Genomic DNA, 72,089 nt, shown 5'->3' on the forward strand with positions numbered 1-72,089 from the left:
TTATGTTAACCAATTGTTGTTTGACATTAGACTAACTCAAGGTAAGAGATATAGCTTAAGATAAGCCATTGTCCCAAGGTTAAGACAAATTGTGTAATTAACTAAAACCAATGGGCTAGTTCTTATTTAATTATTGACAAGTTACAGACTTGCTGGCACTTTCTAATAATTCACTAAGGTAGGCTTACAACATCTTTAAATTTTAAAATAAATGTCTCAAGAAGCTATCTTTATTAACAAGTTATCCATGTTTTTGGAAACAGCACTGTGCGTCTTGGTCGGATCAGCTGAGGAGGGGGCTGAACAGAATGTTCATTTGTTAAGTGTTAAGCTTTCTTCTCCTACTATTACTGTTATTTTGAAACACTGTTTTTTATCTTTCTGACTTCTCGGGTGTGATTTTACTGTACCCGGTAATCAGAGCGGTGAGCTGGCAAACTAGTGTGTGAAGCTAAAAGTCCAATTTGCATCCAACACAAAGTGGTTTGCAATCTTCCTAGCCCATTCCTAGTGATGTGAACCATTTCACGCCCAGAAGGGGTGTGGCAGGACCAAAGCAGGATGACGTCTGAAGAACCTGAATTGTGTGCAAGACTGGGTCAGACTGTCAGGTCTAGCTGTGTTTTTAAGATTTCATTTTACACTTAAAATCGCTTGTAACAGTAAGAATTCTGCTTATCTGTAGCTTTATTTCCTCTTTCTTACTTTCCAATGATATTAAATTGACAGTCTTTCACTATTACTGTAATAATACTAGTTCACAATATTATAATATTGAACAAGAACAATGGTGGAGTAGTGAGACTCCTTTGCTGGCAATACAATTTCTATCCGTGTATTCTTAATTACAGTATGCGATAGCAGTATCATGATCAAGTACCTTCCTGGCCAGCCTGTATCCTGATAAGTTTTGATCTCTGTCTTGTTAAAACAAAGATCTTAGACTAATCCTTTTAAATCCAGTGTCATATGCGCATGTAACTATTTCAAAGACCAACAAATGCAAAGTGGGTCAAAAGTCCTCCTTGAGCGCTGTAAGATTCTGTGGGTTTTAAATTGGATAGCCACCAAAAACAGGGGTGGGATGTGCTGTATGATTTACCCACTCCTGTCCAATATAATGCAGGCAGCATACCAGCTTCCTGCTAGCTGCTCATTATAATGGCCCAGACTTTTTGGCCTGCAGAGTGTTATAGAAGATGTGCTGGGAGGACCCCTCAGGAGTCCTCATGCAACGACTACGTGGGAATTGCCCACAAGTTTTCAACCCTCTGAAACTCTGCATTAGAGTTGGAGACTTCTGATTGTTCTGACACTCTTAGTAGATTAGTTACACAAGAAAAGTTAGATGGATTATAACCAGTTCTGACTCCTATGTAGCTATGCTACTGACTCCCCACTGGACACCCTGGATTGCCCTCTGAGCTTCCAACTATCCCTTAAACCCCCTCACCCAATTACCTCACCTATCCAACTACCTCCACCCCCAATACCCCCAACTATACATCCTGACAATCCAATTGTCTCCCTGCCACCCCAATCCCATAGTCCCAATAACCCCCCATTCCTGACTGCACCTCTGTCCCACCCTAACATCCGCCACTACCAACCCACCCAAATTCCCACACTTGACTACTCCCTGACCCACTCTACCTCCTGACCCACTTATCTGTCATCCTCACCCCCATCCATTCACTTTGCACACTCATCTTCTCTGTGTTGCTTGTCCAAGTGGCTTTGGGATATTTACAATTACTGGTATGTAGCAGTTAGTGCTATACAAAAGGGATGTAGTTTGGTTTCCAAGACACTTCTACATGACTGGGAAGGGTTCCAGGAGCAGGTATGTTTCAGAAGTGAGTATGGAAAATGTGGAGTTCCCGTGCAAGGGAAGTAAATAGGACCAGTGTGGCAATCTGATGCTGAAAGCTACAGATGGTATAAGCTTGCTCTTTTTACTTTCTCTATTCTACTTCATTACATCCTAGCTCTTTTCTCTTTCAGACATTCAAGAACTGTGAGCTGCACAGGGAATGGGGAAGTGCAAAAGTCAATAAAGATGAAGTTAGATTATTATTCAGTTTTAAACATAAAGACACCAGTTCAGATTCTGACACTGAGCATAATTTATCATAGGGATGGGATCAGCATGTGGTGAGAATCTGAGCATGGATGAAGAGACACTGGGCACAATGTGCGATATTGAACAAGGACATAGACACAGTGGACACAAGTGTGCTGCAGCCAGAGCAGGGCCAAGGATTTTAAAATATCAGCTCACCAGAGGATGAGATTGCACATGTTCTACTGTAGAGGACTCAGCTGTGTCCACGTGTCTATCATGGTGTGCAGGCTATCCACATACGAATCATGAGCTATGTCATCAGTGACTTTTTCACCCAGCAGTCAATTTTCGGCTTCCTGTAGTTGTTGAAATGCAGTTGGACAGAAGACTGTTGGAGAATTAATGAATTGTGACGATATTAGGATATTAACTATTGATCAACATAATTTGCTACCTGTTGTCACAACTAGATACAGGATGAGGCAGTGGAATCACTTTTGGTTCCAGTACATGGCAGAGTTGACATGCAGTGTTTGCAAAACAATGTGCACAGAATCAATGGCACCATTCATTATGAGGGAGACTGCAATTCTTTCAAGCTCAGCCTTCCTGCTTCTCACTGGCAAATATGAGAATGAAATAAAATGATCTCTTTTTGAATAGAGAGCATCAGTGACATCCATAATCAACAGTGGATTGAGAACTGTGAGATGTTGCTAATATCTCCAACAACAACCTAGAAAAATTCAGACAGAGAAAAGTTCATGGCTATGGTCACCTTTCTAGCCACTGATAAATAAAATCCTTGCCTGGTTCTGAGGATAGAGTTGTGCTTGCAGTAATTGGCAGATTTCAGTAGTAAGCTCCAGACTCCAACATCCTCTGGGTGAAAATAAATCTCCTCAAATCCCTTCTGACCTTTTTGCCAAAGTCTTTAACTCTGATTATTGACTATGCTGTTAATGGAAATGGGCACTTTCCTATCCACTTTAACCAGGCCCTCATAATTATATTCCCCTCAATTAAATCTCCTTTGTTCCAGAGAAAAACAATCTCAGCCTATCAATCTTTCTTCAAGTTAAAACCCTTTAGTATTTGCATCATCCTCATAAATCTCATCTCTCATGTGATTATATCCTTCCTATAATGCAGTGACCAGAACTGTACACATTACTCTACCTTTGTCTTATCTTGTGTTTCAAGTAGTTAAGTAATATAACCTTCCTGTTTTTATATTCTATATTTTGGCTAATGCTTTGCAGAATCTGTTATAAGTATGCTGGAAATTGACAGAGTCTAAAACAAACACCGAGGGAATTTGAAACAGCGATGTCACAGTAAATACGAAGGAGCAGAACATCGCTTGGAGGGGTTGTTACGAGTAAATATTTAATTTAATCTGACCATAATTTAAATCAGGACATTAATTAGATCAAAAAATAAGCTAGAAATACTCAGCAGGTCAGGCAGCATTTGGGGCGAGAGAAACAGAACAAACATTTCTGTCAATTATCTTTCATCAGAAAGGCAGAGGATTTAACATCATTAGTTTTTATTTTATTTATTAGTCACAAGTAGACTTATATTAACACAGCAATTAAGTTGCGGTGAAAGTCCCCTTGTCGCCACACTCCAGCACCTGTTCAGGTACACTGATGGAGAATTTAGCATTGCCAATCCACCTAACATGCACATCTTTGGACTGCGGGAGGAAACCAGAGCACCTGGAGGAAACCCACACAGACATGGGGAGATCATGCAGACTCCGCACAGTGACCCAAGCCAGGAATTGAACCTGGGTCCCCGGTGCTGTGAGGCAGCAGTGCTAACCACTGTGTCACTGTGCCACCCTTGTTGCAAAGTCTGCATTTTTAAAAAAATAATTTGGATAGCCAGTTTGATATTGTCAAGAAGTCCTATCTTGCTGTGAATGGCAATTTCTTTTTTACAATCAGATTATGTCTGTGCAATTAACTCAAAACCATCACTCTAAACCAACAATTATGTCTCACAAATTTAGTTGAGTTTTTTGAAGGGGTAACCAAGAAGATAGATGTGGGCAGTGCAGTTGATGTTGTCTACATGGACTTCAGCAAGGCCTTTGACAAGGTACTGCATTGTAGGTTGTTGCATGAAGTTAAATCTCACGGGATCCAGGGTGAGGTATCTAAATGGATACAAAATTGGCTTCTTAACAGAAGCCAGAATGTGGTTGTAGGGGATTGTTTTTCAAACTGGAGGCCTGTGACCAGCAGTGTGCCTCAGGGATCAGTGCACAGCCCACTGTTATTTGTCATTTATATTAATGATTTGGATGAGAATATAGGGGCATGGTTAGTAAGTTTGCAGATGACACCAAGATTGGTGGCATAATGGACAGTGAAGAAAACTATCTCCAATTGCAACGGGATCTTGATCAATTGAGCCAGTGGGCTGATGAATGGCAGATGGAATTTAATTTAGACAAATGCGAGGTGATGCATTTTAATAGATTGAACCAGGGCAGGACTTACTCAGTTAATGGTAGGGTGTTGGGGAGAGCTACAGAACAAAGAGATCTAGGGATACATGTTCAAAGCTCCTTGAAAGTGGAGTCATAAGTGGACAGAGCGGTGAAGAAGGCATTCGGAATGCTTGATTACACTGGTCAGAACACCGAATACAGGAATTGGGACATCTTGTTAAAGTTGTACAAGATATTGGTAAGGCCACGCTTGGAATAGTGTGTGCAATTCTGGTCACCCTATAATAGAAAGGATATTATTAAACTAGAAAGAGTGCAGAGCGTAGGAGGCCGAGGGGTGACCTCATAGAAGTCTATAAAATAATAAGGGGCATAAAGAAGGTATAGTCAATATCTTTCCCAAAGATGGGGGAGTCTAAAACTAGAGGGCATAGGTTTAAGGTGAGAGGAGAGAGATACAAAAGTGTCCAGAGGGGCAATTTTTTTACATAGAGGTTGTGAGTATCTGGAACAAACTGCCAGAGGTAGTAGTAGAGGTGGGTACAATTTTATCTTTTAAAAGCATTTAGATAGTTACATGGGTGTGATGGGTATAGAGAGGTATTGATCAAACGTTGGCAATTGGGATTAGCTTAGGGGTTTTAAAAAAAACGGTGGCATGGACAAATTGGACCAAAGGGCCTGTTTCCATGCTGTAAACCCCTGTGACTCTATGACTCCATTTCCTTGTCACAGACAAATCTGTGTACAAATTTTCAATGACAAAACTGATATTTATGCATGTCAGACTCAAGTCTATAAATTCTTTGAGAAGCACTATGAAGTCCTTTCAGTCTTGATAAATTCAATAATAAATAAAAGTTAAAAGGATACTATTTTATTGCAGTTTATTTTATTGGATCATTTAAAATAGTTTCATCAATAAACTGCAATATAGCTGAGACATTAATACCACAGAATATGTCTAAATAAATCAACCTGTTTTCTGCATAACACAGTTGGGTAGTGAATCCTTGGTGCTCTCTGAAACTAAATCACATCTCTTGCTTTTTTTTTATTTTTAAATTGCATCAACAATTTATGAAGAAAAGTTTTGTTTAATTCAGGAGTTTTGCAAAATGGAGAATTCAAGGGCGATCTGACAGTGTGTAGGAAGGCTAACGTCGTCAGAAAGAAAATAAATAATGGAAGAGTCTATTTGGGTAAATATATGTATGTCATAGCAATATTAGGCAACCAACAATACAGGAAAAACCTCCAGATCAAAGTGAGAAAGGCAAAATATGTATGTTTGAATCCTTTATGTCAAAAGAAGAGTGGTGATCTCAGAGGATTATTCATCTTAAATTACAAGAGTCTTAAAACTGAATACTTTGGGCAGCATAGAGGCACAGTGGTTCGCATTGGTGCCTCATAGCACCAGGTACCCGGGTTTGATTCCAGCCTCAGATGACTGTCTGTGTGGATTTGCACATTCTCCCTGTGTCTACGTGAGTTTCCTCCGCATGCTCCCACAATCCAAAATATACAGGTTAGGTTGATTGACCATGCTAAATTGCCCCTTAGTGTCAGGTGGATTAGCAGGGTAAAACTGAGTGGAATGGTTGCGATAGTGGCTCAATGGGCCAAATGGTCTCTTTCTGCACTGTAGAGATTCTATGTAAGAATGGCTCCAGAGATGTAGGACTACATTGTTATGGGTGGATTAGAGAGGTTTAAGTTGTTCTCCTTGGAAACACAAAGGTTAATAGAAGATTTGATTGAAGTGTTCAAGATCATGGGGGGTCTGGACAAAGTAGATAGGTGTAAAGTTATTGGCAGGAAGATTGAGGACTTATAGTCATCGGCAAAAGAAACAATCGTTCGGCAGTGGTCTTTATCTGTAATTCACTGACTAAGAGTGTGATGGAGGAAGACTCAGTCAAAACTTCCAAAAGAGAGCTGGATAATTATCTGGGGAGAAAGGATTTACTGCTGGGGCTGTGGAGGAAATGTGAGTGAATGGAGCCAGATGAGTACTAGAGAGCCAGCACAGATATGGCAGGCCAAATGGCTTCCTCTGCTGCTGGGGCCATGAAGAAAAAGTGGGTGAGTGGGGCTAGGTGAGTTACTGTAAAGAGCACACATAGGTATGATGGGCCAAATGGCCGACTCTGTGCTGTAAGCATTCTGTGATTCACTGCATCATCTTTCTTGATTTGGTGTATTGAATGGGCTGAAGCCACAGAATAAATTTTAAAAAGATTGAACAACATTTTAAGTTATATAAACAGCAGCTCCCAAGATGGCCAAGCATTTATATTAAACTACAACATTTACAGAACTATCAGACCAGCGAGGGGCTATCTAGAAGTAGCCCAACAGAGGCAACCAACTTGACATGAATGAAAGACCCATCTCCTGCCAAAACGTCGAGACTTAACATATGCAAGCAGCTGGACACTCAACCTCTTGGACAATGAAGCGAAGTTGAGGAGGAGTCTCCCCTAGTCATGTCATCGAATCACGACAAACCATTGAACTATTGCAAAATACTTTCAAATTTGATTTTGCATCATTTAACTACTTGGTCTAAAAAATAAAGTATCACTCCTAAAAGCTTATGGTTTGTGAATGGAATTTATATAATTTTATTAATAAGCCACGTTGCTTTTTATGCCAAAACAATGACACAAATTACTTTCTGCAAGTATATTTTTCAAGAAAACTGGCCATTTTGTGCATGGAGTCCATGTGCTAAACAAACTGATCATTTGTGTTTTAAGAAACAGCTTTTCCATCTCAGTGCAGAGAGATGAAGGGGAGAAGGGGGGGTTTCTCTGGACTTCCTGTGGTGTGTTTCTCATGGCTATTCACTGACAGGATGGCGTGGGATTTTCTTGTCCCACTGCTGTCATTGGGATTTCCCATGGACTGCACCCCTCACCACCAGGGGATGATGGGGATGTGCCATTCGTAAGGCTAGAAGATCCAGCTGGCGTGACCAAATGATGCAGGTATTGGCAAGAAGAAAACACATTGGTCCTTTTTCTCTCCTCAGCTATTCTGCAAGTGTGACCTGCCTGTGTTCTGACCAAACTTCACTGGCAGTATCTTTAACATAAACCAAGCAGCTGCTGACTCCAAGAGAAGAGACAGATTATTATCGGTCAATATTTTAAATTGTTTTGATGCAGAATCCAGAAAGATCACCAAATCCACTCTCAAACATAAGTCTCCAATCTGCAAGAATTGCATATGATTGACTTTGCTGGAGGAATCTTAAACCTTCCCTCTTTGTTACTTACTTCTTTGTGTGTGTTGAACCTCTTGAATGCATGCATGTGAGAGTTGGAACAGTTTTAAAAAATTAGATTTTTAATCTCTGTTATTAAGTACAGTAAATACCATTTCCTTTGCTTTTAAGACTTACAAGAAAGTCTGTCTGTGCATGGATTTCACAGTCACAGCATCTAAACAATTAAACACTCACTAAATTGGCAAGCAAATTCTTTAAAAAAAAACACCTGAGAGGTTGAAAGCGAAGGGAATCATTCTGCCATTACTCACCTGGCTATAATGCAGTGGTACAAACTGTAATAAGGAACTGCAATAGTACATTAGAGCAGTAAACTATAATGGTCCAGATTTTACTGTAGCATTGTACTTAGGCTTGTGTGTGCACCTTTAAGCTTTCTGAAAAAAATTGCATCACAAGTTGCTGAAAGTACAAGCTGACGATGTCGCAGTGAAGGAAACATGGTGCCTGAAATCTGTGAATGAACAGTACGTGCAACTTAATGAGATTGAAATGTTGAGAAATAAACAGCAGAAGGATTGACAAGATTAGTGAATCATGATGGATGAATTCAATGTAAAATCAGGTACAAAATTTACATGCAATAAGGAGAGCACTGACCAATTTGTGTGGGTGCTTCTTACAACCAGCAGAAGGTCTGAAAAACTGGGAGTGATCAGAATTGTAGCAGGAACAGGTGGTAAGTACATCAGAGCTATTTTTATGACATTTACAGGTCCTGGGTGCGATGCACTCGCAATGATTCCTGATTACTGCTAACTCAAACACAAATACTCAATATACACCTGAGTTCAATGTTTGGTTCGTGGTAGTGATATAATGCTAGTCCTTCCTGTTTTCATTTTCAAAATAACTTATTCAAAGGTTGTTATCAATCCAGTAACGTCTGGCCTCAGTGAATGAACAAACGATGAATCAAAAATAGTTATATTTTTAGGAGCCTTTCAATTTTTGCTTGTAGATTTACAATTAATTTTTCAAAGAGCATTCGGAGATGCATTTTTATTTCAAGATCCTTTCCCCTAAGATGCTACTAGCACCACTGAGAAAACTGAACATCTTGTATTTTTCACGTAAATTAGAACCTGTCAGAATAAATTATTCAAATTCCAGTTGAAACTGCCACTACCAGTTATAAAGAGAAGGTAGAAAGTCTGTATGGAAAGATAAATAAAGGCTGCTTATGCCAGTGAAACTTTTTGAGCCAATGCAAAAAATTGACCGTGATCATAGTATCCCCACAGTGCGGAAGGAGGCCATTTAGCTTATTGAGTCTGCGCTGCCCACAATCCCACCCAGGCCCTATCCCCATAACCCTATTTATTTACCCAGTTAATGTCCCTGACACTAAGAGCCATTAAGAGCACTGCCAATCTACCTAACTCGCACAGTTTTGGAGCAAGGGGGGAAACCAGAGCACTCAGAGGAAACACACGCAGACACGGGGAGAACGTGCAAACTCCACCAGCCAGTCGTCTAAGGCCAGTCATCAAACCCCAGTCCCTGGCGCTGTGAGGCAGCAATGCTAACCACTGTGCCTTTGGGCCGCCCTGATGGAAGCAGACTTTGGGGAGACACGATGGGCCCGATTTTATCATTTTGATTCTAAGTGCTGAATCTGGGAGTGTTTCAGATTTGACCTTTAGACCCGTTCTCAGGCATCCTCATACGCGCTCTGCTTGAAAAAAAAAGCAGTGATTCTGAATCACGCTACAGAAAACTGTGGGTGGGGCTTATTGCAGCCAAAACGCTGCAGCTCTGAACGAATCTTTCAACTGCATATGCGCAGTAAAACAAAACAGAAAAACACCCCTCTGCCACATTGTGCCCGGCTCGGATAATGTCTCCCCCTTGGGCCCCACAATCATTGCCCCACCCCCACAACATAACTGTGCACCTTATCCCCCACTCCCCTGCTACCCAGATCTCACTACTGTGGCTCCTGCCCCCCTTCCTCCTCACCAATCACATGCAAAGTGGCAGCAGACTCCCCTCCCCCCTCGACCAGAGAGCCATCTGACCCACCTCACTCTCTCCCACCAAAGAACAATCTGAACTGCCTCCCTCCCTCCACCAGAGAGCGATCTGACCTGCCTCCCTCCCCCCACCACCAGAGAGCGATCTGACCTGCCTCACTCCCTCCCACCAGAGAGCGATCTGACCTGCCTCACTCCCTCCCACCAGAGAACGATCTGATCTGCCTCCCTCCCTGCCACCAGAGAGCCATCTGACCCACTTCCATATGCGCCCCCCATCCCAACAGGGAGCCATCTGACCCAGCTCACTACCTCCCCGACCAGAGAAGCATCTGAACCGCCTCCTTCCCCCAACCAGAGAGACATCTGACCCGTCTCCCTCCCCCCCGACCAGAGAAGTATCTAACCCGCCTCCCTCCCCCTACCAGAGAGCCATCTGATCTGCCTTCCCCCACTCTCCTCACCCTCCCTACCACCTATCTGAGTCAGAGAGCCACCAGAAGCTCTGAACTTACCTCCTCAGAAGCTGGAGCGCCCAAATCGCACCTTTGCAGACCATGTCTGTTTTCTGCCAAATCTGAATGGGTGAATAAGGTGGTAAAGGGGGAAGTGCCTGTAAGTTTGTGCGTCCAGCCCATTAAGTCAATTAAAATACATGCAATTTCAATTAAATTGCTGTTGCACCCATTTTGGGCACGGTCCTGATCGCGGCCATCTTAGACGTATGGTAAAGGGGGAAAGGGCTGTGGAGGCGGTCACTGATAAGCGCTACTCGCCTCATGTCCGACTTTACCAAATTTTCACACCCCAGAACAGGCAACTTGATGGTAAAATTGGGCCCGATGCACATGAAAATATTTGATAAACCTTTTCCAATTCATTACAAACTGACAAAATGACATACTTCACACTGAAACAGACTACTGCATCATGATGGAAGAAGAATTATTCTGGTTGATGTCTGCTTGCTCGTATGACTTTAAAATAATTCCAGATGCTGAGTAATGAATTGGGCCTCTTTCTTTCAATTTTTTTGTACAAAATGAAGTAAACGTAATATCAATTCCCTATACACCAACCTTGCATCCCACTATCACTGACCAACACAGCAACTGTTTGGTCAAAAAGGCAAAAATAAAAGCTCTAAGTGAATATTTCAAGCTAAATTAATGTGAAGTCATGCCATATTGCATGGCAAACCATATTTCTGCCTGTTGTGCCTTTGCCTGCCTCACTGCTCCAACAGTGCTACCACAGTGGCTGCTGCATGACTGGTGGAAGGCTACTGACTTTTACTGGAGGAGACTGCAGATAGCCAGGCCACTCGAAACTTAGCACGCTTGGCCGTGGATTGCACCACCTTGGCATGGGTAGCAGAAATCTGGTCTGACTGGTTGACAGGTAACAGAAAGAATGCTGGATGAGTAGTGGTGATGAGAGACAGAATGTTGTCTTCCTGAGAGAGGGCAGCAGGTTTGTGTTCTATGGAGTGATCAGCCTTGCGCTGGGGCAGTGCCTCAGCAATCCTAGTAATAGATCAATGACAGGTTGTTGGACTGCTGTGACACCTTGTATACCCTTTTGAACACTCTACTCCATAACCACACATCTGCAGTCTGAGCAGACTTTGGGTATCTGCATTTGTGCTGCAATGAAAGCTGCAACCACTTCCACAAGTATGCTGATAGGAAGTTTGCCACTTCAGTGCTGAAAAGAGTGTGCTCCAAGTTCTGCATAAACCCTGAGCCACACTAATGATATAATTCATGCTCCTTAACATTGACTACATGCTTTTCTAGGAGACTGCCCATTGCATCGAGCATCGCATCATGCGTGTCCATCAGCCTTCTTCTATAGGCTGTTATATTGAAGTCCTCAGTCTTCAGTAGCAGGACACATATGCAAGCTTTCTCTCTGCAACTTGTCCCCTGCCTTGGCTACAGGCTACCCATACCCAATGTCTCACCATCTGTGGATCAGGCCTCATGTTATTCCCTGAATTACACTGTCAGCATTCAAGCTGATAGCTACAAATATGAAATAATGTTATGTTCTTTATCAGTGCCTTGTTTGTCTTCCACCTCATGTTTCTCTACCACCACCTGGTGAAGCAACAACTCTTACCTATCTAGTTTTGGCGAGGTGGGGGAGGGTGGACAGGGACAAGAAAAGTAAGAGATGCATGTTTCGACGATCCGCAGTTTGTGAAACACAAGAGAAAATGAGATGACAGAAAGGTTGGATGTGAAAAGGAGGACTAAATATATCAACATTTTTGTCAGTTTCAATTCTGCTGGTGGCCACAGCTTCTACAATAGGTGCTCCAATAACACGTTCCTCTCAATGAGGGGGTTAGGATGTACAGGCACATTTTTCCATTTCCGGTTAGCGTCTGTTCGCTCTGCTAGTGCGCCACCTAGTCGTACCAGAGAGATGTGGAAATGTGTCAGTGAGTGTGCTGCAATATGGCTGACATGGTTGAATAACTGCCAGGCCATACATGCTGTAAAATGTTGGTGTGAGATTTGCAAAAGTGACAAGTTTAAGAGGGTGAGGTAAAGCCATGAAGATATAATAGAGATCAATAGAGAATGTTGATAGGGATGCAGTGCATTGAGTAATATGTGAAGTTAGTAATGCATATGGCAGGATATGTCATTTGAAGATACATTCACTGATGAATTTAAGGTCATTGAATTTTTTTGTGGATTGCATCCTCAGGGCTATAGGCATTAACCTCCATGACAATCTGTTCACACTGACTTCTGAGCCTGTGTCTGGGGGGCTTCCTCAGTCCTTGTGGATACAAGACATCTCTCCTCCTTTTCACCATCTAGAATCCCAATTTCCTCTGATTTTATTCCTCAGTTTGATCCAAATTTATAACATCCACACAGCTGTGCTCTTGCAACATGCCATTTAAACCTAGGACCAGCAATAGTGCATTTAAGGATAATGGAGGCAATTAGCTAAAATGCTATTAAAACAGAATATAACAAATTTATCTGATCATAAGTTTGCTGTTCTTTTTAAATCTGCTATTTTGAGATCAGGATTTTTTTTATATAATCTGTGTTTTGCCCCAAAGGCTTTAATGTTTAGAGATTACTGTGCATCTTATTACTGTAATGTTAGACAAATGATAAAACAAAGTTGTAAATTGTTAGATATTGCTTGCCTTTCCTAATTCCTTACACAGCCCCTTAAGCCTAACATTGTCAGTTTACTTGACCGTGTCTTCCATCTCTTAAGGTTTCAAAATGTTGTGCCATTATTGTGCAACTCTTGCAGCATTTTACAAATCCCCATTTCTCTTGCAACTAGGGTGTTAAAGTCTTGACAAAGATCTGAACTGACAGGCTGCAATCTCAAATGCCCATTCATTCTTATGATGATACAGCTTTATGGCTTCTGAGTTGATCATTTTCCACCAGCTTCTGGCTTTTCTGCAAAATTAATGATTTTATGCCCAGGAATAGTCAAATCTTCCACTCGGCAGCTACATTCAAAGTGACCTCATCCTCAGCTGTCATCTGAGGACAATGCTCCAAGTGAAAAGTACTCTGGTGCATCATCGTCCCAAAGTGAATTTCTAATCCTTTTCTTCCCCATTTATTCCAAATGTACATTTACAGTTCAGAGCAATGTGACATTACAGGATCAGTGATCACTAATTAAAATGTATCCTGTCAATTATATGACTATGCTATCAAAACCAAAAGTATTATTTAAAATATAAAAATCAACCCAAACCAACATGAAATAGAAGGTGCGCCTGTTTGAAGATAACTGTTCAGAACGCCTATGCATTAGCCACCTACCTTTTGAAATAATCAACTTTAAATTTCTTGGTGAATGAGTGGTAATGAAATTTTAAAAAAATCAAATACTTCATTTTATACCCATTTATTTCTATTTCTTGGTGAAAATCTGGTAAAGAACAAATTTTTAGCATCTCCGATGTTAATTCTTATGTTGTTTGCATTTGAATCGCTGCTGACATTAACTGATTGCAATATCTCAAAATAAACCAAGCAACTAATTGAATATTATTCATATGAACACTTGGAATATCTGTGTGAAACAGGATTCACAAAGTACCACCATTGATAAAGTATTCTAAGGGCATCCTCAAAGTAGATTAAACCTGCTAAGAAGGTTTTCACAATGATGTTCCAACACTGGTCCACCAACATACAGGTGGTGCCCTGGGAAAATGACATTGTTCTAAAATAATTTGTGCTGGATTTTATGGGATGTCATACTCCTCACATCCCTTGGTAAAGAGTTGGGGGGAACCCATCCACAACCCAGCTACCCCACAGCAAATTAACACTGGGAGTGATGTTAATTACTTTAAGGCGGGACTGATCCTGCTTTGGAGAGCCACTGGAAAACTGAAGGGATGGTAGCTCTGGAGCCACCATGATAGCAGTGTGTGATCTAGCCACTGCTGGGGCTATGACAGTTCCACCCTTCTGTGAAGCCCAGGTAAATCTAGGGTTGGAGTCCATGGTGGGTGGCAGGGGGAGCAAGATTCAAGCAAGATTCAAAGGGCCAGGACTTTTGATTTGATTTATTATTGTCACATGTATCAATATACAGTGAAAAGTATTGTTTCTTCTGCACTATACAGATAAAGCACACTGTACATAGAGAAGTAAAGGAGAGAGTGCAGAATGTAGTGTTACAGTTATAGCTAGAGTGTAGAGAAAGATCATCTAAATACAAGGTCCATTCAAAACTCAGATGGCAGCAGGGAAGAAGCTGTTCTTGAGTCGATTAAGTCACTTTTTAAACTGCAGTGGATAGAAACCTAACCTCTCCAGTCATTCATAAGACAAACAGTCCATTTCTGGTTATTAGGCTAATAAACCTTCTCTGAATTCGTCTAACACATTTCCACGTTTCCTTAAATAAGAAGACTGACTAATGCTCCAGATGTGATCTCTTCAGTGCCCTATACAATCGAAGCATAGACTCCCTATTTTCTTAAATCAATTCCCCTCACAATAAACAATAAACATTCTATGAGCTTTCCTAATTACTTGGCCATTTAAGTGTTTCAGTAGGCCCCAAAGGGGAAGTGACCACCCAATGCCTCCCCTGTTGTTGGTGCAGTTTAAGGGCAGGAGGGCAGGCAGTAGGGAGGTCACCTGCTGGATTTTATGCACCATCGCTTTCAAACCCACCAATGGGGGAGTCTTATGTGGGTTATATCTGGCAGGATATGGCTATATTTCAAGTGAACACAGCTCCACTAATTGGTTCTAGGGTGTTATAACCCTATTCTCATACTGGCTTTGATTGCAGTCCCCAGCTTGGGGTGCAGAAGATGTAATGCATATTTGTACAAAATATGATACAGATTGTTTACCAATGTAAGTAAAAGTTACTGGCTGGAGTGTTTATGTTCATCAGTAAGAGGAATTAACATTTTATGTGATGGAATGGGAAATGGGACGACGTTCAGAAATCATAAAATCATAAAAACAATAAGTTAATCGTCAGAACGATGACAGGTGAACTTTATTGCAAACAAAAGTAAATGCTGCATAGAGTCATAGAGGTTTACAGCATGGAAACAGGCCCTTCAGCCCAGTTTTTACCATTAAACTAGTCCTAATTGCCCTAATTTGGCCCATATCCTTCTATACCCATCTTACCCATGGAAGTGTCTAAAGGTTTTCTAAAAAACAAAATTGTACCTGCTTCTATGACTGCCTCTGGCAGTGCACCACGCTCTGTATGTAGGAAAAAAATAAATAATACATGTATTTCATACATGATGTGGAAATAGCTCAGGATAAAACTAGAAGAGGCCTGGGGACACAATGCTGATCACATCCAAGCAATACAGAGAAGCAAGCAACAAAATAGTAGCATGTTGAACCAGAGGCAGGGTTTTCCAGCCACGCTCACACAAGGCCAAAAATTCCTGCCTGAGGTCAATGGACATTTGGATGGTCTGTGCTTGCCCACTACGATTCCCATGGCAGGCAGGATGGGAAAATTCCATCCTGAATGTTTTAACAACAAGTCAGTGGAAGCCAAGGCAAAACATCAGTGTTCTGGTCAGACCACTCCCTTAGAATTGTCACCAAGACACAAAGAAGGCATTTATAGGGATAGAAGCATGTGTCTGTTTGGAACTTTACAGGGTTACTGAAATAACAGTTCAGCCACTAACTTGGTGTCTGTGATATACCACATATTCCCAGCTCCAGTTGCCTCTCCATAGGCTGCAATGCCCTTTTTGTTATTCTATGGAGGTTTAAAAGTGGAAGTACCCCTCCAACGGCATGCCTATAATGGGCATGGTGAATCAATTTTCCCTGAAAATCATATTAATTGAGGGGAAGCTAATGATTGAGAAATGAGACCTGAATGAAGTGGGAATATTGATGTTTGAGATTTGGGAAGAATCATCCAGTGAAAGTGGGAAAAGAGGTTTAACAGTTGTTTACGTAACTGATTGTTATTATGTGAACTAGGTCACCATCGTGCAAGATGAAGAGTTAGAATTCTTCCTAACCAGAATCTATTGTAAGAGGTTGGCTTTACAAGGGAGGCTTAGAGATCCAAAGCAGACAGTGTTTCTTCTGTGTCTCAAAGTCTGTGCCTTGTTTGTCTGCTTGTTCCGAAGGTTCCAGCCGTAGGCATTCTTGAAAAAGATGGTGATGCATGCAGTGAGCTCATCTAAAAGCCAAGTGAATGTGCCAAACACTTCCTCCTTAACTAGTTGATCCTAGACTGCTGCTGAAGTGTGCTAGTGAACTGTCTCCTTAAAGCTTACACTCTAATTTCCATGCACTCTACCTAATTACACTCATTTTACTTGGGGTTTATATCAATCACCTCTCCAATGGATATGTAAATAAGGCAAACCAGGAAACCCCAAATACTTCTTTGCTGGTGCAGATTGTTTCCCAATGCAAGCAGTAGCAAAACAACCTAACCACCCATATCTATATTATATTAGCTCCAATCATATTCACCATCAGATTGTCACTCTACTATTTTTCGGTGCCACACAGGAACTCTGCATAACTGGCTGGGACATCTAATTCCAGCTTCTTCAGAAACACCTGAAATGGAATTGCTTCTTTGTGGAGCTGTATCATCTGGGCAAGATAAGCACACCACTGTTTCACAGTGCTAACTTGTCATAGTCTGATAAACAAAGAGTTCAATTGCCCCAAAGTTTCTTCACAAAGAAGGTAAGTGGATAAGGGGACAGGTTGGGTAAGGTAAGGCTATGAGGGAGTAGGGTGGGTAAGCTAAGTGGGTAAGGGGTAGTGTGAGTGCCGTCAAGTGGTAAGAGGGTAAGTCGGTAAGGGGGTAGAATAGGTAATGTAAGTGGGAAGAGGATATTGTAGGTAAGGGGGTATGCTGGGCAAGGTAAAGGGATAGGGTGACAGCTAAATAGGATGGTGAGATATGTGAGTAAGGGGGTAGAATAGGAAAGGTAAATGTGTAAGGGATAGGGTGAACAAGGTGGTAAGTTAGGTGGATGAGTTAAGGAGGTAGGATGGCTAAGCGAGTAAGGAATAGTGTGATGAAACAGATAGGGTGGAAGCAAAATAAGATAATGGTGAGCTTGGTTATGTCATGTCAGGGGGTCAGGCTGAGCTGGTTGGTGAGGTTGGGTCGGGGGGTGGGGGGGAGGGAAACGTCAGTTTCTGACTATTTGGAGGCTAGAAGATCTCAGCCGTAATAGCCAAAAGCAGCAATGCTGTGAATCTTGCCATGTATGTGTAGGTGTACTAGATACTGTGGTTAAGATCACCATAGATACTGAAGGGGTGCTATTATACCATAATTAGAAACATCTCTCAGCATGGTAAGATTGGAAAGAATGTTAAATTTTGCTTCATTACAGTTGTTAAGAGCACAGTTTTTAATTCAGGGATTTTTCCTGCTGGGGCCCAGCATTTTAAACACTTGCAGTTTTATTACTGACTTATTAATAAAACACGAATGTTTCAATATATGCAGTTCAACTGTGGAAATTAAAATAGTTTCATGGAAGCATAAGCGCTGGCAATCCTGTGAGCTTATTTGTGAGTAACATTATAAGTACCGGTACTATGCATTTATTATGTTGCTCAAGTTAATTTTGACTATTTGTCCTTTTGATGACAGAAGGACTATTATACTTTCAAAAGGTGGCATATTTCAATTACACAAGAAATTCTCTGCTAGCCTGTTGACCATTTTGCAATCCATGAGCAATAATTGTGGCCACATGGATTCAATATAAAGTATAATCTGCTAACCTGTAACCTGCAAGGCCATGGAGCGGGTGCTGGAGAGTGACATTAGAATGGGAGGCTTTTTTTTTCAGCCTTTGCAGACACAATGGGCTGAATGGCTTCCTTCTGTACTGTGACTTTTCTGTGCTTGTACATTTGGCTCCAGAATGCCTTTTTATTTGGCATGATGGGTGGGGAGCTGTTTTATTTTCAAACTGCCATCCACACCGCGTGCACAAAATTCTAGTGCAGACCATGCCAGACACTATTTTGGTAAAGAGGCAAACAAGAGATGCCCTTTAACCATGTCCTAAATAGGCATAAAACTGATTCTGCTCCCTTATTACCTAGTGCTGATTGCCACCAGGGAAATTTAAAAATAATTACCATAATTACCACTGGTTCAAACCACTTAGTCTCCCTTGTGCCAACCCTCTGATCACACTGCAAGGTCCTGATCCTTCCAAATTTACCAATCACCAGAAAGTTGGTGCATGAACCTGTGTGGACTCCTACTGTTGTGCCATCTAATGGATAATGAGGTCCATTATGCTTTGCCCCTCGGATCCCCCCCAACCTTCCTACTGCCATTTGGGCTGTTAATACCCCATGGGGGTCAAAAAATGTATGCTATTGAAATTCTAAGCTATTAACTTTATAGCAGTTAATTAGTGAACCACCAACAGCTGGATTTAATTGTTTAATGAGTCATTACGCTAATGGTGAAAATAAAGAAAAGATTTTAACACGTGAAGCTTGCTATCAACAATTCTGTTTTGGCTAAGTATGGAAGAATATTTCTGCAGAAGTCAAAGGTTCAAACAGGAGTGCAAATTGTTTCATGCCATTTCTCATAAAGCACACAATGACACAAAATGAGCAATGGACTTGTGTGCAGCATTTGCAAATGACTTTGTGACACTGAATCACAGATACACAGAGTTCACAGTGAGGCTATTGTGAACTGCAACCACATCACAACCTTGGAATTTAGCCACAAAATGTAGACAGAAGGGAGATTGAAGAACTGGATTGAAAATGAGAATTAGACCAAAGATCTGAACTATAACACTGTTGTGACTGTACTAAAGTCGATGAGTTGAAAATAACATATTTGTTCTCATAAAATTCATCTACCATTCAATGATGTACTGTTCTCATTTATTATCTTCCATATATGTGGTCAGGCAAGCAGTGGTATCTAGCAAGTTGAATAGAATCATTTATCATGCATGGACTTTGCTATGTAGGCATACTGATAGTTGGAGGTTGGTTTAGCTCAGTTGGTTGGACACCTGATGCAAAACAACACCAACAACAAGAGTTCAATTCCTGTGCTAGCTGAGGTTATTCATAAAGGTCTCAATCTTGCCTGAGGGTTTTTTAAAGTTTTATAGTGTCACAAGTAGGCCGATACTAACATTGCAATGAAGTTACTGTGAAAATCCCTTAGTTGCCACACTCCAACACCTGTTTGGGTACACTGGGGGAGAATTTAGCACGGCCAATGCACCTAACCGGCATGTGTTTCAGGCTGTAAGAGGAAACCATGGCACCCCGAGGAAAGCCACGCAGACATGGAGAGAACGTGCAAACTCCACACAGACAGTGACCCAAGGTGAGAATCAAACCAAGAGCCCTGGTGCTGTGAGGCAGCAGTGCTAACCACTGTGCCGCCATGTCACCCAGGTGATCCTTAGGGTAAATCATCAGCAGTAAGCTCTCTCCCTCAAAGGGGAGAGCAACCTATGGTCATCTGGGACAATGGCAACTTTCCCTTATACTGATAGATCTAAATGAGTCCTTCAAAGCAAGGGATGGAAGTTATAGAATATTTTCTTCTTGTATCTATTAAAGGTATTAAATATTTATAGTCCAGGTGTGACACTCAGGCTTTGTACTCAGAGCATTTACCTTAATCTCCAAATATCATAAATTCCTTATTTCAAAGTAGGATTGTCAGATTAGTGTCATTTCTCCATTGAAACAAGCATGGCCCATTCTTTTCCATTGTGACCCAGCTTGATTCCTCACCTCTGCTCCACACTGTCAAGCAGTCCCCATCAATAATACTCCAAGCTTCTTCATATATCCATGCTCCAGTGTGTAGAATCCAGGATAATTGTTTTTCAGTCGTCTCCTCATTCTAATCCTCCAACAGTATAAATTGTTGGGATGTTTTCTGATTAGTGGAAGATGAAAACACTACAACACATCTCTTTTCAGCAAGATTTCCAACAGTTAAACAGGGCAGCACTGACAATACCAGGGACCTCAGTTCAATTCCAGCTTTGGGTGACTGTGCGAGTTTGTACATTCTTCACTTGTCTATGTGGGTTTCCTCCAGGCGCTCCAGTGTCCTCCCACATTGTAAACGTGCAGGTTAGGTGGATTGGCCATGCTAAATTGTCCCTCAATGTCCCAAGATGTGTAGGTTAGGGGGATTAGTGAAGTAAATATGTAGGGTTACAGGGATGGGGCCTGAGTAAGATACTCTGTTGGAGAGTCAGTACAGATTTGATAGGCTGAATGGCTTCCTTCTGGACTGTAGGATTCTATGATTCTAAGTTTAGAATCATAGAATCTTACAGTCCAGAAGGGACTGTACAAGGCACACCACAATGAAGAGCAGGCAAAGATTGCTGGAGGCATTCCAGACGTGGTATTCTGACCCTGGCAGAGAAGGAGATTCCTGGAACTAGCTGGGTTGCAGGGTCACCGAGCAATGGCTGATAATGAGACAAAAAATGTCCATTGAAGAGTGTACGTGTGTGAGCGTGCACTCCCGCATCAGTGTCTTGAGTTCAGGTCTTGGATGGGTTTCTTGAGGGTTTGTCTGTTACAAACAGACATTATTTGTAAAAAACATTTCTTGTTTATTAACAGATCACCCAGATGAAAGACAACTTTGTCTGCAGGAAGTGTGATCAGTTACAGCTCCTCGCAGACGCATTGTTTGGTTGGAGCGTCAGGTAGATGCCTGCGGAGCATATGGTAGGCAGAGAGTGTGATAGACACTAGTTACAGGGAGGTTGTCACACCACAGGTTTAGTCAGGTTGATGGGTGACTGCCGGGAGAGGCAGGCAGGTAGTGCAGAAGTCTCCTGTGGCACTTTCAAACAGGTATACTGTTTTGGATACTGTTGAGGGGGACAGCCTGTCAGATGGAGATACCAGCAACAGCCAGGCCTATGACACCATATCTGGTTCTGCTATAGAACAAGGTCGGGCAAGGAGCAAGCGAGTAGTGGTAATAGGGGACTTGCTAGTTAGAGGCACAGACAGGCATTTCTGTGGCTGCGATTGAGACTCCAGGATGGTGTGTTGCCTCCCTGGTGCCAGGGTTAAGGACATCTCTGAGTGATTGCAGAAAATTCTTAAGGTGGAGGGTGAACAGCCAGAAGTCATTGTACATACTGGTACCAACAAAATAGGTAGGAAAAGGGATGAGGTCTTGAAGTGTGAATATAGAGAGTTGAGCAGAGGGCTAAAGTACAGGACATCAGAGGTAGTAATTTTTGGACTACTGTCAGTGCCGCATGCTAGTGAGAGTAGGAATAGGAAGATTAGGCAGGTGAATGAGTGGCTTGAGAGCTGGCGCAGGGAGCAGGGATTTAGATTTTTGGATCAAAGAGAACTCTTTTGGGGAAGGGGTGATATGTTCAAGAAGGATGGGCTGCACCTGGACTGAAGGGGGGCTAATATCCTGGTGGGGAGATTTGCTAGACCTACTTGGGAGGGTTTCAACTAGTTTTGCAGAGGGGTAGGACCCAAAGCAGTAGGGAGATAGAAGAGAAGGTTGAAGACAGCACAGAAGTTAAAGAGAGCACATTAAGTAGTAAAGGCAGTGTCAGTAATCCTAGTACTAGGCAGATCAGGCAAAAGCAGAGCAGAGAGCAATGGAAGTCCAGATTAAATTGCATTTATTTCAATGCAAGAGGCCTGACAGGGAAGGCAAGTGAACTCAGGGCATGGATGGCTACATGGGACTGAATATTATAGCAATTACTGAAACATGGCTAAAGGAGGGACAGGACTGGCAGCTTAATGTTCCAGGGTACAGATGCTATAGGAAAGATAGAACAGGAGGGAGGAGAGGAGGGAGAGTGCACTTTTGATTAGGGAAAACATCACCGAGAGGGGATATATCCAATGGTTCACCCACTGAGGTAGAACTGAGAAATAAGCAATTTGATAGGGTTGTATTATAGGCCCACAAATAACAGGAATTTGAGGAGCAAATATGAAAGGAAATTATAGATAGCTTCAAGAAAAATAGGGTGATAATAGTAGGGGATTTTAACTTTCCCAACATTCACTGGGACAGCCATAGTATTAGAGGGTTGGGTGGAGAGAAATTTGTTGAGTGTATTCAGGAGGAATCTCTCATTTAGTGTGTGGGTGGCCCAACAAGAGAGGGGGCAAAACTTGACCTCCCCTTGGGAAATAAGGAAAGGCAGGTGAATGACTATTATGGAGGGATTACTTTGAGACCAGTGATCATAATTCTATTGGTTTTAAGATAGTTATGGAGAATGATAGGTCTGGCCCACAAGTAAAAATTCTAAACTGGGGCAAGGCCAATTTTGATGGTATCTGGTAGGAACTTTCAGAAGTTAATTGGGGGATTCTGTGGGAAGGCAAAGGGACATCTGGTAAGTAAGACGCTTTCAAAAATGTATTAACCAGGGTTCAACGTAAGCATATTCCTCTTACAGTGAAGGGCAAGGCTGTAGAAGTAGGGAATCCTGGATGACTCGAGATATTGAGGCCCTGGTCAAAAAGAAGAAGAACGCACATGACATGCATAGGCAACTGGGATCAAGTGACTCCCTTGAAGAGAATAGAAGGTGTAAGAGTAGAGTTAAGAGAGAAATCAGGAGGGCAAAAAGGGGATATGAGATTGTTTTGGCAGATAAGGCAAAGGAGAATCCAAAGAGTTTCTACAAATACATAAAGACCAAAAGAGTAACTAGGGAGGGAGTAGGGCCTGTTAAGGATCAACAAGATTATCTATGTGCAGATCCACAAGAGATGGGTGAGATCCTAAATGAATATTTCTCATCGGATTTTACTGTTGGGAAAAGCGTTGATGTTAGGGAACTTGGGGAAATAAATAGTGATAAAGAACAGAGAACAGCACAGCACAGGAAACAGGCCCTTCGGCCCTCCAAGCCTGTGCCACTCATTAGTCCAACTAGACCATTTGCTTGTATCCCTCCATTCTTGAGGAGTGTACATATTACAGAGAAGGAGGTGCTGGAAGTTCTAAAGCGCATCAAGGTAGATAAATCCATGGGACCTGATGAAGTGTATCCCAGGACATTGTGGGAAGCTACAGAGGAAATTGTAGGTCCCCTAGCAGAGATATTTGAATCATCGTTAATCACAGGTGAAGTGCTTAAAGATTGGGGGATGGCAAATTTTGTGCCTTTGTTTAAAAAGGGCTGCAGGGAAAAGCCTATGAACTACAGGCCAGTGAGCCTCACACCTATGGTGGGTAAGTTGTTGGAAGGTATTTTGTGAGATTGGATCTACAGGCATTTAGAGATGCAAGAACTGATTAGGGACAGTCAACATGGTTTTATGAGTGGAAAATTATGTCTCCCAAATTTGATTGAATTTTTTGAATGGGTAACCAAGAAGATAGATGAGGGCAGTGCAGTTGATGTTGTCTATGTGGATTTTAACGAGGCCTATGACAAACTGCATGGTAGGTTGTTACATAAAGTTAAATCTCATGGGATCCAGGATGAGCTTGCTAAATGCATACAAAATTGACTTCTTGACAGAAGCCAGTGGGTGGTTGTAGAAGGTTGTTTTGCAAACTAGGGACCTGTGACCAGTGGTGTGCCTCAGGGATCAGTGCTGGGTCCACTGTTTTTTGTCATTTATATTAATGATTGGTGAAGATATAGGTAGTATGGTTAGTAAGTTTGCAGATGATACCAAGATTGGTGGCATAGTGGACAGTGAAGAAAGTTATTTTAGATTGCAATGGGAATTTGATCAATTGGACCAGTGGGCTGACGAGTGCCAGATGGAGTTTAATATAGATAAATGCGAAATGATGCATTTTGGTAGATTGAACCAGGGCAGGACTTACTCAGTTAATGGTAGGACATTGGGGAGAGTTTCAGAACAAAGAGATCTAGGGGTACATGTTCATAGCCCCTTGAAAGTGGACTCAGGTGGACAGAGTGGTGAAGAAGACATTCAGCATGCTTGGTTTCATTGGACAGAACTTTGAATACAGGACTTGGGACGTTTTGTTGAAGTTGTACAAGACATTGGTGAAGTCACACTTGGAATACTGTGTACAGTTCTGGTCACCATATTATAGAAAGGATATTATTAAACTAGAAAGAGTGCAGAAGAGATTTACTAGGATGCTTCCGGGACTTGATGGTTTGAGTTATAAAGAGAGGCTGGATAGATTGGGACAATTTTTCTCTGGAGCATAGGAAACTGAGGGGTGATCTTATAGAGGTCTATAAAATAATGAGGGGCACAGATCAGCTAGATAGCCAATATCTTTTCCCAAAGGCAAGGGAGTCTAAAACTAGAGGGCATAGGTTTAAGGTGAGAGGGGAGAGATACAAAAGTGTCCAGAGGGGCAATTTTTTCACACAGAGGGTGGGGTGGTGAGTGTCTGGAATAAGCTGCCAGAGGTAGTAGTAGAAGGGGGTACAATTTTGTCTTTTAAAAAGTGTGTAGACAGTTACATGGGTAAAATGGGTACAGAGGGATATGGCCAAATGTGGTTAATTGGGACTAGCTAAGGTATTTTAAAAAAAGAGCAGCATGGACAAGTTGGGCTGAATGGCCTCTTTCCATGCTGTAAACCTCTTAATGGCTGTATATACATCTCAGTATTCTACAAGTGGTTTTGCTTTTACTTCTCACCCATATCAAGTACTCCTGATGTTAACCCTTCCCTGGAGTGGAATCTTCCAGTCCTGCCAATGGCAACCCTCTATGCTGGATTCCCTGGCAGCGGAAGGTACAAGCCATACAAAACATCATACACCTTGGTAGGACCGGAAGATCCTGCCAATAGCCAATAGCGAGCTACCTTTACTGCCAGAAAACACACAGTGGGGTGTGCGGAAAATCTTGCCAGTATTCTTACATTCTGATAAAGAACCCACATTATTGTTTTATCAATCATTGCTCTATTTATATTAAGCTGAAGAACGTCACATATGCCAGGTGGTCCTTTGCTGTCTCTTGCGCTATTTTTGCAATGTAACTTCTTCAAAACCTTTGTCTTGCTGCTCAGTTAGGAACAAGTTTGATTTCTCCTCTTTGTTCCAATAAGTTTAAGTTTATTTATTAGTGTCACAAGTAAGCTTACGTTAACACTGCAATGAAGTAACTGTGAAAATCCCCTAGCCGCCACACTCTGGACCTTGATTGGGTACATTGAGGGAGAATTTAGCATGGCCAATGCACCTAACCAGCACGTTTTTTGGGCGTAGGAGAAAACCAGAGCACCTGGAGGAAACCCACGCAGACACAGGGACAATGTGCAGACTCTGCACAGAAAGTGACCCAAGCCAGGAACTAAACCCAGGCTAACCACTATGCCTCATGACACTCATAAATGTACTCATATAAACCCTCTACTGTTGATGGAACTCAAATGTGCCCCCATCCATTGCAAATGGCACTTTCATAGGCCTTTTGCTGCTATCTGGCAATAGCCTCCATTCCACATTCTTCCTCTTCCAGCACATGTTCGTACTCAGAATGGCTTGACAGAGGCCACACTGAGGTTTTGTCTTATTCCCACCACCTTTGATCATTAAGGGCTCTGGAGACCCATGAATTCCATGTGCTAAGATCCAGTGGAAAATTCCTATCAATTGGATTCAAATTTGTTAATTGCCTTCTAAATAACTTTAATTGATGTTCCACTGCAGCATAGTGAGTAGTCTGCCCTCCAGCTTCCCTGCCACTCATAAAATTGGAAGCAATCTCATGACATTAGTTTCTATGCAAATGAGGCTAACTGCATTTTTCACACCCTCACCCAGCTTTCCCCTCATGGCCCCATCTCACCATCTTCCTCACTCATACACAAGAATGATCCAGCCTCCATCCTCCCTTGGGGCAGAGAATTCTGGATATTCACCAGCCTCTGTTTGAAGAAATTTCTGTGCACCCCGATTTTAAATGAACTGTCCTTCATCTTGTAGCTCCTTGTTCAAAACACTCCCACTAGTGAAAACATCTCAGCATCTTCTCTGTTATGTCCCTTCAAGATCTTTGAATAAGGCCCTGAAAAATTCCAGCCTTTGTACTTGTCTTCACGGCAGAAGACATTTAAAGCATCCCTAGTACAAAATTAGGGAGCAAAGGGGAGAGAAGAATTTAAAACAATCATTATCACTAAAGAGAAAGTAAAAGGCAAACTATTATGGGACGAAAGGCTGACCATTCCATGCACCTCTTAGCCTGCATCCTAGGGTCTTAAAAGAAGTGGCTACAAAAATAGCAAATGCATGCTTGGAACCTTCCAAATTTCCCTTGATTATGCAAAGGTTCCAGCAGATTGGAAAACAATAAATGTAAGATCCTGATTCAAGAAAGTTGGGAGACTGAAAACAGGAAACTATAAGCCTAACATTTGCCATTGGCAAAGTGCTGGGATCCATTAATTAATAGCAGCGGATCTGTAGAAAATAATAATATAATCAAAGAGCATCAACATGGTTTTCAGAGTGAGAAATTGTGTGTGAAAGATTATTAGGAATTTTGATAGGATGTACTAATTCCATTTTCTTTACTTCAAAGAAAATGGAATTGGTAGTTGTAGATAGTAGATGTCACATAAAAAGTCACTGCACAAGAGTTCATGGTGTTGGGGGTAATTAGCAGGAATAAAGGATTGGCTGACAGGAAAAGAGAGGGTCAGAATAAATGGGTCATTTTCAGGTTGACAAACTCTAACTAGTGGTGTGCTACAGGGATCAGTGCTGGGACCTCAAGTATTTACAACTTACATAATTGATTTGGATGAAAAGACCTAATGTACTGTAGCCAAGTTTGCTGATGACACACAGGTACGAAAGCAAGTCGCAAGAAAGACACAGAAGATTCCATTTCCAAAGGACTAGGTCAGAACCCAGTGTGGGTGAGATTTGAAAATCGTGGTCCCAGAGGTGGTCTTTGGATCCTGATGCCTCTGGATCAGTTTCAAATTTTCAAAGAGCCAGTGAGGGCAGGGAGTGGGAAACATGCCAACTGCCAATTAACAGCCCTTTAAGCTCCAGAAGGAGTTTGTTAAGCAGCCTGTCTGGAACAGAATGCAACCTTCAATTTTTTTCTCTGTCAAGCCCGAACAGTCATGTTCATGTCAAGTGTGCAGCTGTCAGGTTCCCTGCAGGGCCCAAATAAATCTCTCTGCAATTGTCTTAGAAACAAAGTTGCGTGGCCAACTATCACCACTTGAAAGCTGCTCCTTACCTTGTCCTGCAAGGCCAGCGTCTGCTCATTCTAACTCCATGGCTTTCCAAGGAACTGCTTGTTCTAATTGGCAAGCAGTAGCAATCCTTAACTTGCTGTCTTTGCTGCTGACTCCAAGCACGCAGCTCCCACCTCCTGAAGTGCTTGGTGCCGTTAATTGGGTGCCAAGGGATGGCACAGTTGCTGCCTCACAGTGCCAGGGACCCTGGTTCAATTCCACTCTTGGGTGACTGTGTGGAGTTTACACGGTCTCCCCATGTCTGCATGGGTTTCCTCTGGGAGCTCTCTGTGGGATTTCCTCCCACAGTCCAAAGATGTACAGATTAGGAGAACTGGCCATGATAAATTGCCCCTTAATGTCCAAAGATGTGTTGGTTAGGTGGATCAACCATGGTAAGTGCTCAGAGATATGGAGATGGGGCATGAGAGTTCAGACCTGGGTAAGATGCTCTTTTGAAAAGTCAGTACAGACGCGATGTGCTGAATGGCCTCCTTCTGCACTGTAAAGAATCTAAGTGCATCTCCTGGGCAATTAGATCATTTACATTTCAAAATCCCATTGCAAGCATGGTGCAACTTAGGTTGGGTCAGAACCCAGAAACCATCTGGGAGTCATTCCTGACACCACCCCCCTATCCCACACTCCCCCCCACCTACCCGCCCCCCCCCCACAAAAAAAGGAAAATCCAACCCATAAAGTCTACTAGGATAGATTAAATGCATAGGCAAAAATTTGGAATATAACATAGGAGGTTGTGATGTTATCCACTTTGATAGGAAGAATCGAAAAGCAAAATGTTTTTCAAATGGAGTTGACTGAATGCTGCAGTACAGAGGAATTTGTGTGTCTTCACATATAAAAAGTTAGCATGCAGGTGCAGAAAGTAACTAGCAAGACAAGTGGAATGTTGGCCTTTATTTATCCAATTAGGGATTTCTTGCTACAATTGTACAAGTCATTGTTGGGACCATATCCAGAAAATTGTACTCAGTTTGGTCTCTTTATTTAAGGATGAATGTGCTTGTATTGGAAGCAGTTCAGAAAAGGTTTGCTAGGTTTATTGCTTAGATGAAAAGGTTGTTTTATGAGGGAATGTTGGGCAGGTTGGATCTACATGCAGTCAATTATAGAAGAATAAGAGGTGATCTTATTGAAACTTATAAGAATATGTGGGGACTTGTCAGAGTACATGTTATTCTAGGACTCAGGGTATAGCTTCAGAATAAGGAGCTGCCCATTTAAGACAAAGGTGAGGAGAAACATATTCTCTCAGAGGGTTGTGAATATTTGGAATTGTCTATCCCTTCATAAGCTATCACGAGTTTCTGCCACGGGTCATCATGTGACTGAACCAGGCGATTCTCACTCTGCAGATCTTTGGGCATATGGGCCAAGCTGAGGTAATGGGATCGGAGTGCAGGATTTGCTTCCTTCTCTTTCTTTCTCTGCCACTGGAGGCATTTTGACTCAAAGGATGATACAGCTTGATTGGTAAGTTGTCATCATTTGAAATTATTAGGAGCAAGTTCTTCCCATTCACTGGCATGAATCCTGTTTTGTTTCAAAGGAAGTTTCTTTGTAGCCATTTCTTTGTCCTCTCCTGGAAAGCTGATAATTTGAGAGTTCAGAAAACAGGATCTGATGGAGGACAGTTTTTGCCTATCAGGACATGATGTCCAGGCCATTGTGATTGATTTTGTTGAAGTTTTGCCTGAATACTGATGGGTCTAGCTTCAAGATAACACCAGCATTTGTTTGACATTCCTCCCATTGAAATTCTTGTCGAATTTCTTTGATATTCTTAAGTGTTGCTGATACAAAGTCTAGGTTTTCTTGCAGGGTAAGAATGTGGCGATGATAACTGCCCTGTGCACTAGGACTTTTTGTGACTTTGTGACTTGTCAAACACTTGCTACCATAATTTGGGGAAAACTAAGCTGGTGTAGGAGATCCATAGTTTTGGATCTCCTTGTTAATGGTGGCCTTTTGAGACATGAATCTGGCTATGCATGTGAAGTGCGCAACTTGTTCCAGAGTCTCTCCTTCATCATAAATGAAAGGTGAAATAGTTGGCTGACCAGATCCGAGTTGATGTATGAGTATTATTTTGGCAACATTCAAGGATAGGCTGATGTTCTTGTGTGCAGAATCAAAGACATCAAGAGTGATTTGGAAACCTGATGCAGTGTGAGCAATAAAAGTGTACATCAGGCAGGATTTTCGTACCTTGTTTATTCCTACTGCCAGCGAGAATGGAAAATTTGATGCTCAGCCAAAACTCCATTCACTGCAGCGGTACTGGAGAACATCAACTGCAGACAAAGTCAGAGGTTTCTGTCGATCATCTGTAAACTGTAGATCATGTATGTTTATGGTGGTCTGTTCTTTTGGCATGTAAGTGACTGAGGTTTATCTTTACATCTAGACAGTTCACACAAGGGGGCAGGTGATCTTTGATGAGTTGATTAGCCACTTTCAGGCAGATTATAAATAGTATGGAGACTATTACATAACCTTGCTTTTTTTAAATTCATGGAAATGCGGACTTTGATGACACCAGTTCACATTTTAAGTGAGACTGTTTCACATCTTCTTCTCACGACAGCTGTAGTCTTATCATCATGAAGCAGCTGCAGGATTGTGATAAAGTTTCTTGAACATCCAAACTTCTGGAGCACAATCCACTGGGATTTAATGAGTCAAATGCTTTGATCAAGGTGATGGATGCAATGAAGGTTTCCTGGTGTTGCTCTTGACACTTTGTTTGGATGTTTCTGGCAATGAAGGCTATGTCAAAGACTCCTCTGAAAGATCTAAAACCATAATACAGTTCTCTGGCAAGGTACGCATTCTAACATCCATTCTCCTGAATCACCTATTTGCTGTGGCTAGGGAAATCCTCCCAGAGACTTTGTCCCAGGAAGCAGTGGGGGATAGTTCATTGAATATATTCAAGACTGAGATAGACATTTTTTTGTACTATGGTGGAGTCAAGAGTAATGATGACATGCAGGAAAGTGGAGTTAAGGACAAGATCAGATCAACTATGATCTCCATCAATGGTGGATCATTTGGAGATGCTGTTTTACCTACTTGTGTTCCAGTTTCTCATTTTCTCATACTCGTATTCCCCCAGTGTAATGTAATGTTACCTTGAGCACTATTCATTTTGTGAAAGCTGAAATCCAGTCATCAATGTTCCAGATTCAAGTTTAAGAGGAGGATAAATCTATTTGCATTAATCACTTCTATTTTGAGTTGGGCTATTAAGCTTCTCTGTTTAATCTGTTTTCAACACCTACACAAAACTGAAATGCTCCCTCATGGAAAAAAAACTTTAAATCCTTAAATTCACGAGACTCTTTGAAGCAGCACTCAACTGCTGGCATTGCTTTAGGACATTATTTCCTTTTAATATGTCTTTCATCTAAATGCTGAAGCAAAATTCTTACAAAAGCAACTGTTGTAACCTTTAGTTAAGGTTTCAAGTTTATTTTAAGAAACTTCAAAGCAAAAGCTGGGCAATTAGTTTGTTCCTATTAATTTTGCATTTATAGATTATTTCCTAATAACCATTACATGACATCTTTGGAAAACTTTTGTTTCATGCTGGCTTGCAAGCCATTTACTAATAACGTTACATCATGAGGCATGTTAACACTGACATGCTTTAAGCTACAATTGTTTTCTGGTCAAGATACATTCTACCCTGTGCAGTGTAACAGATCAATGACCACAAAAATCTCACTAAAAATATCATTAGATTAAGTCATTCATTTATTTTGTCCTGTGGTTTTCAGTTAATCTGCTTTAGTGTAATGGAATATAAATAAAAAAGCTGGTTTATTACGTTGTTTTAATCTGCCCACTTTGCACAATTAAATAAATGTTAAAATCTAGTTGAACCCACCAGCAAACAAACAGGATTTTCCAGTCCTGCCATCGTCAATGGGGATTTAAATAGATTGCCACATTTACAGTAGGAAAACGTGCCATGGCAAGTCTCAATGTAACTTAAGTATTTGCACATCTTGCCAGTGAAAGGACTGACAGATAGGGTAATAAAACAGCGGTAATGATTGGAAATATCAAAGACTCCTTCGTCATCAATAATTGAACTGTCAGTTATTTCACATGTTCCAACAAGTCTTGATTTAATGAGCTTTATTATAAAATAAACTCCTTGTCATCATGGATGCCATCTTGTGTGAAGGCGTCCCTATTTCTACGTCATGTATATTGGAAGCAGAATCACCAGGGACAGCCATAACTGATAGCATTATATTACTATTCAATATTAACTGCAGATCTTGCCATGTTGTCAGCTTGCTATCAACATGAAATTGACTCATTAATATATTCCAATACAGCACAGTTTTCATCTTAAAAAACATTTTTTTATTTATTATTTATTAGTGTCACAATTAGGCTTACATTAACACTGCAGTGAAGTTACTGTGAAAATCTCCTACATTAAAAATATCAGTTCTTCAGCAATACTTTTCTTGCACTTGCATCCATATTGATTCAAAATGATGCTTTCATTTGATGAAATGCTATCAGGGTCTCTTTTTGCTCAAATTGCAGCAATATAACCAATTTCAATTAAACTGACTATTGCTCATGCCTGGTACTTCCATGCAGATTAGAATGGTATGTACAATTAGTTTGCCTGATTTGCTGTGAAATTTAGCAGTTGTGTTGACTTTATCCTGCACATTTTGCACATTTCTGCTCTTGGCACAGATTTTACTTAATTTTTTTTTATTCATTGGGACATGGGCATTGCTGGCTGGCTAGCACTTATGATGTAGAGATGCCATGTTGGACTGGGGTGGGCACAGTAAGAAGTCTCACAACACCAGGTTAAAGTCCAACAAGTTTATTTGGTAGCACAAGCTTTCGGTGTGTCACTCCTTCTTCAGGAGAGTGAAGAGTTGTGTTCACAAACAGGACATATATAGACACAAACTCAATTTACAAGATAATGGCTGGAATGCAAGTCTTTAAAAACTCGCATTCCAACCTGGTGTTGTGAGACTTCTTACAGAATTTACTGTCCATCTCTAGTTGATCTTGAGAAGGTGGTGGTGAGCTGCTTTCTTGAATGAGGGCACAAATTAAGTATCAGCTGCAGAGGTCAGCAAGATGGGAACTCTGATAGAGCCTCATAATTTCCTCAGCTGAATTCTCAATTTGCACTCCTGATGGGATAAGCTTTGTGCGAAAAATACAAATTCAAATTAATAAAATGAATCCTTGAAGCATTCTTCTACCACGGAGCACAGGATGTTACAATCTTACACTTGCATAATTACCAATGTTGATTGGAAAATCTCGTCACGGTAAAAGCTAGCTTTTACTGCTGGTTACCAGCATAAATTATTTACTGCTATGTCAGATATATTTCAAGAATTGCTTTCTGATGTAGTATCGAATCATCAGGGTAGACTTCTCAGATCTAAAGAAGAGTTAGGGTATGCCTCCAAGATCCTTCTGAAAATGCCAGTTGTGAGTGGTTTATGTCAAAATTCCAAATCTAGTGATCAAACATGCAGAGATGTCACAGGCTGGAGCCAAAACAGCTCAGTTTGAAGCAAAATGTGTTCAAGGCTTGAATACTGGATATGGTCAGCAGTTTCAAACACAACAAACAAAAATAGTTACAAGAATGAACATTTTCTGGCTCTGCCAGGAGTCTAAGGGTTAATCTAACCTCATAATTGTGCAGCTCCAAATACCTAATCCAGCAACATTCATAAATAGTTTCGATGGAAACAAGGCAATAAAATCCATGTGATATTTACACATGATATTAGTAAACCGGGGAAAAATATGGGAAAATAGTGACTTAAAGAAAGAATGGGAAAGCTGGAAGCTTTATTTTCCCACACTGGATTATGTGGAGTATTGCATGTGTTTCCATTAACAGCTATTGAAGTTGAAGCTATAATAGCAGTTATTAGTTTAGAATTGTATTTGAGAAAGAAAATACAGGCAGAGTACAGGGAATTCAAACTACCTCAGCCTTAAATTAATTAGAATCCAAGCTCAGTGTGATTTTTGGCAGAATGCACAGAGCTAAGATGTTTTATAGAGTCAGGGTTCGGTGGGGAGTGCAGCGGGCAGGGAGACTCAAGCAGAGGCCCTTTTGTGGTTCTCCATTAGGCATCTCTGGCAGCTGGATTACCAGCAACATTATTTAAATGACCATTTCAATCTATTTTGAATATTAGATCAAATCTCTGGGCCTGCTAGTGTCTCCCCACCCCCTGCAATGAGTGGTTCACTCCAGCACGGATTTGCATAGCTTCCCATTTAGGTGAGCTGGCAGCCAAACTCCACTTGAGTGAAGAGGGGCTATGGAGGACCCGCAGAGAGTTAGGTGCCAGTAAGTGCCTCCAGGGCATTACCAGTTTGGCATTGCCAGTCTGGTCCCCCTGACACAGTCCAAGGGGCAAAATGGCACTGCCCATTGGACATCAAGCAGTACCATTGGGGCAGGACCTAATGGGGACAGGGCCTGATGAGGGATGGGGCCTTTGGGAGGTGATCTGTGGGTTGGGGTTCCTGCTGCCCCACTCTGCACTGGGATCACCAGCAGAGGGAGAGAGGCCAGTGATCAGGGCTGGCCATTGGGGTGAGAGGGTGGGGCCATCTAGCAGGGGGGGGGGGGCGGGAGTCAGGGCTGTTGGGGGGGGGGGCGCGAAAATCGGGGCTACTGGTGGGGAGGAAGGGAATTGGAAGATCAGTTCTAAGGGGAAAGGCAGAGTGACATCAAGGTGGGCTGGGGGCAGGGGAGGGTCGAGGCTGGGGCGCCAGCGATCAGGACATGGGGAAGGTGGAGGGACAATATTGCGATGTCATCTTGCTGGCCAGTGATCAGGAGGCTGGCAGTGCGAGTCCAAGCATGCGCCGATCTTGGCGCTGACAGATCAGCACATGCACAAAGACTCACTCAGCGCTATGCTGCCACCATAGGAATAGGTCCCGCCCACTGATCTTTGGAATGCTTCACGCTAGTGCCTTCTGCAGTGCAGAGAGTGGGAGATTCATTTTGAAACACCTGCTGAAAAAACCAGCAGGATTTTTTTGTTTTTATTCCAATTCAATCCAATCAATTCCAATTCAGAGTCTCAACAAGTTGAGATATTCCCAATCCAAGCTGACGTGACAGGGCTCTCACCTCCTGTCTTGGGCTTGGTCTACATGATCCAAGCTGATTGGAGCAGGCGTTGCCCCTCCTCCAAGGCTTGATCTTATTTGCATCTTAGCCAAAAGGCCGAGATGCCGCTTTTAAAAATTGCTTCAATTGAAGCTAAAATGTAACCTAATGACTTCAACCAAGCACAGCATGTTGATACAACACTTGATCTTAGCCAAAAGGCAGAGAAGCAATTTACACCAGTTTTTATGCAAATTCAACACTTAGAATTTTTTTTTGAAGAATCACCATCTCATTTCTGAAAGTCTGACAGCTCCTTTTTGAAGAAAATGGCGAAAATTCTCCCAACAAAATTCTAAGTGTTTGAATTCATGTGAAAACTGGAGTAAATCACATTGTTTTTTTCAGTGGGAGGTCAGATGAGAATCTTCTACACTCTGTGCACTGCAGAGGCCACCAACGTGAATATCATTAAACTTCTCGGGGCAGGGCCTATTCCCACTGGAGAAACTGAAATCAGCGCACCGAACAGGTCACTGTGGATGTGCTGATCTGTCAGCGCTGATGTTGGCACATGCGCAGTGGCCCCGCACTACTGGCTTCCCAGTTGCTGGCCAGCCTCATGACCCTGCCAGACTGGCCCTTCAAACCCCCATGGCCTGACTATGCCAGGGCTCAGCACTGACCCCCTCCCTCCCAGTCCACCATGATCTCCAGCCACCCCCCCCCACCTGCCCCCCCCCCCCCCCCCCCCCCCCCCCGGTTTCCTCCCCCAACCATAAAACCTGCCCCTCCCAGCAGTGACTCTCCCACTCTTTCCTGGCTGACCCTTCTCTCTCCCCAGACCACCCCGATTGCTGCCCCCTCCTTCCCCACGGGTCCCTGTGCAGATTGGTAGTGGGAGCCCCACCCAATTGCTTGGCCCATTGGCACTGGCCCATGACCAGTGGGTAGTGCCAAGGTGCCCCTGGGCATTGGCACTTTGACCCTTGAGCAGTACAGGGGACACAAACTGGCACTGCCAAGGTGCCAATGTCTAGGCGACACCACCCCGGTCCCCACCCCCCCTCTGGGGGGGGCGGGCCTCGATTGAACCCTCCACCTTCGCTCCAGCTGGGTCAGATCACTGGATCTTTGAAAGTGGGGAGCTACTTTAAACCCTGCTGGAATGAACCAAAGTAACTGGGTGGGGGGGGGTGGTGGGAGAGATGCTAGCGGGCCTGGAGACTTCAGTCCTGGACCTACTAATCATATTTAATTGATATTAAAATTCCCCCCTGCATGCCTAATGTAGCTCCACACCTATTCCCAGCACAGAGATGACAGCACCAGAAATCTGGCCCTCGGAGAGATGCTCGGGACTGGACGCCCAGTAAGGATCGTGCTAATTCAGCCCCGCTGAAATTTTCCAGCCGGACGGGAGAATCACCCCTCATATTTTTAACACCCGCAATTAGTCAAACGCTGAATTCCTGAATCCGGGTTGAAGAGGAATGCACAAACTTAATTGTAACACAGAAATGAGGCCTGTCTTCAATTAAGACAGCCTCTGGGTCTGTTTTTACAAAAAAAACTACCAATTCAGCAGAGGACCCGGATTCCTGAAGTGTTCCAGCACAGGTCTTCTACCAAATGAATGAGTTATTGCTGCAGCCAACATATGGCTAGAAAATGACAATAACAATGTTGAATTTATGACCCTGTAACTCCAGTTGAAGTCAGAATGGACTACTGTGTTAACAATTCTTTCATTTTGGTGTAAAACAAAATGGTTACAGCCCGTGCACCATTATTTCTTGTCTCTTGCTTTAACCTAACACTGGTATTTCAAGGTAAAGGCTTTTCATCAATGTTCATGGTTATTGTGGGTATTACAATAAGCCACCCTCCAAGGAAATTGCTTTTTATTATTGTTAGTGTCATGAAACATAAATACAAGATAATGTTAGAACTTTTTTCTTTTGGATGAGAATTTGAAATGTACACTCAGGGCACTACTTGTGATTTTCAATAAAGAATTGCTGTGATGTGAATGATGTGAATAATGATGATGCAAGATTTTAGCAACCATTTCTTTGTGATAAATAGTAGTCATCTATATAATGGTTCCTACAAATTAATTGTGATCAGGCTTCTTGTCTGTATGTTATTCTATTGGTATTGAATGTTTAAGCGATACATAAAAAGGTGATTTACCAGAATTTGGTGAAGTGCCAATTCCAGTGAGAAAAATGGATTGAATCCCGCCAATGGCTCTGGCGCAATTTTTGATGAAATATTGAGCTTCATTGAAAGAAGTTTTCATGACCATTGTGCCCAGCGGCGGTCTCCCTCTGATTCACCTGTCATGGCTCCATTTAATTGTCCCAATCATTGGGGAGCTCTGACCAGGCTTCTTGATGGAGGAGAGCAGGAGTGGACTACATTCTACCCCGCTGTAGGAGAAGACCTTCTAGCTAAGTTACTATCCTTACCTGGGATGTAGTGGCAGAAGTAAGTGCAGAAGGATGGGGGCAGCAATACACAAGAAGATGAATGGTCTTCTGCGCTCAGCTAAGGTAAATGACCCTCATGCAGTCTTTTTTTTGGACCCCTTCACACACCCCTCACAGCTCCACCATCATCTCTCGCCCAGCCACTTTGTCCTTTTCCAAAACTTGCAACAATGCCCTCCTCCTCATCCCACAGTCACCATTCCCACCCCCTCAACACTTGCTGCTATGGTCCTCACACTCCAGCTCTCAGTCAAGTCCCACAGCTGCCACACCTCATCGCCATCTTAACCGTCAACTCTGCCACCTACACTCTCCCTATCTGCATTATTGCATAACAAAATTAACCACAGCAAGCGTGAACAAGCATGCCCTGCTGGAATAATGGCGGAGCTCAGAGCCCTCATGCCATTTGAGCAGAGTCCTTGAGCTGGTCAGGAAGATGGAAGAGTACGCCTGTGCTGATGGTGAAGTGGAGGCAGCAGACAAACATGAAATTCCACAAGACGTGTTGTCATTCCTCAGGTCTCAAGTGAGTAATCAATTCCCCTCCTTTTTCCCTTATAATGCACTATTGCCATCTCCCTTCTCTTGCAGGCAAAGCAGCCGAGTAGGTTGGACCATCCTCGTGGCCCCTGGACCCACCAGACTTGAGCAGCTCTGAGGAAGACTTCTTGGACCCAACCATTGAAGAGGTGTCACAGCTGTCGCCTGCACCCGGCACCAGCGCAGATACTCACACCTCAGTGGAATCACTAAGTAAGCAGGCTTCTGGCTCACTCACTGGTGAAGATCCACGGCAGGCAAAGGCAGGAATGCCCAGAAAACCAACACTCGGATGAATGCTGGAACCCAGGATTCATGCCGAGCCTCTACCCGATGATGTGCTCCTGGGTCAGGTTGTCTCAGGGCTGCTGGAATGGCAAAGGCAGAGTCATGAGCATCAGGAAGGACAAACCCTCCTTGGACTGCAAGGCTGAATGGAGAAGTTCCAACTCCTTCTATCCAAGGAGATGGTGCTGTTATTCCACCGCAATGAGGCCAACTCTGTGAGGGTGGCACCCGCAGTGGAGACCTCAATGCAGGATGTGCACTCCATGGTTGGAGATGTCCGCAACATGGTTAACTTCATGACCTCATGTCCGGGGGCATGAACTCAATGGTGCAGGGAATAAACTGCATGGTGCAGGCACTGGTGGGAATCCATAAGTATCTGCACCAGAGGACAGTGGGGCTTCTGGATGTCACTCTAGCTGTTCCTCTATTGCATGGCGGATCACTTGAAGGGATGAAGATAGTCTGGTGCACAACCCATGACCTTCCACCCAGTAGATCCTGCGGGTGTCCAGCTTATCTGAGACCCCTATTCCTGTGATCAACACTCCTCCAGCCCCACATACTGATGATGGCAGTACAACAACAATTATACTGTCCAAAAGCAAACAAGGGCCCTCAAGGTCTAGGCTCAGCATGGGACATCTGCCAAAGTCATTGCAGGCAACAGGGCGAGGAAGTCAGCAGAGCTCCTCAACCTCTGCTGTGAATCTTGGACAAGCATCTAGACATAAGGAGAGGGTAAGGAAGATTAAGAAGTGATAGATACCTAGTTGGCATGGGTGAAAGTAGACACAAGTGTAACGAGGCCACCACTGTGTATAATTATAAATAATAACTCACCCTGTTCTCTGGCAGAGCCTTGTCATTTCATGCTACCAAACTTGGTGAACCCATGTCCACACCCAGCACTTCATGGCTGTGCTATGTCTCTCCTATGCTGAGGACAAAGTAAAAAGAAGCTCTGCTGCCGACAAGCCCACTCTCACAACCCTGACAACATTCCCCAAGATCCTGTTCATGGAAGGAGCAAATCTGCAACCCCCCACCCCCAACCCCCTTCCCTCCCCTATCTATCTGGACCAGAGCAGCACAACTTTGCATCTTTACACCTTATCAGGAGAGGCCACAGGGTTATCAAGATGCTGATTACCTTAGACCCACACCAGCTGCTACTCCTGCTGATCCCCGAAACAAGAGGCGATCAGGGCATCCCTTGTTCAACAGCCAATTCTCATCCTGTCCACTGCCCAGCATTCTTTCTCCTTCTTGGCATCTTCAAGCCCCACGGCCTCCTAAACTTCCTCCTTATCTGAGGAAGTCCACCCCTTGCCCATCTCCTCTAGATCTAGGTTGTATTCTCTGCAGAGCTACATTGTGAAGCGTGCAGAAGACCACAATAATGCAGGAGACCCTCTGGGGGTTGTATTTGTAGGCACGCCCCCACCCCCAACCAGTCCAAGCACCAGAACTGCATCTTCTATAGTCCAATCAATCGCTCCACAAACATACGCATTGAAGCGTGACCTTCATTATATTGAGTCTGTGCTGGTATTTGTGGACTCTGCAATGACATCATCAGCCATTTCTTGAGTGGGTATCAGTTGTCCCTGAGGAGTCATTCTTCCAGCTGCCACTCTCCCTTAAAAACAGCTGGGATTTACGAGTGGTCCAAGACATAACTGTCATGGGCACTCTTTGGGAAATGGGCACACACTTTCATGATGCACATTGTATGATCACAGGTGAATTGAACATTGAGGTAGTGGACTCTCTTGCCATTTCTGAATGGCACCGCAAGCCACCATGGTGACTTAAGAGTCATGTGGATACAATCTATCAGATCTTGCACCGGAGGCTAGGCAGATGAAACCCATGGCCATGTTGTCTGGTTCACCTAGTCCCAGTCAAAGTTGGTAAACATATCAGCCTTGTTCATGAAGGGCATTTGTCACCTCCCTAATACATTTATAAGTGGCAGACTGTGGCAGAGATGCCACAGATGTCCCCTGTGCTGTCCTGGAACAAACTGCTAGCATAAAAGTTCAGAGAAGGCTTAACTTTAAGGGCCACAGGCATTGGATGTCCTCCAATTCCATGAGGTGCCAGTTCATGCAGTAAGCGGAAGAGTTAGTCCACTGTCTCTGGGAAAGACACAGTTTTCTCTCGTACTGCAGCTCAGACAGCTGAATATAGGAACACCAACGCCTGAAAATTCTTGACCAATGTTGACTCCAGCGCTGTTCCTCCATGTGTGATCCTGAACCTGAACAACTGCAGGCCGCTGGTCCTGGCCATGCGTAGAGGCACTTCATTGTTTCTGCTGCCTGTCAATCCCAATCAGTAGAAATGGCAACTCAACAGGCCCCCTCACCCTCTCCTGAGAGAGTGAGAACACTGCAATGAGCGCTGAGGAGTCATAACAGAGCACTGACCCTCATCACTCTGTCTGTGACTTCCACCCCAGTGCTTTCCATTACCTCTGTGTATTTCTGCTCTCTCTCATACCACCCCCTCTGACACTACAGCCACATCCACATAGCTTCCTCTTTATTCCAGCTGGATGAATAGTGCTGAGGCTCCATTATCTCATGGCGTCTGGCTTGCACACCTATCCCCCCAACCCGGCCTCATCCCGGCCAAAGAACATAAGTCCCAATCCTGCATAACATGAAGTACATCACAGAGAATACATGACCATAAGGTCTGCATCCTGACAGGGCACCTGAAAAATAATACCAGAGATGATATTGAACAGGGAGAGTGGTGTCAGCTATCAACAGGCTACCTTAACTTTGGGTTTCATCGAATGAATTCTGCACTGCTTGATTTAAAAGACACTCCAAAGGATAACCTTTGTCCCCAGCCATTGCAACTAGATATAGCTCTAGATATTAAACTGGCATGCTGGACTCCTCCAGGAATTATCAGTTACTTGCTTTGGCAACAACATTCATTTTGACGAGATACAGCTGAATCCTGAGAGGTTTGCAATTAGCTTTTCAAGCAATTCTTTAAAGGGGTAACTTCATTCTTCAGGGTTTCAATGCTGTGCAGTTAAGCAGCCTTGCATGAGAGCAATAAGCACGTTCTCAATGCTGTATCTAACAGTCACAGTTTGCGGAGAAATGGATTTAAATCTCTTGTCCAGTAATCCGCTCTGGCCTCACATCAATGACAGAGTGAGGGTTGTAGATTTCACTGCTATCTCCCTCCCCAAGTGAGAGGGTCTCTGTGCCTTACAAGGCAAGGTAGCTCCCCATCACTGATACTCCCACACTGCCCTGGCAGTCTGGCTTCTCCCAAAGCAGATTCCCAGGAGTTCATAGTCACCCCGAGTGCTGCACCTCTGTTGTAGCCAACTCCCACCCAGTTTGCAGCTTCGACAAGGAAGGGTGAGTCACTCAGCTACTGTTTGAGCACAAACCCAGCATGGAAGAACTGGAAAGCGACAACTGCTGGGCAGCCAGCACCTCCCCTCAGAGCAAGGGGCAACCTGGTTTGAAGGGAAGGTAAGGCCTCTGAACCACTCATGCACACCCCCAACAAACACTCCCCCACCACACAGACCACTCCCCCTCCACCCCCACATACCCATCCACACTGGCAACAATGACCTCATCTCCCAGCACTTCTTTGCATCCCCAAGTTTCTCCCTGGTGCCCTGACTGCCCAAGACGTAATGGCCACAGGCGCACTGACCTCCGATATCTGCTCCCTCAGAGGTGACAATGCCAGGTTCATGGTTAAGTAGAGCTGCTGTAAATGGCGCTTGGTATGATGTCACACTGGCGCCAACTGAATATTCAGTGCGGCCTCGATATCCGGCATGCTCTCTAATGAGATTCTGGTGCATTCAAATGAGGTTTCTACCTGTCCCTGCGTGTTCCACCTCACTCGACTGGTGAAGTTACTTCAAAAGTGGAAAATGTAATCTTGCCGGTGAGAATCACATTTTTCTAAACCCTCTGCACTTTGAGCCTGTGCTGCTGCTCCTGCAGACAGAGAGTAGGTTCAAGATCCCAACTATAGAATTCATTCATTGACTATTTTACCTGAAATGTCTTCATATTTCCATCAGGTGTATTGACATCTTTGTAAAGGAATTATATTCAAATACAATACAAGTTTGTGCACTAATATTCTGCATATCATTTCAAAGCCTTTGTTTTCAGAAGGTCCGGCAAGACAAAGTACAAGCATAATTATCAAAGAGGATAAAATCAATAACCTATTGAAAATTATTTAAATCTTATTTGCTGTGCTTTTACCATGCATGGATCAGCCCTGCAGAGCTAGCTGTTGATGGTTATATAATAATATAGATAAAGTAATATGCCATCTAACTGGTGGTGAAATGCATACGGCAAAGCCGAGAGATTATAAAAAGTAAAACATTACAGATTCTGGAAGTCTGAAACGAAATAGAAAATGCTGGAAACACTCAGTATATGGGCAAAAAGAAATGGTCTTTGTCTGAACAACCTGCACTCGGTAGAAAGGAAGGAGCTGAGGAAGGCGGGAGTGACAATTAGAAAGTGAAATGCAGCATTTTTATGGTGGTGACTATCAGTGTGTATAGGTGTCCACCAATGGAGAGACATTTATTAACATATTTCAATTGGGGTCCTACGCAGTTGGAATTAACACGAGTTCCCAGTTGGGAAACTGGGCAGTGAACTAAAGGCAGGAGCTATCAAATAGCAACGGTAACTGAATTGAATCATGGAATCCCTACAGTGCAGTAGGAGACCACTCATCCCATTAAGTCTGCACCGACCATAATCCCATCCAGGGCCTATTCCTGCAACCCCACATATTTACCCTGCTAATCGCCTGACACTTGGGTCAATTTAGCATGGCCCAACCGCTTGACCTGCACATCTTTAGACTGTGGGAAGAAACTGGAGCATCTGGAGGAACCCATTCAGATGGGGAGAATATGCAAACTCCAGACAGTGACCCAGAGGTTGGAATTGAACCCGGATCCCAGGCGCTGTGAGGCAGCAGTGCTAAGCACTGTGCTTCAACATTCCCTGTTGACTGGAGTCACCCCTACCAGGATCTCCAGTCCCACAGCCCAACACATCGAAAGCCAAAACCCTACCACCTCCCCCCCCAATTGGCAATTGACAAAGGTTGAAGCAGAACAAAACAGTTTTAAAAAATCTTCAAAGCAATTTCCCCTATTCCACAGCTCCAGGAATACACTGACTTTCATAATATTCCTGTTATGATGATGATTTATGGACGAGGTTGATGTTCTAACCTAACTGAATTTCAAACTTCTAGACTAGCTGTCATATGTATTTATCTATCAATAAGCCCGTGGATAAAGAGTTTTCAATCAAATCAGATGAAAGACACATGAAGAGTTGATGTTCACAAATCTCTCCCAGTTATAACATATCTAATGTGTGCTTCATCAAGGCAGAATCTGATTAGCCTAAGGTCAAGGTCTGACATGCAAATCAAAAGTTCCGACCTGCATCTTCCACATCCCCTGGCATTGGATCTGGCTCTCTATTTCATAGCCAGTAGGGGAAGACAACTTCTATTATAAGACAAGTTAGTTCAAAAGTAATCACATCATCCTGGATATATGAGGAAGATCATAAAGAAAAATGAATGTAAAGGACATTGTTCACGTGCATCACATGGATCCCTGGAAAATCACAAGTTTTTAATTAGAAAACTGTCAACATTGCAGCTTCTGATAATCTGCTCCATGAGCAAATGCTTCCCATTGGTCACAGGGAATTTTATCAACAAAATGAAATATTATAATTGGAAGGAGGATAGGAAACCTCTTCTATCACCCTTACATTAATCAATGAAAGTCTAATTTCAAGTTGAACTAATTGAGTTTCTAGTGTAATTGTGAGAGTAGCATTTTGTCAATTCAGTTGAAATTTGGCACACAAGTCTGACACCATTGAAAAATAAACATTAGTAAACTCAATATTGTTAAGTATTGTTCAATATATTAGTCACTGTGCACATGTGGTTAATTCCATTTGATTACTGAATACAACTGACAAACACATGAGTTGGTATTTAATGCAAGTGACAGGGGTCCCGCCAGCTGACCAGAGAACCCATGGAGCCTTCTTTTTGAGAAAAGCTGCTGAATTAAATGCTCATTAAGCAACTGGGATCAAGGACCCCAGAGGGTGAAAATCCCACTCCTAAAAGCTGCTAGCCAATCAGAGGCTGACAGCTGTGCATTGCATCCAGCAGCAACCAGAGTGATGACGGCTGCCACCAATGCACACAGGAAGAGGCTAGAAAGACAAAGGTACCCAATTCATGGATGAGGGAAGGTGGGATGACAGTCATAGGAAGCGGGGGGAGGACGGGTCACTGGCTTGGAGTGTGGTTATGATATGGAGATGCCGGCATTGGACTGGGGTAAACTCTCCATTCACCTGATGAAGAGGGAAACCTCGAAAGCTTGTGAGTTTACTATCAAATAAATTGGTTGGACTTTAACCTGGTGTTGTCAGACTTCTTACTTGGAGTGTGGTTGCCATAGGACAAGGTGGGGCTCACAAGCATAGGCAGCAGGCTGGATCTCAGTTGACGATGGGGCAGAAAGATGGTCCATGGGCCTTCCTATCCGGGTTAATCAGGTAGAAGCCGAAGGCAGAGGAATCCCCGCCCACAACCTTCCTGTCCAATTAAATACTCCAACTCCAATCTTATCTCGGGCAGGGCATTTAATTCCACCCATAATGTCAGTAGGCATCTGCTCAAAATATGGTACACCCATGGCGTATGTTTTAAATTTCCTGCATATTTGCTTGTAAAATGCTTAGATAACAACAGGGGCATTGAAAGTGTTTTCTGACTTTTTTGTTTCCTTCTTTTGTTCAATAATGGACAGCTCCAACAAGGCATGTCATTGCAAAGGACAAGCAGTTTTCAACCCAAATACCTGTAGAGCATGCATGAGTTCATTGCTTCCTCAATGAAGGTCAGAGTTGCCAAAATGGGGAATAGAAAGCGAGGGCATCTCACGATGAAAGTGCCTTCTGAAGGCTTGTTAAAAATTTGGAATATAAAATGAGGACACAAGTGTGGAGGGTAGGCACTTCATTGTGCAGCTTGCAGCCTGTGCTGTGGCTATCTTAGTGTATTGATTGTAGTGGGGGGAGGGGACGAAGAGGAGAGCGGGGACGGTGGGGGGACAGGGTGAGGTGGTTTGAACCAGTGCTGGAACACTAGTCTCACCACCCCTGCCATCAGGCACTTTCTCAATGCAGCAACCTACCTTCAGCCATCAATGCAGTTGGGAAGTGGGGGTGGGGGGTGGGGTGGGTGGGTGTTCGGGGTTGGACCTCGCTAGATGACTGACACATTTGTCATCCTTGGAACCTTGGCCTTAAATAATATCCCTGATAATTGCCTTAATAAATGATCTGCACTTGGATATCATTCCCAACCAGGCATTTCAAAAATGGCTCATGTGGCAAACCAGCATGCCACGCAGTCATGGGAAATTATGTCAGCTAGCAGCTCCCATGGCCATTTAAAAATGTAGCCCAATAACTCTGGTTCTCTCCAAAGATACTGATAGAGAGAAACAGAGTTACTTTTTGTGGTCCACCCCACCTGCTACGATCCCATGGCGGGTAGGACAGGAAAACTCCCCCTATTATCTCTGTTGCTCTCTCCATACATGCTACCAGACCTGCCATGTTTATCCAAAATTTTCTGTTTTCATTTAACATGTTATTTCATTTTCCTTCACGTTTTTCTCAACTTTGTAGTTTACATTGAAAACCACTGAGATTGGAATTTTCACCTGTGACTTCCACCCCCATTTATGCTGGAAAATGGAGCAGACAACCGTTTGGAAATTTAAAAGGAACATCGAACACAGGGCTTATGAACAAATTCAACTTCCATTGGCTGCCAGAGGCATACCTGACACAACTTTCAGGTAGGCTGGAAAATAGATGGCCAAGTTTCCTTCAGAAACAAATGGCAGTTCTCTTTAATAGTTCATAATGGCTTTTGATTTTGTCAGGCTGACTGGGTCTCGTTCATTTGTTTGAGAGCCAGAAGGGAAACCCTGTCAGTTGCATGGGGAGGCCCAATCGAATCAAGATACTTCGGGTATTTAAATGGCTGCCATCAGGCCCTTCCCCACAAGATTGATGACCACAGCAATGAATATCCCTGTGGCCATGAACTGTCCCTCAATCAAATGTTGGCAGTTCATCATTGCTCCAGGCTCCATTAGGAGCACTGGCAGTGGCAGCTAGCAGCAACACTTCCATTAGAGGCCCAGAATCACTGAGGACCCTGGGCCAGATAGGGTGGGGGTAACAGGGTATGGGATGTGCGGGGGGCGAGGGGTGGGTGGTTGGAGGCAAGAGGAGGGGGGTGGTTTTTGTGCCCCTACCATCCCTCCTCTTCCCACCACCATGCCAAGTGAGTATAGTGGCCATCGCTAAAGAGAAGGTTCTGGGGAAACTGAAAAGTCTGAAGATTGATTATTCACCTGGACTGGATGGACTACACCCCAAGGTTCTAAAAGAAATAGCTGAGGAAATTGTGGAGGCATTGGTGGTGATCTTTCAGGAATCACTGGAGGCAGGAGGACTAGAGGACTGAAAAGTAGTGAATGTTGTACCACTGTTTAAGAAAGGAGGGAGGCAGCAGACAGGAAATTATAGAACAGTTAACCTGACTTCAGTCATTGGCAAGATGTTAGAGTCAGCTATTAAAGATGAGATCACAGAGTACTTGGAAGTACATGATAAATTAGGACTGAGTCAGCATGCCTTTGTCAAGGGGAAGTCATGTCTAACAAATCTGTTAGAGTTCTTTGAGGGGGTAAGAAGGAAGTTAGATAAAGGAGAACCAGTGGACGTGATTTATTTAGATTTCCAGAGGCCTTTGACAAGGAGCCACATAGGAGACTGTTAATTAAGGTAAGTGCCCATGGTGTTAAGGGTAAGATCCTGGCATGGATAGAGGATTGGCTGACTTGCGGAAGGCAGAGAATGGGGATAAAAGGGCTTTTCTTGGGATGGCAGCCAGGTGTCAGTGCTGGGACCACAACTTTTCACAATATACATTAACAATTTGGAAGAAGGAACTGAAGGCACTGTTGCTAACTTTACAGATGATACAAAGATATGCAGAGGGACAGGTAGTATTGAGGAAGCAGGAGGGCTACAGAAGGACTTGGACAGGTTAGGAGAGTGGGTAAAGAAGTCGCAAATGGAATACAGTATGGAAAAGTGTAAAGTTATGCACTTTGGAAGAAGGAAAGGAGGAATAGACTATTTCCTAAATGGGAAAATGCTTAGGAAATCATAAACACATGGGACATGGGAGTCATTGTTCAAGGTTCTCTTAAGGTTAACGTGCAGGCAGTTAGAAAAGCAAATGCAATGTTAGCATTCAAGTTTGGAGGGCTAGAATACAAGAGCAGGGATATACTTCTGAGGCTGTGTAAGGTTCTGGCCAGATCCCATTTGGAGTATTGTGAGCTGTTTTGGGTCCTATATCTAAGAAAGGATGTGCTGGCCTTGGGTAGGGTCCAGCGGAGATTCACAAGAATGATTCCTGGAATGAAGAACTTGTCGTATGAGGGACGGTTGAGGACTCTGGGTCTGTACTCGTTGGAATTTAGAAGGATGAGGGGGGATCTTATTGAAACTTATAGGATACTACGAGACCTGGACAAAATGAATGTGGAGAGGATGTTTCCGTTAGAAGGAAAAACCAGAAACAGAGGGTACAACTCAGGCTAAAGTGACGATCCTTTAAAACAGAGATGAGGAGGAATTTCTTTAGCCAGAGAGTGGTGAATCTGTGGAACTCTTTGTCGCAGAAGGCTGTGGAGGCCAGGTCATTGAGTGTCTTTAAGACAGAGATAGATAGGTTCTTGATTAATAAGGCGATCAGGGGTTATGGAGATAAGGCAGGAGAATGGGGATGAGAAAAAAAAATCAGCCATGATTGAATGATGGAGTAGACTCAATGGGCTGGATGGCCTAATTCTGCTCCTATGTCTTATGGTCATAAGAACATAAGAACATAAGAAATAGGAGCAGGAGTAGGCCATCTAGCCCTTCGAGCCTGCCCCGCCATTCAATAAGATCATGGCTGATCTGTCGTGGCTCAGTTCCACTTTCCCGCCCTCTCCCCATAACCCTTAATCCCCTCTCTTATCAAAAACCCATCAACCCGCGTCTTAAAAATATTTAGCGAGGCAGCCTCCACCACTTCAACGGGCAGAGAATTCCAGAGATCCACCACCCTTTGAGTGAAGAAGTTCCTCCTCAACTCCGTTCTAAACCGCCCCCCCTTTATCTTGAGGCTAGTCATTCTGTCATGCCCAGAGAATGCCTGACTACTAAGGACCTCTGGGCAGCCTTCCGAGGGCGGCAGAATGTCAAGCAGCCTCCATTAATCATCTCTAAGCCACCGCTAATTCGTGGTTAAGTCAGGGATAATGTGTGTCAATCAGCTTATTAATGAGCTTAACTGATATCCTGCCACTGGTACCAGGAAACCCAAGTCAGTAAATTCCATCCTCCTACTTAATTGGGGAAGCCTTTGTCACCATCAATGTGATGTTCACCTGTGACTAAGTGGGCCAGGCCGCCATATGTTTCCCACTGCGACAGATTGCAATAAATCCAGCCCAATGTCTTTGTGCTCATTTCATCTTGTCAGTTCACTTAAAATATCTACATGCTGCCCAACTGTGAGAATGGTTTGGGTCTGATGCAGGAGCCATCAGCTGGGCAGCTACTACACCCACCCAACAGGTACACAATATGCTTTCCAGCTGAACCTAGTTCAAAATAATGGGGGCGATTTTCAGGTGTAAAGTAGTTTGCATTTGACTTAACTTGTTGAATTTGTGTTCACAAAATGGCTCCAAACCCAGGAAAATAGTTTGTCACAGCCAGCCCAGATTCCCACACTTCAGGATCAGACCCCCCCATACCCCATCTGTCAGCAACTCCCAAATGCCAGGGTTTTCTTCCAAGCAGATGAATTCCCAGCCACCTAACATTGTGCTTGCTGTTCCATTTTGGTGGGTGCAGCCAAAGCAGGACAAAACTTGCAGCTCATTGTTCTGGCAAATTATCTCTGCTTATAATATGACTGCTTGTGTTTAGGATGCTTCTGAAGAACCTGCCAGTACAAAGGCTAGACAGGTATTCACATCTCATTGTGATATCACTAAGGGTGCATTGGAGAAGACCTCATTGAGAAAATGAGCCACCACCAACAATGTCCTCGCTCTCGCTCTCTCTGAAGATGTGAGGGTACAGGTGCAGGCAGAAGGTAGCTCTTTACTTCAAACATGCTGTCAACTTGAAAAATTTCCATCAGCAAAAGCTCAGCTGCCAATGAAGGGAGCACGAGTTATATAAATAACAGTAGTCGGAAAAATGGCCCATGAAAGGTTTGTTCCAGTTAACAAAAAATCCAAATGAAAACCGCCAAGAGCCTATTGCACTTAACCAGGTAGCATTAACCTCCAAGTGATATGTAATTAACCCTTATCTTTAAAGTGTATGAAACTTGTAAATGTTTTCCTATCTGCAGGCCCAATCAAGACCTTGTCCCTGCTGGATTTCACTGGCAAACTGGAGGTACGACCTTCAGCTCATCATCGAACCAAAATGTTGTTGAGTTCTGCTCACCACTTTTTGTGTTTAAAAGTTGCTTGCTTTTTATTGGTAAGTGCAATAGACCTTTGAAAGCTCTTATGCTGCATACGGTATAGGATCGCCTCCCTACTTTGGACACAATCTTCAGACATTTGCCACCAACCTGACAGGAAGGTCAAGCTGATCCGAAAACAAGAGGGAATGCAGCAGTACTGATTTCCACCTGATTTTTGGACGTCTGTCCCCCGATGATCATGAGAAAAAAAAGCACCTCCCTGCTTATGTACAGTTAGGGCTAATAATATAAAGCTCACTTTCTGAATACAACTCTTAAACGCATTATGTGATGCAGGTCATGGAGCAGTTCTTATCTGAGGAATCTGGCAAGAATGGAATGGTGTCACAGGGGTTAGTACTGTTGCCTCACAGAGCCAGGGATCCAGTTCGATTCCAGCGTTGGGTGACTGTGTGAAGTTTGCACCTTCTCCCCATGCTGCATGACTTTCCTCTGGGTCCTCCAGTTTCCTCCCACAGTCCAAAGATGTGCAGGTTAGTTGGATTGGACATGCTAAATTGCTCCTTAGTGTCCAAAGATGTGTAGGTTAGGAGGGATTAGCATGGTGAATGTGTGGGATTATGGAGATAGGGTGGGGGTGGCCCTAGGTAAGATGTTCTGTCAGAAAGTCAATGCAGACTCGATGGGCGAATGGCCTCCTTCTAGCCTGTACGTATTCTATGAGTCTCAACAATTAGAGACAGCAAAAATATATCAAGGGTATCCAAGAATTGAAGAAGTTAATACAAAGCATTGTCCATGACAGCGTATGGATAGGATGTTACTGCAAAAAGCATTGATTCGCTCCATTACTCCATTTCCATTCAAACTCTCACACAAAAGAATGCCTTATTTAAAAGAGAAGCCATTTAGTTTATAATTACTGCACCTAAATTATGAAAAGTAATGTTGCTGTTATGGAAACAGTTGCCTAACCACAAATGGTGAGCACATTTTTTCAAGTCTAACCAAAAGGTCATGTTATTTTCTCCATGGGAATATTCACATAAAAAAGGTCAGTGATTATTTAACGGGATCTGTGCTTCAATTTAGCATAATTAAAGTTTAATATAATTGTTTCCTTCAAATCAAATGGAGAGCAAATTCATGAAAATAAGAGATTGCAAAAGAATATGCTTATTATTAAGGTCATAGGAAAAACATGAAGCGATGGACAAAGTAATATGTTATTAATTACAATCTCAAAATGTTAGCTTACTTACAAGTGTTGAGCTTTGATTCTGCTCCACATTAGAGAAGTAAAATCTGATTTGCAGAAAATGGCCAATTTGTAACTTAACCCAGTTTATAGCAGTGGAAAATTAAACTTAGGTTAAATGTAATCTAAACTGTTATCAAAACCCTTCATACAGTTCAGTAAAATTCAAAAATAATCAAAGAGATTAATCTGTTGTCAAAGTTAATGAAAATGATGAACTTGTGTGAATAAGTTAAGGAATAAATAATTACACTGTCCAATTGACAAGAAAATGGATTCCACACATAGAAGGCAATTCAACTTGTTATTGCCTGAATGGTAGAGGTGGAAAATACCTCCAGACATTATAATGTGGAAAGACTCATTCAACTAATGTTCTTCTATCAGACCTCTTAAGCAAAGAAATAGGAAAACTCAACAGATGCAAAAAAAGGATGATCTCTACCATCATTTTTTGCAGATTTATGGTACATGATAACAGCAAAGAAAAATGTGCCAAAAAATTGGGAGGAGCTGCTTTTGCCGTCATTAAATAGTTCTCCCAAGAGTTCCCTCGCTTTTTATTTGGTCCTTCTTGTGATCCACCCACAAGTTCCAAGTTTCTTCATTCAGGATGTGATAATAAGGGTCAAACTCACTGCTGTTCTGGCATGCCTGTGTTTACATTCATAGCACATGCTCGGTAATTTAGAATGAAAAGTATGAAGCACAGCTGATGCCAAGATCAGCTGAGTGAGGCAGATGTGAGAGGTTTCTGAATCTAAAGAGGCTCAGAAATACCTCACATCTGCCTATATTGGCAACTGGGAAAACATTCTGCAACCGTTGTGTTGTCAACACCGTAACACAGACCTAGATTTACTTCTCAAACCACTGGCAGAGTTTTTTCCTGTCGTCCATCCAATCACTACTCACAGTGCGGTTTCTCAGGAGCAGGTATGTAACTCCTTAGGTGTACTCTTGTATGGTAATATCATGGAGTTGAAGAAGTAGTACAGGATAAAGGTGAGGGGTCAGGCGACAGTTAAGGAGGATTCAGACCACCAGAGTTACACAATCACTCAAAATATATTGGCAGCATATAAGAGCCTTATTAAGACAATAGCTGGAACCTTAGCACCCTGCCCGCCACAGGAATCGAAGCGGGCAAGGTGCAGACCATGGAAAGGTTCATTGACCTCAGGCAGGATTTTACTGTTTTGGGAATGAGGCTGTAAAATCCTGCCCAATGTACATAAGAGTGCACTTCACCAAAGAGGTAAGATCTCTGTTACCTATTGCATGATGACAAATACATTTTTTAATTCATTTGATGTGAGCATCATTTGTTGTCCATCCTTAATTGCCCTTGAACTAAGTGGCATTTCAGAGGGCATGCTTTAAGAGTCAACCGTGTTGCTGTGGATTTGGAATTACGTGTAGGCCAAATCAGATTGGACGGCCGATTTCCATCCCTAAAGGGCACTAGCAAACCTGATGAATTTTTATGACGGGGGGTGGCAGCGGCGCAGTGGTATGGTCACTGGACTAGTGATCCAGAGACCCAGGGTGCTGCTCCAAGGACACAGGTTTGAATCCCACCACAGCAGATAATGAAATTTGAATTCATTAAAAAATTGGAATTAAAAGTCTAATGATGATCGTGAAATCATGGTCGATTCTTGTAAAAACCCACCTGGTTCACTAATGTCTTTTAAGGAAGGAAATCTGCCCTCCTTGCCCGATCTGGTCCACATATGACTCCAGACCCAGACTCATAGATGCCCTCTAAAATGACCCTGGTAAGATGCTTAGTTGAAGGGGTAATTAGGGATGGGCAACAAATGCTGGCCCAGCCAGTAGTGCCCAGATCCACTGAACGAAAAATTGAATTCTGGATGTTTTTCAAAAATTGAATTCAAACTTGAATTTGACCTTATGCCCCAGAGCATTACCCTAGGTCTTTGGATTACTAGATCAGCAACAATACCACCACATCACCATGAAGTTCACTCTGGCTATGACCTGAACTTTATGACACAGATTTATTTAAAGTAGCTAATAGTAATCTCTGTAATATTAGCAGCGCAGGTATACATTCAACAGGTGATTGATACATATTATTGAAGAACTGAGAAATTAATTATCTTTGGCATTATAGGCAGAGAATGGTATGAGCTAGGCAGTTGCTGGAATCAGTGGCATCCACAGTACATCTCAACTACCTCCAGAGGAACCAGTCCAACATAACTAATTGTACACATTCTGTGTGATAACATGCAGAACATCTTCTATTTCAATAGAATATATGCTGGATGTTGGAGCAATTCATTGGTGTTTCAAAATGTAGCACTCCCTGGCTTCTTCAGGGAGAATAATAATTTCAAGCATAGCTTGTAGATGACACACACTTTATCAGAACACTTGTGACTAGTGTCATTATCCATGTGAGTGACTCAAACATTAGCTTTTCAGTGCATCACCAAGTGGTGAGCCTTCATATACAGTCAGCGAATATTGACGGCATGTTTGATCGGGGGGATATTACAACCAATTCCAAATCAAATCTGTCCTGATCCAAAATTAAAGAAAAATCAAGAAAAATTTCACAGTGTCTTCCACAACCACCAGACTTTGCAAAGAGCTTTACAGCCAATTAAGTATTTGTGAAGTGTAGTCACTGTTGTAGGTTAGGAAACACAGTAAAAAGTCTGACAACACCAGGTTTTAGTCCAACCTATTTATTTGATAATATACTCACAAGCTTTCGGGGTTAGTCCCTTCGTCAGGTGAATGGAGAGTTCTGGCCTCAGACAGAGCATATAAAGCACAGACAGTTTAGAGATTACTGATTAGAATGCGAATCCTTACACCTAACCTGCTGTTCAAGACCTGAAGTGGCTGATAATGTGAGTGGAAGGCGCACTGATCACAGTTTAAAGAGATGTGTATTGTCTCCAGAGAGTACAGTAAGTGAGGTTTTGCAAACCCAGGCAAGTCACGGGGGTTACAGATAGTGCGACATGAACCCAAGATCCCTGTTGAGACCGTCCTCATGTGTGCGGAACTTGGCTATCAGTCACTGTTCAGCGACTCTGCGCTGTCGTGTGTCGTGAAGGCCGCCTTGGAGAATGCTTACCCGAAGGTCAGAGGCTGAATGCCCGTGACCACTGAAGTGTTCGCCAACAGGAAGGGAACAGGAAGGTTGGACTAAAACCTGGTGTTGTCAGACTTTTTACTGTGTTTACGCCAGTCCAACGCCGGCATACCCACATCATAGGTTAGGAAACACAGCAGCCAATTTGCACACATCAAACTGCCATACTCAGCAAAGTGATAATGAATTTTTTTGTGATTTCAATTGTTTATTGGTGGGAGGCCATACAATATTACAGGCCTCTTTGTGGGACAGATCAATTGAGGGATAAAGTTTTTTTTAGAAGTAGAATTATATTAACTCTACAGTGAAGTTACTGTGAAGATCCCCTGGTCGCCACACTCTGACACCTGGTCGGGAAGAAGGAGGGAGAAAGTAGCATGGCCAATGCACCTAACCAGCATATCTTTCAGACTGTGGGAAGAAACCAGAGCAGCTGGAGAAAATGAATGCAGACACAGGGAGAACGTGCAGATTCCACACAGACAATGATCAGGCTGGGAATCAAACCCAGGTCCCTGGCACATGAAGCAGTACTGCAACTATTGTGCCACCATATTGGTCAAGGTGTCACGGATAACTCTCCTGCTCTTCTTCAAAATAGTGATATTAGGTATTTGGTTTTACATCTAATCCAGAAGATTGCACCACTGGTGCTTCACAGGACTGGAGTGTCAGTCCTAATTTTTGTACTCAGGTTCCGGATTGCGACATTATCCTGGAACCTTCTGATGGCGAGGTAAAAGTACTGTCAACTGAAATCCGCTTTTTGGCAACAGGATAACAGAAGGACAGAAATCAAGGACAGAAGTTGATTTTTTTTCTTTTCTAGTCCAGGAGCACACTGATGAGATGACCTCAAGCTGGGGAGTAGATCTGTAGAGATACTGGTCTATATGATTGAACTCAACACTGGGCAGTGAACTCGCCAACTAACTATTTGCTTGAGCAGTGCCTCTGAACATACAGGAAGGATGTTTCAATGACCAACCCTCTGTTCCTCAGCTGATAAATAGATGACTGGGACATGTGGTGATGATCTGAGATACCCAGAGGCCCACCTGAGTTAATTTTGGAATATTTCTTTAACTAACCACCCAATATTCCCATTCAAAGTACACAAAGTGCTGCTTAAATATATTAAAGGAGACATATGTCAGTTCTAGATGCCCAATTGCAATTCTAATCAAATTGCAAATCAATGTCCAATTACAATTCAAATGAAACTAGTTAATTCACTAATTCTGAAGTTAGCCCCAAGTCCCACTTATTGTTGTTGTTTAGCTGCCTAAGTAGGTAGTTAAAAGGAATGTGAGAGATCGTTTAGAAAAGAAATGGTATTTTTGGTGGATGGAAGAAGGGTGAAGATTTTTGTCTGGCCACAATGAGAATGGCTCCACATAAATCCTGCAGCCTGTTACTGGCTAGTTTCTGTCTTCTCCCATTTTACTGACACACCTGCTCCCTGGTAGAACCTACTTGTTGGCCAGATCCAAACAGAGGTTAGCAAATTTTCAAATACTAGTGAGTATCCATTTGGTGCCCACAACTAAGTGGTAAAGATCAAATGATGCCTGAAGCTGAAGATGGCTAAGCCGCCCAGCTGCATGCTTGGCTGGGCTCCACAATGTTATCTTTTTCAAGCCTGTTTTAGACCAAAGTTAAGATTTTTCCCATGGATTCCTTTACCACCACATTCCTATTTGGTAAAAAGTAGGTTTGTGATATTTGCTTAAAAATGGTACAGAAAATTTACCACTCAGTTGTAATCATTTTAAAGTACAGCTGTGTCTCTGTTTAGTATGTTTTCACAGACATATTTTCCACTGTGCTTCAGAAATGAACATTGGTTGTATGACACAAGCAAATAATGTCAGAAGCCGTTTGGTATGCTTGCTGAGTACAGAGCTCTTTTACTCCTGATTTGTGGTCTCAGATGCAATCAGTATAGCTGGAAAAACATCTTCCCATGCTGCAATAGGACAGAAGGTGAAGCAATTTGGCTTAACATCACAGAGGTATCCACAGTTTACACAATTATCAAAATAATTCACAATTTGCACAGTAAGTCAACAAATAGTTAGAAAATAGAGTCTTTATGTAGCCAACCCTTTTATTTTGTTTTCCTAAATGTTGATGTGTGGAATATGCACCAGTTGGTTCCGAATGTGAGCTAACATTGGTGGAATTTATACTGACCCTTTTCTTCCCCTTTTGCTCCACAGCAGGCCATCCTGCGAGGCTCTGATGTACATCTTTTACACCAGAACTCACAACAGGATATCCAGCTATTGAATGCTGGTGTCACAGGTGGTCAGCAGTCCAGCTGCAAAGAATTTCCTGTCAGGGGTGTGACTCGACCCGAAGAAAAAAATGTTCCCTTCCTGTTTAAATCTGACGAACAATGAAGAGTAGTGCGGAGGACAAACGTGTAGTCTTGCAATGCTTACCTATGCTGTATTTTGTTTGTTTGTCAGAGCGTAAACGCTGCAGCTTCAATAATGAACAATAGCATCAATAGTTGAGCACAGCACCATTGTGTAAATGTATATACAGAGCTTGTTAGAAAGGAACCATGGAATATTTGGTTCTCATGCCTTTAAATATCTGTTGTGCAGAATCCAGACTAGAAACCATTGTGAAGAAATTTGTTACAAGCTTCCACCATCTTATATTTATCAACAGGGATAAAACAAGCTAATGATATCAAATGATACATATTGTTGCACTTGTTTTTAAAATTGAGTGAGTTATTTTTATTAAGTAATTATTATTCAGTTATAATCAGTTTTAAATAACTGATAGGTTTGACATTTAGACTTTTTAAAAGAATGTTTCAGCAACCTGGATATTTTCTTAAACTACTGATTAAGATAAATTATGCAAGATGCTGGAACAAAAAATCTGTTCAAATTTCTAAAACACCTTGAACATAGCAAAATGTTCCAAGGTGATTCTTAAGGGTTTCATCAAACAACTTTTGACATAGAGCCTTATCCAAAAGGTGGACAAAAGAGATAAGTCGTAAGGAGCATCTAAATGCAGGAGTGTACATGGAGAGAAATCCAGAACTGAAGGACCTTACTTAAGTGTGGCCATCAATAATTGCTGTTTCTCTTCCAAGACCTACTGATGCACAAGGCAAACTTTCATCTGTGCCCACGGCTAGTTATCCCTGAAATAGGCTGCTAGCCTGTTGCCAGAGGGGTTGCCAAGCACAGCTAAACAGGAGTCTCCCCCACTCTTACCACCTGCCATTGATATGTGTTGGAAAGATTTTGCAGCATGACAGTCAATTTGTTTGGCCATGTTATGAGCACACAATCCTTGGCCATCAAGTTCTGGGACAAACCTGGAGGTCTGGCTCAGAGGCAGAATTGCTACCCACGTGAGATCTCCTCATCAATACTGCAGCCATCAAAGTCAGGAATGCTCAAGAGGACAAAATCAAGCAAGTACAGGCATCTCAGAGGAGTGAGGCATTGAAGAAGAATGCAGAGCTAGGGAGAGGTGAGACCAGGGTGAAATTTGAAAACAAGGTTCTGTGGTGGGATTTTACAGTCTTGTTCAAATGAGACCAAAAATATCCTGCCCGAGGTCAATGCAAATTTTGTTGTCTGCCCTCACCCGCTCCGATTCCGTAGCAGACAGGGCAGTAGGATTCCAGCGTTGACCTTTAAAATCAAGGCAGCTTTCGAGTGAAAGCCAAGTTCGGTCAGTGATCACAGGGTGTGATGAATCAACAGGACTTGCTGCAAGTTAGTATATGGGCAGAACAGTTTTGGATGAGCCTCAAGATAAAGGGGGGGCGTTTTAGAACGGAGTTGAGGAGGAACTTCTTCACTCAAAGGGTGGTGAATCTCTGGAATTCTCTACCCGTTGAAGTGGTGGAGGCTACCTCGCTAAATACTTTCAAGAAGCGGGTTGATGGGTTTTTGATAAGAGAGGAGATTAAGGGTTATGGGGAGAGGGCGGGAAAGTGGAACTGAGCCACGACAGATCAGCCATGATCTTATTGAATGGCGGGGCAGGCTCGAAGGGCTAGATGGCCTACTCCTGCTCCTATTTCTTATGTTCTTATGTTCTTATGAGCTCAGGTCTATGGAGAATGAAAGATGAAAGGCCAGCCAAGAGTACATTGGCACAACAGTTGGTTAGCTTCAACAGCTACAGTGTGATGGAATATGATGCCCACAGCATGGGTACTGGCAGCAATGATGTTTTATGGAAGCCTGCTTCCTTGCCTTGTCCCACGTTTGACTTAGACTGGCGTACTTTGAGATATATAACTAATCATCTCTCTCTCTCTAAAGGAAAGACAAGCTTCTAACATGAGCATTTACTCTACTTCTCTCTATAAATGACAAAAGTGCTTCACTTCCCAGTGTTGACACAATTTGCCTTGATGAAAGAAACAGCCTGGGATTTACCAGCCGTTCACTTCGGCGGGATCTTCCAGTTCCAGACATGGTGCACCCCTGACACAGGTTCCCTGGTGGTGAGAGTTGCATTCAATGAGAAATCTTGTTGACAACTGTAGGACCAGAAGACCCTACCGCCAGCCTATGGTGGGCCACCTCTGCTGCCACACAACACATGGTGGGTTGTGTGAAAATCCCACTCACTGTCTTTTTTCAAACTGCAGATCATCTCAGAAAATTAGAAAAAATAATCACAAGTTGCAGCCATTACAGTAGCGTAGCCAGTTCACTCACTGATGTTGCATTTGCTAGCCATAACTAGCTCATTTTACTGCAGAAAGTGTATTTTTTAATCTGATTCTGTTTCATTCTCTTTATCTTAACCTATTTCTGATTATTTTTCTCCATTTGCTCAATTTCAATTTGACTACTGAATCTTGCTGCACCTTTCATGGGTACAACGTTATTTGTATTGGCAACTCCCATCCAGGTTTTTCTCTCAATAACTACAGATCTAGTGAATAATATGGGGCTATCTATAAGTCCTAACTTTCTGCCTGCATCAAAATTAAGGGTTGCACCTCTGTGGTGCTCTGCACTGCTGCAACACATTATTGGCTTACTGTTCAATTGGTATTAGTGCAGGAATGATTATCACAGTACTAAAATAACAGGTACACACTCCCAATGTTGACCTTTAAAACATGGTGTGAATATCGTTAATACAGTAATTTAAAATTTATTTGAACAATATTTAATATTGTACAAGCATATCATTAAAGTATAATAAAAAATCTCGTAAATTATCTAAAAATACAAACATACAAACATAGGATTTGGAGCAGGACTAGACCAGTCAGACTCTTGAGCTTGCTCTGCCATTCAATAAGATAATGACTGATCTGATTGTAGCTTTAACTCCACATTTCTGCCTATCCCTAATAAGCTTTCACCACCTTCTTAATCAAGAATCTATCTAGCTCTGCCTTAAAAATATTCAAAGACTCTGCTTCCACTGCCTTTTGAGGAAGACAGTTCCATAGACTCATGACTTTTTGAGAGAAAACATTTCTCCTCATCTCCGTCTTAAGTGAGCAACACCTTATTTTTAAACAGTTACCTCTAATTCTAGATTCCCTGAGGACAGGAGACATCTACTTCACATCCAGCAAATCAATACTCCTCAGGATCTTAATGTTTTGATATTAAGTTGCCTCCCACTCTTCTAAACGCCAATGTATGCGAACCTAGCCTTGCCAATCTTTCCTCATTAGACAACTCACCATTCCGGGTATTAGCCCAGTAAAAGGTAAAGAGAAACACAAATGGGTGATAGTGAATTGTAAGCCTACATTTCATGCACTTCATCTTTTTATCCATTCAACAGAAAAGTAAATTGCGCTTGATGTAACATGGGCTGGAAACTCACTACCGTCATTTTGTCCTTTAGCCAAAGATCAACTGAATTACAGGGCATATTGCTACTCTGCTCATAACGGCATTAGAAATATAGCAACAGGACTAGGTCAAGCTTTATCCACCACCCAGTAAGATCACAATTGATCTGTCAGCAAATTTCATTTTATAGCCTTTGCCTGTAGTCATTAATATCTTTGGATAACAAAAACCTGTGTCCCTTAGCTTTAAGATTAATTATTGATCTTATATCAGTTGCAATTTGTGGAAAAGAGCTTGAAACTTCTACCCCACCCCTCACGTTATCTATAGAAATATTTCAATATTTCATTCCTGAAAGGTCTGACTCTGATTTAAGAACGTAAGAAATAGGAGGAGGAGTAATCAATTTGATGACTTGACCCAACTCTGTCATTCAATAAGATCATGAGTTGTCAGATTGTGACCTTAACTCCCAACTTTTGACTCCTTATTAGATCAAAACTTTGTAACTTAATACACTGGGTGGGGATTTTCTGGCTGCACTCGTCCCAAAACTGGAAATTCCTACCTGAGGTCAACGAACTTTCAAATAGTCTGCTAAATTTTCTGTCCTGCCCTCTATGATTCCCACGGTGGGTGGGATGGGAAAATTCTACCCATTCAATGACATAGATTCTATTGCTCTCAGGGATGCGAATTCCAAAGATTAATGTCTTATTTTGAAACTGTTCTTCCTAGTTCTAGGTTTCCCCATAAAGAGAAACCTTCTCTCATCATCTACTGTGTCAAATCCTACTAGGTTCCTATATGTTTCAATGAGATTACTTCTTGTTCTTCTGAACTCTATGAACAAAGGCTCAACTTGCTCAATCTTTCCTCATAGAATAATTCTTTCATCCTAGAAATCAACCCAATATATCTTCTTTGAACTGTCTGCAAAGTAAATATACTTCTCTTTAAATAAGAGGACCAAAACTGTGCTTAGAGTTCTAGGTGCCTTCACACCAGCGCCCTGTTCACTAGTAACGAGAATTCCCTACTTCTAGACACGCTTTCCAATAAAGGCCAATGTTCTTTTTTCCTTCTTAATTATTTGCTGTACCTGCATTCTAACGTTTTGTGATTAACATACAAGAACACCCAGATCCATATGAACTGCAGGGTTCTATAGCATTATTTAAATAATATTCTGCCTTTCTATTCCTCCCACCAAACTGTTAACCTCACATTTTTATTTTCCCATGCTGTGCTCCATCTGCCAATTTTTTGTGCACTCACTCAATCTATCTACATGATTCTGCAGACTCACTATTTGCTTTCCTAACAATCTTTTTACCATCAGCAACTTTGACTACAATACACTTGCCTCTTTCATCTAGTCATTAATATAGATTGCAAATAGTTGAGGATCCAAATCCCTTTGACTCTCCCAACTCCCACTTTTGTGCTTGTTAGCTAAATCTCTATCAATACAATATATTATCCTAACACGGTGAACTTTTATCTCATGTAGTAACCTTTAACGTGGCACCTTATTGAATTATTGGAAATCCAAATATATTTCATCTACTGGTTCTCCTTTATCCACCTTGTTTGTTACATCCTTAAGAAACTCTAATAAGTTTATCAAACAATTTCCCTTTCATAAAAGCATGATACAATCTGTTTGATTGTATTTTGATTTTCTAAATGTCCTGCTATTATTTCCTTAATAATGGATTCGAACATTCTTCCACCGACAAATGTCCAGCTAACCGGCCAATTGTTTTTGCTTTCACCACCCTTGCTTTATTGAACACTGGTGTGAAATTTGCAGTTTTCCAGACATTTAGACTCTTTCCAGTATTTTGGAAGATTGTAACCAATGCATTCATTATCCCCACAGCCACTTCTTTTAAGATCCTTTAATGCAAGCCATCAGGTCCAAAGGGACTTGTCACCCTTCAATTCCATTAGTTTGCCTTGTACATTTTCTGTAATAACAGTGATTGTATTAAGTTCCTCTCTCCGTTTTAACCCTTGATTTTCTACTATTCTTTGGGAACGCTTTGAATCTTCTACCATGAAGACAGATACAACATACTTGCTCAAATTCTCTGTCATTTCCTTGTTTTCCATTATTAATTTTCAAATCTCATTCTTGAAACATGAAGAGTAGGAGATACTAGGATCCGAGGGCATAGCCTCACGGTGAAACTGAAATGAGAAGAAGTTACTCAGCCAGAAGGTGGTGAGTCTATGGAATTCATTGTCACAGAAGGCTGTGGAGGCTTTAATACATTGAGTGTATTTAAGACAGAGATAGATATGTTCTTAATTGGTAAAAGGATCAAAGGTTACGGGAGAAAAAAACAGGAGAATACCATGATTGAATGGTAGAATTCAATGGGCTGAATGGCCTAATTCTGCTCATATATATCGCATGGTCTTATGGTCTTATTGTCAAAGGGACCAATAGTAATTAAGTTATTAATTAATTTACATTCATATTCTAAGTTTTCCCTCTTTGAAATATTTTTATTTTTGATTTGATTTATTATTATGTATGAGCATACAGTGAAAAGTATTGTTTCTTGCATGCCATACAGATAAAGTATACCGTTCACAGAGAAGGAAAGGAGAGGGTGTAGAATGTAGTGTTACAGTCATTGCTAGGATGCAGAAAAACATCAGCTTAATGCAAGGTCCATTCAAAAGTCTGACAGCAGCAAGGAAGAAACTGTTCTTGAGTTCGTTGGTACGTGACCTCAGCCTTATGTATTTTTTTCCAGATGGAAGAAGGTGGAAAAGAGAATGTCCGGGCTGCTTGCATTCTTAGTTACGCTGGCTATTTTGCTGAGGCAGTGGCAAGTGTAGACAGAGTCAGTAGATGGGAGGCTGGTTTGCATGATGGATTGGGTTACATTCATGACCTTTTGTAGTTTCTTGCAGCCTTGGACACAGCAGGAGCCATACCAGGCTGCGATACAACCAGAAATAATGTGTTCTATGGTACATCAGTAAAGGTTGGAGAGAGTCAGGTCTAAGTTCCCAAATTTCCTTAGTCTTCTGAAAAGGTAGAGGCATTGGTGGAATTTCTTAACTATAGTGTTGGCATGGGGGTACCAGGACAGGTTGTTGGTGATCTGGACACTGAAAAACTTGAAGCTCTTGACCCTTTCTACTTCGTCCCCATTGATGTAGACAGGGGCATGTCAATGACAATCTCCTTCATTTTGTTGATATTGAGGGAGAGATTATTGTTGCTATACCAGTTCACCAGATTCTCTATCTCATTCCTGTACTCTGTCTCGTCATTGTTTGAGATCCGACCCACTACAGTAGTGTCGTCAACAAATTTGAAAATCGAGCTGGAGGGGAATTTGGCCATACGGTCATGGGTGTACAAGGAGTATAGTAAGGAGCTGAGAACACAGTCTTGTGGGCACCAGTGTTGAGGATGATCATGGAGGAGATGTTTTCTATCCTTACTGATGCAATCTGTGGATTAGGAAGTTCAGGATCCAGTCATAGAGGGAGGAGCCGAGCTCCAGGCCATGGAATTTGGAGATGAATTTCATAGGAATAATGGTGTTGAAGGCTGAGTTGTAGTCAATTAATAGGAGTCTGGCATAAGTGTCTTTGCTATCTGGGTGTTCCAGGGTTGAGTGCAGGGCCAGGGAGATGGCATCAGTTGTGGACCTTTTGCAGCAGTGGCGACCTTTTGTGGATCGAGGCAATCTGGGATCATCCCTTGCTGGTTTTTAGAGTTCAATCCCTGTCCAGTCACTAATCTTTACAGCATTTTATGCCATTTCTTTCAATTTTATACTAACCCTAACTTCCTTAATAAACTCCACATTGTTCTTCTTTCAATTATACACTTTCACAGATTTTATTAATGAAAACAAAATATATTTATTAATAAGAATTGTTCAGCAGCCTCATGGCTGTAGATTGCTCCCAAAATGTCTCTTTGCTGAGGACATTGTCTCTCCATGGCATGATTCCAAACTCTGAATCCCAGTTGGTCGCACAGGGCATGTGGCCCTACTCTTTGGTGTTGCCTTTCAGGGGACAATCACCAGAATTCTCCTTGAGTCATTCTCACATTTTATAGACTGGTCCCTAACTCCTCGACTCCCCACCCAGCGAAAATCATTTCTCTCCACTCAACCTAACTGTTTTCCTTAGTATTGTAAAAACTTTGTTCCAATCATGCTTTAACCTTCTAAACTTCAGGAAACGCAATAGTACTCTGTGTGAACTGTCCTTGTAATTTAAACTGAGTTCAACTATCATTTTGATGAATCAATTTTGCACTCTCGCCACAGTCAATATATCCCTTGTATGGAAATAAAAACAGAAAATGTTCAGCACATTGGGAGGCATCTGTTAAAAGAGAAACCAAGTTAACATTTAAGGTTACTAGCCTTTCATCAGAACCTCCTATGGTGTGGTGCTCAGAACTGCTCACGGTACCCCGGGTGTGGCTTAACCAGGGCTTTGTAGCTGTAATGTAACTTCTACCCACTTATATCCTAGTTCTGTGAATTATGAAGATCAACATTCCATTGGATTTTTGATCATTTTCTATACCTGTTCATGATACGTTGATAGTCCATGTACCTGGACACCTAAGTCTCTTGAACATCCAATGTTACAAACATTCATCATTTAGAATGTATTCTGCTCTATTCTCTTTATACTCATTCAAGTTACTTCACATTTGCCAACAATGAAATAAATTTATCATAGTTTTGGTTATTCACCATTTGTCACATCCTGACAATTAGAATGTATCCTAACGCTCAGTCAATTTTCTTACTAGGCCAATTCCATGCACTAGTTGCACTGGGATGAGAGGAGACTCAAATGGAATATAAGCACCAGCATAGGCCAGTTTGGATGAATGGTCTGTTGGTATAATGTAAATTGTATGTCATTAAATGCTTGAAGTTAGCAAAAACAGGCACAATCATTTCTAAGACCTCAGGTATACATATACGAGACTTAGCATTAATTATTGCTTAAGCTTAATATTAATCTAAGTATAATGGAACAATAAATTACTAAATTGATTTGCGATATTAAAGTCCATGGGGGTGATTCTCCCAAAAGTGCTAAATTGGTGGGAAAACTGTTTTCGAGCACGACTGTTTTTTCAGTGCAGCTTCAGACCCGAGTTTCCCCCACTCTGTGCAATGTAGAAGTCACCATCGCGAATTTCATTAAAAGCTCAAGGGTCAGGGCTTATTCATGCCAAAGAGCCTGAAATTGGTGGGATGAGCAGGAACCCATGCAAGCGCACGTATCTGGGAGATTGCTGAAAAGACCTCCCAGCATCCAGATCACTGCCATTCAACCCCCACAGACATCGCTGGCCTCATCACTAACATCCACAATCCCCCACAGAAATCACTGGCCCCCTCCCCCATACAGACAGCGCTGACCTCACTGCTGCCCTGAAGACAACTAGTGTTGTGCTGACATGCACAACCCCAGCTTGTGATCATTCCCTCTCTTGAATGGGAGCCTTGAGTATTGCACCCAGCTCCTGCTCCCACCCCAGACACAGCAGCCTATTGAATGGCAGCCGATCAGCGCCCTGAGGGATGAATGACACTCAACTGAATGCAGCCTTCAAAATCTCTCACAAGTATTTGTGGCCTCCGGGCCCGTGACTGGCCACACTCACTGCACCTGCACTCCCTTAATAAGCCAGAGCTGTATATAAGCTGCAGGAATGGATACACAGCCAGTCATACCACAAAGATGTCTGTGAGCAAACCTGCACTCAGATTCACAGAGGCTGACCAGGCGCACCTGTTAGATGCTGTGGAGGAGAGGCATGAGCGGATCTTCCCCGGCCAGGACCCTCACCCAAGGGGTACATCGGCCATGGCATTGTGGGCGGAGGTGGCAGAAGTGATGAATGCCAGGAGCCTGACACTGCGCTCTGGCAGGCAGTGTCAGAAAAAAATGTATGAACTTCTTCGAGCAGCAAGGGTGAGTGAATGCCCCACTTGGAACCCCGCACATGCTTGGCATGAATCTCAAACCCTGCTTAGGCCCCTGAAGGGCATGCAACAAGTTACCCTTCCCTAAAGAGCAAAATCTAACCCCTTGCCCTCACCTCTCAATGGGTACTCCTTAGTGGAGACTGTCCTCCCCCAAAACTGCCAGCACGACGCCCGAGACACAGGCATGCAATATGCACCATGTACTGCAATATGTTAATGCTTGCTATCCACCTTTTGTTCCGACAGGAAAAGAACATTCACAATGTACGTGAGATGATACAGACTGGTGGTGCTGTTCCTGACCTGCGCCAGCTGACCAGCATGGAGGAGCATGCCATGGAACTGGCAGGGGGTGATGGGCCATCCTGAATGGTCTCCGAAAGCCAGGTTGGCATTCAGCATGCAGTGAGCAGAAGTGTACCCTCAACCTAAATCCTCCTCAAAGTAAGTGCGATGCTGCATTGAATATTTTGCCTCCCTTCCACTAATGTGTGTTCTTTATTGCAGGTCTGGACCCAGAGGAACCCAGCTCTTCGGATGTGTTGCTGCTGCCCCCCCCCCCCCCCCCCCCCCCCCGGCTCTGGAACAAACTGCACACAACCCCCAGGATGACACCTCGGAGGGAGGCACTGAGGAATCCTCCAAGGGCAGCATCACTGAAGCGGCACCAGCGCGTACTTCACAACGTACCAACACAGAGACTTTAGTGGGTGTCTTTAATGTTGAGGCTTCTGGGTCATGATCTGATGGGTCATCACAGACACTGATGCACATCGGGTGGAGGCGGGCACATCAGAGAGCTCAGGCAGACGGAGGTCTGAGGTCTGCTGGAGGCCAGGATTCAGCTGTCCCTAAGCCAGATGTTGGGGAAGGCTGGTGGAGGTGCATCAGCAAACCTGGGGAGTTGTGGGAGGGCTGTTAGCAACCATGATGTGGCTGCAAGGCTGTTCAGCAGAGTCCAGCAGAGTGGTACCGACCCAGCGTGCTAACCAGGCCAACATTGCAAGGGTGGCGGCCGCAGTGGAAAGTCCAGCATAGGGATCTGTACTCATGGGTGACAGGATCCAGGCCATCCTGGAGACACTACAGGTCACAGACAAGTGTGCTTCCGGCATCCAGGAGGCACAGTGTTCGATGGCCATGTGTGTTGGGGGTGGGTGTGATTCCTGCACAAGGACACCCAGGTCCCTCTGCACAGCAGCGTGCTGCAATTTTTTACCATTTAAATAATAGTCCATTTTGCTGTTATTTCTAGCAAAATGGATGACCTCACATTTACCAACATCCTCTTCACACGCTGCTCTACCACTCGTCTTAGTTCATCTGCGAGTTTTGACACACTACACTTGGTCCCCAACTCCAAATCATCTATAGACATGCTATCTATTGAGCCTTGGAGACTCAGCCACATGTTAAACCCCAGCCTGGAGCAGCAGCTGCTTCACCTGGTTTAGGTCTCAGTCAGCACATAGTGTACCCCTCCCCACCACCCCCTCACCCCCCCAAAACACACCACGTGGCAAGACAATGCCACTGCAAAGTGCCCTGGAGGGGAAGGCTGAGCAGAACTCCTTGAGGGTACCTCCCAACTAAGCTACAGCACTGCCCTGGAACGGAAAGATCAGCAGGACTCCTTCATGGAACCTCACCCAGAGAGCCCTGAGAAAATAGAAGCTCCCCACACCCCCGCTCCTCCACTCCAGATATCACTGATTCATGGGTCAGCACCTGAAGATAGCAGGAAGAAGCATACCAGGCATCTCCAGGGCCTGTAACATCCCCCATGCTCCGCTAGCAGCACATACCTCCTCACGCCAGTTCATGAGACTTTTACGTACCTACCCTGATTCGTGCCAAAGTGATGTCATGGCAAAGAGTTGAGAGGTGCAAGTATGGACAGAGATTGCCGTTTTGGTCCTGATAATTGCATGCTGAGATATGGAAAGTAATGCAAATAAATGGCTGGTTTTCTGTGCAGTCCTGACAGTGCCAGTTTTTTCCAGTTGTGTCGTGTGTGTTGTAAACGCTCATGGGGAATACGCAAAATGGCCAACATGCGCATCTCCCAACCCAACCTGCCAGAAGATTTGCAGGTTGCGATGGGAGAATCATCCCCCCATTTGCGCAGTCACTACAATATTTCTGGAAGGTAAAATAAAATGACCAGAGTTTTAATGCCCTACCTGCCATGGGAATCAGAGCAAGCGAGGGGTTGACAGTGGGATAATCGTTGACATCCGGCAGGATTTTATGATTTCGGGATGAGTGAGGCTGTAAAATCTCACACAATATGTAATTTTGATTATTTAGTGACAATATGCAAAATTAATAAACAGTCCTACTTTTTTTTTGTGAGGGAGGCTGTTTCATTTGTATTATAGTGAGTATTTGATTGAAGGATTTTGCCATTTGACGCATTTCCAATATTTGTTAAGGAGACATTTGACTTTTAGTGATGTTTAAAGTAATTTTACCCAGAATGAAACTAATTACATGCAAATTTCTTACCAAAGACTTTTAGTCAGAAAATTAAATTATAGCACAATCCTAAAAACTGACACTGTTTTAAAGCCATATCAGCACTCCTCCTACGATGTTATCACATTTCTGACTTATTAAGTCAAGCTACAGATGAGAAAACTGGAATCCAAGTATAATTGGATAGTATGAAAACAGAAAGATGCATAGGAGCTATGTATCATGCACATTTACTGCCTATCAAAATGTTGCTTATGAAGTTAGTGCTGCTTCAATAAAATTAATTTGATAGATATCTTAATTAAAGGTCACATTTATAAACTGCAGGAGCATCAGATCCATCGGCCAGAATAAACTGATCTGTGGCCTATTTGATTCAGTTTATTATTTTAAAACACACATCTGTGAATTATTGTACAGAACATTAGAATATTATGGGTTTTTTTCATTTATAAATTTGGCACCTGGGTAATAAGTTTGCTGGACAGGTTTCCGTTTCTTCAAGAATATAATTTTTCCTGGCAGGTGAATCTAGAGCTCAGGGGTATAGCCTCAAGCTAAAGAGCTGATATCAGACTGAAATGAGGGCAATGGGGTGGGAAAGCAGGCAGTGGAGATGATTTTACATTTGGCTAGAGATAGGTTAGGTGAATGGGCCAAAATTCGGCAGATGGAGTTTAATGTGGATAAGTGTGAGGTTATTCATTTTGGCTGAAAATATAGAAAGGCAAATTATTATCTAAATGGAAAGCAAATTCAAAATGCATCTGGGCAGTGGAATTTGGGTGTCTTTGTTCATGAATTGCATAGAGTTGATCTGTGGGTACAGCATGTAATAAAAAAGGCAAATGGAATTTTAGCATTTATTGCAAAAGGTTGGCGTATAAAAGTAAGGAAGTGTTATTGAAATCAAACAGGGAGTATTGTGTCCAGTTTGGTCTCCTTATTTGAGGAAGGGTATGGTGGCATTGGAGGCAGTTCAGAAGAGGTTCATCAGGTTGAATCCCTGGCTGAAAGGGTGGACGTATGAGGAGAGATTAAATGGTTTTGGCTCATACTCTTTGGAGTTCAGAGGGATGGGAGGGGATCTGATCGAGGTATATAAAATACTAAAAGGGATTGATAAAGTAAACACAGAGTACATGTTTCCCCTTGTGGGGCAATCTAGAACAAGAGGTCACAGGTATCAGTTGAGATGCGGAATATTTAAAACTGAAATGAGGAGGAACTACTTCTCGCAGAGGGTGATGAATTTGTGTTACTCACTGCCCCATAGTGCAATGGAGTCTGAATCATTAATTGGTTCCAAGGAGGAGATAGCTGTATTTCTGATGTTAAAAAATGGGTTAAAGTGATATGGGAAACAGATTGGGAGGTGGATTGAGACAGGGAGAGATCAGTTATGATTTGAATGAATTGTGGAGCAGGTTTGATGGGCTGAATTACTGACTTCTGCTCCGAATTCCTATATTCCTAAATTTCTTCACTCACTTTCTAACCTGGAAGGCTGCGACTGCTCAATCATCAAACACATTAAGGGCAGAGATAGATTTTTGGACTTCAAGGGAAATGGGGATTGGAAGAGAAAGTGGAATTGAGGTTAATAATCGAAGATGGATTGTGCAGCAGGCCCCAGGCAGACATGTGGATTACTCCTGCTCCCACTTCTTCTGCTCGTAAGTTCTCCAACCTTTGTTGTTCTGTTGAATCGAAACAGTAAACAAATTATTAGCTGAAGGGTCCGGGGTGGCAAAGTTAAAAATGACCACCAATGCACCTCTAAAAACTTACACCAGGTGGAACTCAGAATCTTTTCAACAAAATTTCACAGATTTTCATTCTGCAATTTACAGGCGGCAACCATTACAAAAGGTTGCTGATAATGGCACATTTCCACAGTGTGTGGGATGAGATATTTTTACTTCAATCCACATAGTGATCATCTGTATGGCTGGCTTAAATCAGTATGGCTGAACAGTCCAAATTTCAGCTTAAAAGATCCAAACCATCCATGACAGCTTAATATTCAGATTTCAAATGAGCTATAGCTTAATTCTCTGGCAAGTCTTTTGGCTTACACAAAACCATCCTTGCTGCTGCACCAGTTTCAGCACATGGTAGCTGACATTTTGCCTTCTTTCTGTGTTTCTGCTGATTCCAATGGAAAACTCTTTCCCAATTTACCTTGCATCTTTCTCAACACCCTCGCTATGACTGTAACACTACATTCGGTGCTCTTTTGTTTCCTTCTCTGTGAACGGTGTGTCTTGTCTGTATAGCGTGCAAGAAGCAATATTTTTCACTGTATGTTAATACATGTGACAATAATAAATCAAACATTCTAATCAAAACATTCCCAGGTGCACAACATTACTCATTTGCATTTTAACATGGCTTTACAGCTGAATACACTGGGTGATAAGGTGGCACAGTGAGACAGTGGTTAGCATTGCTGACTCACAGCACCAGGGACCCAGGTTGGATTCCAGCCTTGGGAGTTTGCACGTTCTCCTTGTGTCTGCATGGGGTTTCCTCCAGATGCTCCGGTTTCCTCACACAGTCCAAAGATGTGCGAGTTAGGTTCATTGGCCATGCTAAAATTGTTCCTTATTGCTAGGGGTATTAGTGGGATAAATACGAGGGTTATGGGAATAGGTCCTGGGTGGATTGTGGTCGGTGGGCCAAATGGCCTCCTTCTACACTGTTGGGATTCTATGATAGATATGTCACATCTGGGAGCATTTTTACTGAGAAGTCCCAAAAAATCATTGACTTGAAATATTGGAAAGAATCTTCCCAAAAAAGTGTCGTGAAAGTCTGGAAATGGAAATGTTTCACATTGGTCTTTTGGGCGACCTCAGCACTACAAACTCCTGGCATTCTGTCAGTTTTTCTTACAACCAAGGACTTTATGACAGGGGGTGGGGGGCAGGGGGTGCTATAGAACATAAGTACATAGAGGAAAAACAGCTTGGTCAGACGCCATTGCACAAGATGCCCCCATCTACTAACGCACAGGGAGACTGCCTCCCACCCGCCCCCCCCCCCCCAATAGATACTGGACCCACTATCCACAATCCCATCATCGACAACACTACTACATCCACACCAACACTGACCTCCAGCATTGGGGCATCAGGGCCCTCCTGCTGAGTCCCCTGGTATATCATTGACATGCCACTTCCCCCCTTCATAACACCACCCCAAGCATAGCTACCCCCCCCACCTTGTTTAGCCACACCCCCCAACTTGCATAGTCTCCCACTTACATAGCCCCCCTGCATATCCCCCTTGCTAAATCCCCCCCCTTTCAAAGCCCCCCCCCCCTTTGCATAGCTCCCACTGCATGCTTCCCCATTAACCAGCCCCCTTCCAGACCACTCATCCGCATAAGTCCCCCAGCTATTGGCTATACCATCACTCCCATCATAGCCCCACCTCCACTCAAGCCCCATCCCAACTCAAGCCACACCCTACAGGCCACATCCCCACTCCAGCCATGCCCCCTTGGCACTGCCACGATGCCTGGTCCCTGCTGCTGCAGAGCAGTCGTGATTCTCATCAGCATAAGGTCATGCTGGCGAGGCGGAAGATTCCAGGGCAGTGGAAGTAGCCATGTGGAAGCGGGTCAAGTCTTTCAGATTAGATCAGTTTTATGTAAATGGGCTTCACACCCTTTCTGGGGTGAAGCTGTTCTCGCCAGCAAAACAG

General features: G+C 42.9%; 1 non-coding gene across 1 annotated transcript; it reads right to left on the minus strand.

Annotated features, from left to right (window-relative positions):
* Window positions 1-34,730: 34,730 nt before the first annotated feature.
* Window positions 34,731-34,929, minus strand: LOC145345785 (U2 spliceosomal RNA). The gene has a single exon (XR_013887169.1). It is a non-coding gene; the product is annotated as a U2 spliceosomal RNA (small nuclear RNA).
* Window positions 34,930-72,089: the final 37,160 nt, after the last annotated feature.

Source organism: Carcharhinus amblyrhynchos, chromosome 7 (genome assembly GCF_965287045.1).
Source record: "Carcharhinus amblyrhynchos chromosome 7, sCarAmb.v2.hapA, whole genome shotgun sequence".
Taxonomy (NCBI): Eukaryota; Metazoa; Chordata; class Chondrichthyes; order Carcharhiniformes; family Carcharhinidae; genus Carcharhinus; species Carcharhinus amblyrhynchos.